General features: G+C 45.3%; 1 long non-coding RNA gene and 1 other non-coding gene across 2 annotated transcripts; one reads left to right on the top strand and one right to left on the bottom strand.

Annotated features, from left to right (window-relative positions):
- Window positions 1-34,663: 34,663 nt before the first annotated feature.
- Window positions 34,664-35,506, bottom strand: LOC120685943. The gene is made up of 3 exons (XR_005679895.1): window positions 35,256-35,506; window positions 34,921-35,171; window positions 34,664-34,828 (listed from the first exon to the last, which is right to left on the bottom strand). It is a non-coding gene; the product is annotated as an uncharacterized LOC120685943 (long non-coding RNA).
- An 18,109-nt stretch (window positions 35,507-53,615) lies between these two features.
- LOC120687003 lies at window positions 53,616-53,722 on the top strand. The gene has a single exon (XR_005680508.1). It is a non-coding gene; the product is annotated as a small nucleolar RNA R71 (small nucleolar RNA).
- Window positions 53,723-72,089: the final 18,367 nt, after the last annotated feature.

Genomic DNA, 72,089 nt, shown 5'->3' with positions numbered 1-72,089 from the left:
TACCTTTTGTCCCGGGTGGAGCCACGACCCGGGACAAAAGGCCCTTTTGTCCCGAGTGGTGGCTCCACCCGGAACAAAAGGCCCCCCCACATATATTTCTTCCCCTAGCTCCCTTTTCCAACACTTAGCCTTCCGCGCCGCCGTCGTCCCGAGCTCCGCGCCACCCCGACCGAGAGCTCCGCACTGCCGCCCCGAGAGCTCCGCGCCGCCGCCCCGCGACCCCGAGACCGCCGCCGCGTCGTGGCCCCGACCACCGCCCGGAGGACGACCCCGCCCAGTGCGCCGCCGTCGTCCTCCCCGAGCGCAAATTTACAAATTAAAACCATAATTTGATGTAATTAGGTGTTAATTTGTTTAATATGTTTAATGTGTTAATTTACAAATTTGAGGATATGAAATTTGTTTAATGTGTTAATTTGTAAATGGTAAATTAGGGTATTTAATTTGATGTATTATGAAATTAGTTGATAATGAATTTTAGTAAATTTAATTTGTTTAATGTGTTAATTTTTTTGTGTGAATTTCTTAAATTGTAAATTATGGTATTTAATTTGATGTAAATTAGGTGTTAATTTGTTTAATGAGTTAATGTATAGTGAAATTATATTTAATTTGTAAATATATGAATGTGTATGTATATGTGTGTATGTATATGTGTGTATGTGTGTACGTACGCCGATCCAATCCTCGTCCAGCGAAACGTACGCCGATTTGATCCTCGTCCATCTAAACGTAGGCCGATCCAATCCTCATCCATGTAAACGTTGTCGTCCCATCCAATACTCGTCTATATAAACGTACGACGATCCAAAGAAATGTCCAACTAAACGAAGTCCGATCCAAACATAGTCTCCTTCTCGATCGGGGCAAATAAGGACTTTTTGGAATCCTTGTGACTAGATCTATTCAGTATAGTCATAATATGGGAATTACTTAGTGAATATTTTATTGAATTACTTAGTGACATACTTGGAATTACTTAGTCAATATTGATGTGAATTATTTAGAGAATTTTTTAAGGGTTTTATTTGTATTCATATTTTAGTTACGATGGACCCGCGACACACAGACGCGGAAGATGAACAGTTCCTATTGAATATGATTGGCGAAGGTCAAGGAGATGTCGCTGAACAAGCTGATGATGGCAGCAATACCGACATATATTTGAATATGTCCGGTGATGGAATTGAGGCACCATCTATTCAGGATGACGCTGCTGCTGAACAAAGTGCTAATGTACATATCACAACTATACTTATTTGTAGTTACAATCATATTTTCATCAGAATCTATATGAATACTATAAATGTTTTTTTATAGCTGTTTGGATCGTCGTCGCAGCAGAAAAAGACGAAGCGAGGCCCAACAAAAAAACTGGAAGGGCGGTTCATTATATCGGAAGTTGGTTCAGATGGCAAACTGATTGCTCCAGAAGCTGCCGCCAAAAAATTCATAAGACAATCCGGATGTATTGTCAGGGACCACATCCCGATTAGCTTCAGGCTCTGGAAAGCTTCCAATCCAAGCGAGGAACGGGATGCGGTACCCGAAAGAGAAAAAGAATGGTGCTGGCGGGAGCTTAAGAAAAACTTCACGGTTCCAGCTGAATCCGAAGAGATATGCAAGCGCTGGACCTTGAGTAAGATGGCCGAACAGCTGCAATCATTCAAGAAAATTTTGACAAAGAAATGTATCAAGATTGGGACCAGACCCATATTTACCGGCGAGCTCGAAAAGCTCAGGGGTCACTGGGATGCATTTGTGGAATACAAGTCTTCAGAGCTTGGGCTTCAGATGGTGCAGAAGGCCAAAGACAACACCTCGAAGAAAGTGTACCATCACACTCTAGGCCAAGGAGGCTACAAGCTTGCAATACCCAAATGGGAGAAGATGGAGCAGGATCTGCTTGACAGAGGCATCCAACCTGCGACCATGAACTGGCCTGAAAGGTCAAGGACCTGGTTTTATGGTCGCGGGGGAAGCTTGGACCCATTGACTGGTGACTGCATCTATGGGCCAAACATCCAGCGAGCAGCCCAGAGACAGCGACCGAGGGAACATTCCAGCCGGATAGAGAGAGGGACAAGCTGACTTACGCCCTTGGGAATCCAGAGCATCCGGGCGCACAAGAGGCAAAGGCGTGGTTCCAAGGAAGTATGGGTTCAGGGATTACATTGAATCATATAGAAGCCGGCAAAGAAGAAAGAATGATGAGCGAGAGCACTTGCGAAGGCTAGAGGAACGACTCATGTCACATGATCAAAGACTGGAGGAAGAGGTTCAACGCCAAGTGGCCATAGCAATGAGCCAGCAACAGCAAGCGCAAACGGTGCCTCCAGAGCCTAATGTCGCAGCCGATCATCTGTCTCAGCGGAAAAGCAGATGCGCTTCCACAGACATCGCCGTCGCTGAGCCAACGGGGATCCAGGACGCAGTTGAAGCGACGGCCCCGCAGCGATTTCCAGTGGATGAGATCACCCAGCGGACACCTTGTGACCTGTAGACTGCTGTTAAGAACTTAATGTTCACTGTTGCGTACGGTACCGCCATGCCAACCCAACCAGGTGACGTGTACCATGGGCAGCAAATTCCGCCAGGATACACAAGAGTTGGCATGGAGCAGGTGTGCCAGGGTTGGGAGACGCTCGAGCTTGATATTTCTCGAGGCGATGGGGAGAGGACACTAGCAGAAACCATTCATGGCTCCATCCTATGGGATAAGCGCTACATTGTCCTAAAGTCGGATGATCAAACGCCAAGACCGGCATCTCAGCATGCCTCTCCAAGGCCGGCATCTCCCTAAGGGCAGCACTGTCTCGGCAAGGTTCACTGGCACATTATCCATCACCATCATCTCATGCGCCGATGAACACTCAAGCGTCACCGTCGCCTCCATGGTCACCCCCTCCGCCGCCAGCAAAGAAGCAGAAACGGCCGCCGGCAAAGAAGGTAGCTGCACCGGCTAAGGAGCCTCCAAAGAAGAAGGAAAAGGAGAAGAAAACCAAGAAGGCTCCTATTAAACCCTAGGACATGAGCCTTGAAGAATGCGATCGGATAACTCAAGAAAGAGTTAAAGAGCACTTCAAGCCGAAGCCGAAGCCGGAGCCCGAGAAAGTGATAAATCCGATAGATTTGAAATTTTTAAGGGAATGTGCGAAGCAAATAAGAGAAAATTCATTCCGAGAGACCCCCCTTCAGACTACGAACGCACAATTATCAAAATTACTGAGAAAAAGAAGAGACAATCAAAGTCGTCGTCGTCTGACGTTCCACAGCTCGGAGCCCAAAAGAAACATACAATAGAGCCTCTCGTAGTGGGACAGACGACGCAAGAACAAGACTTTGTTACATTTTTGAAAGAATCAAACCTGTCGGCTTGTGGGTTCTGTAAGTATTTTACTCTCCTTACGTATTGTTTTGCATGATCTCAACATACTGATCTCTTGATTTATTCGGTATCATGTAGAATGGAGATACAAACTTACAGGAGAAAGGGATACTCTCACCTCGGCTTCATCGACCCAATTAATTGTAATTGGAGGATTCTACGCGACAATGCCGATGAGCTATACCAAAACTTGTTCAAGTACATAAGCGTTTATCACAACAAGCAAATGATATTGTTTCCTTACAACTTTGTGTGAGTGATTCCTTCCGTCTAACTCTTTCTATTCTGTAATCGAATTGTTTAAACCTTAACTACCAAGAACTGCCTCCATATAATCTTGCAGTGAACACTGGATTCTAATTGTCATAATTCCCAAGAAGAGCCTACTCGTGGTTATGGACTCATTGAGGAGACCTCCAGAACAATACGAAAATTTTTTTAATATGATGAAAAAGTAATTCTACCACTACACCGTCGATGACTGATAATTTGAATCACTTTGTTACTTGACTATAATTGTTCTAATCATGCACAGGATTTGGAAAGAATTCGCTAAAAATCATCCAGACAAATTTGACATGGAATTGAAGATCAAGACAGATTTTGCGGTACGCACTTGGATGATTCGTTGCACGATTCATTAGTTTTATTATATATTCATATAAATACCTGATAATTTCTTCTCTTTTAAAGTGTATGAGGCGGAAACAAGGCACTAATTTTTGCGCATACTATATATGCGAGAACATCCATGGTCTGGTAGGTCCTCCAAAGGGCTGGACAGATTGGGAGGAGGAAGTAAGTAAAAAACTTGTTAATATTTGAACTCGTATTTTAATTAGTCAAAATTAATTATCCCCTTTTTCCATAGGTCGAGGTGATGCGCGATAAACTCGTACCGGAGGAAAAGATTATGGCGATTCAAGAACAATTCTCCGGATTTATTGTTGAGCAAGTCCTCGATCCAAAAGGCGAATTCTACTATGATGGAATATCTAATATTGACAATCACAGCAAATATGATAATATACGCGTATATATGTAATTAAGAACGAATATACCTATGTAAATATATATGTGTGTGTATGTATTAAATTTCTATTTATGAGTATGTATGTATTATATATATAAGCACTCCAATAATATATATGTGTGTGTCTATATATATATATAAGTGAATTAATTTATATATGAAAACTATCTAGGACAAATATATATATATATATATATATATATATATATATATATATATATATATTAGTGGAGATCATACACACTGAATTCCAATACATAAGTTTAATTGAAATGCAAAAGTATAATTGAAATAGAAAAAGAATTGAGAAAAGGAAAACACGAAAAAAAATGGACCTTTTGTCCCGGTTGGTAACACCAACCGGGACAAAAGGGTGCGCCAGCCACGTGGGCGCTGGCAGCACCTTTTGTCCCAGTTGGTGTCCTCTTTTGTCCCGGTTGCCAGACCCGGGACGAAAGGGCACCCCTTTTGTCCTGGACTGGCGTTCCCGGTTGGGAAACCGGGACAACAGGGGTTTCTCAATCGGGACAAATCAGTGTTTTTGCAGTAGTGGTCACCACTTCTTTCATGAAATCACATCACATGTAGGCTACATTTGTTTCAGCTTATGCCCGATTTTGAAAGCTCAACTTTAAGAAATCTAACAGACAGATAACTTTTAGAATCTAGAATTGATAATCCATAATGGAACTGGATTCTTGATTATCAAGGGAGTTATCTAACATTTAAATTTCTCAAAATTGATCTTTCAAAATTTGTTATGGGCTGAAACAAACGGGGTCATAGTTAAGCGTATAAACGAATTCGGATATCTCGGATATCCGTTTTTCTATTTCCTTCCAATTTCCACCCCTAGGATGGAAACGGATGGGATACGCATGGAAACAGATTTGGATATCTTGGATATCCATTTTCATGTTTCCTTACCATTTCCATCTCTAGCCATAGTGAATCAGAAAAGGCACGAACTCTCACAAACATGACTTTAATGTTTCTGCATACCAACACAGCAAATGAAAATTGAACATAAACCAAATCTCTATCTCTATCTCTACTACTAAAAAGAGGCTAAGAGTGATGTTTTTTCGTCTACATCGTCACCCCCTCCCCTTCGTTAAGCCTGCGACAGTCCTGATTTTCCCATTTGAATTTCCGCATGCGATCTTCGTTCGTTTCAATCTTTCCGACCTTCCTGTTACGCCCGTTGCCGCCGGTGAATCACCACGACGTGAGAATCACAGAGAGATCGGGATCCGGCAGAACGAGGACAAATTGTCCCGTCCGAATGATTTGTTCTGAATTTAGTTCATGTCTTGTTTTGTTACAGCTCTGGGTCTTATACCCATCACACACGCGTCGGCACGCAGGCCAGTGCTACTACTATTACAAAAGCGTAAAACCGAATTATACGTCTTCCTTCTTCTGATGTGTCGCGGCCCAGGTACGTCATGGCCCAGTCGTGACATCCCCCCCCCCCTTGAGATGGAGCTTGACCCCAAGCCATGGCGTTCAGAAACTTCTTCTGAACGAGTAGAGGTCTTCCCATGTGGCTGAAATGGGCGAAAAGCCAGACCACTGAATGAGAACTAGAGGAATAGCAGTATTACCTCTTTTCACCAGACGCCGGTCCAGTATCTTCTTCGGTGAAGTTGGATGAGCACTAAGATCGACCAACTTGGTAATGTCAGAGTAGTGTGGAGTGTGATTGGGCACGAAAGGTTTCAGTTGAGACACATGAAAAATGTTGTGGACACGACTGTCAGGTGGGAGATCCAGCCAATAAGCAGCGCCACCGATGCGTTCCAAGACTGAATACGGGCCAAAGAACTTGAAAGCAAGTTTTGGAAAAGGACGATTTACCACTGAAGATTGAGCATATGGTTGGAGCTTGAGAAGGACTTGTTCACCAACCTAAAACACTCGGTCTGTATGAAGCATGTCTGCCTTTTGTTTCATTCGATTCTGGGCAGTGAGTATTTGATCTTTCAACATCTGAGTGTGGTGCTCTCTTTGCAACAGGATGTCTTCCACAACAGAGTTAGAGGATGAAGGAGCAGTAGATGATGGAGAAAACACTCCCAAATTGGGCTCATGGCCATACAGTGCTTTGAAAGGTGAACAGCCCAAAGCAGAATGCAGAGACGAGTTATACCAGAGTTCAACCAAGGGTAGCCAACGCTTCCAGTGTCTAGGAGACTGATAAATAGCACAGCGCAAATACATCTCTAGACATTGATTCACCCTCTCGGTTTGGCCGTCAGTTTGTGGGTGGTAGGCGGTACTGTGCAGCAACTTGGTGCCCAATTGGGTGAACAAGGACTGCCAAATAGTGCTGAGGAAAATACGGTCACGGTCTGAAACCATGGACTTGGGAATCCCATGCAATTTGACCACAGAGTCCAGCAACAGCTTGGCAACTTGAGGAGCAGTGAAGGGATGTTTGAGAGCCAAAAAATGGGCATACTTGGTGAATCTGTCCACGACTATCAGAATAGTGTTAAACCCCTTAGAAGATGGCAACCCTTCCACAAAATCCAGGCTGATATCCTGCCAAGCACCATTAGGAATAGGTAGAGGCTGAAGTAACCCAACAGGGTGAGTATGCTCATGCTTTGCCATTTGACAAATATTGCATTGTTTAAAAAAGTCCTCCACATCTTGTTTAAGGCCTTTCCAATGAAAATGATGCTTGACTTTGTGATAGGTGGGTAGAATGCTAGAATGCCCACCAATTGGAGTAGAGTGAAATGCTGCAATAACTTTAGTTCTCAAGGCAGAATTCTGACCTATCCAAAAATGAGAGTTGTGTTTAATGAGGCCATTCTCTAAGTGAAAATACCCTGAGCATTTGGAGAAGCCACAGCCAAAGACTGCAGAAGTTGCTGGGCTATAGGATCAGAGTGGTAAGAGTAAAGAACTTCTTGAACCCATTTTGGTGTTGCTTCAGAATCCAACTGGAGAGCCATGAGATGACCAACTCTAGACAATGCATCAGCAGCCAGGTTTTCTTCCCCCTTTTTGTAAACCACTTTAAATTTGAGACCCATCATACATGTCATGGCTTTTCTCTGTAAGCCAGACTGAAGATTTTGCTCAGTCAAGAAGGATAAACACTTATGGTCAGTTTGGATAATAAATTCTTGCCTCTGCAAATAGGATCTCCACTTATCAACAACCATTATCAGAGCCAAGAACTCTTTTTCATAGATGGAGAGCTGCTGATGGTTAGGCCCTAGTGCTTTACTGAGGAATGCAATAGGTCGGCCTTGTTGTATAAGGACAGCTCCAACACTCGAGGCACAAGCATCAATTTCTACCACAAAAATGTTTAGAGAAGTTGGGTAAAGCCAAGACTGGAGTATGAGACATCAGAGTCTTAAGTTCTTGAAAAGCCTGCTAAGCAGCTGTGGTCCATAAGAACTGTTGTTTCTTCATGAGATTGGTGAGTGGCTTGGCCACTATACCATAGTTCTGCACAAATCTTCTGTAATAGCCAGTGAGGCCCAGAAAGCCTCTGAGTTCAGTTACATTGCTGGGTGTAGGCCAGGCCAACATAGCTTCAGTTTTAGAAGGGTCAGTAGCCACTCCAGTTCTGGAAATAATATGGCCCAGGTACTCAATCTGAGTTTGTGCAAACGAACATTTACTGCTCTTGAGGAAAAACTTGTGCTGTCTGAGCTGGAGGAGGACCTGTCTGAGGTGATCCAAATGGGCCTCCCAAGAGGGACTATATATGAGAATATCATCCAAAAAGACTAGGACAAATTTTCTGAGAAAAGGTTGGAGGACCTCATTCATCATGCACTGGAAGGTGGCTGGGGCATTAGTAAGACCAAAAGCCATAACCCTGAATTGGAAATGGCCATGACGAGTTTTGAAAGCTGTTTTGAATTCATCCTCGGGCTTCATTCTAATTTGATGGTAGCCAGCAGTCATGTCCAATTTTTTGAAAAACTGAGAGCCAACTAGCTCATCTAGGATCTCCTCAATGATAGGAAGAGGGAATCTATTCTTAATGGTAAGATCATTCACTTTCGATAATCTACATAAAATCTCCAGCTTCCATCTTTTTTCTAAACCAAAAGAACTGGGGAAGCAAAAGGGCTGGAGCTGTGAGAGATAAGGCCAACATCCAACAGCTCCTTCACTTGACGTTCAATTTCATCTTTGTGACCAGGAGAGTATCTATAGGGTTTAGAGTTCACAGGAACAGCCTGGGGTAATAAGGGAATATTATGATCATAAACCCGGCTTGGTGGAAGAGTATTGGGTTTGGTAAACACATCCTCAAACTCCTGGAGAAGGCTATCCAATGCAGGAACTGGTGGGGGAAGAAAACTGCTCAACAAAGTTAATCAAAGCCATAGCCCAAACATCATTACCTTTGCTGAGTTTGGCCAGAGAGTTAGCAGAAATGGCAGATAAAGTCATAGGGGGTGACTGAACTCCTGACAACTAGATCATTTTGTCCATGTGCATGAATTCCACTTTGTGATTATCCCAATAACAAGTCATAGGACTATGTAACTTAAGCCAATCATAGCCCAAAATGGCATCATAACCTCCTAATTCTAGAACTTGCATAGAAGTAGAGAGTGTGTGACCTTGACACCACCATTGGAGATCAGGAACCATAGCAGTACTGAGTAAGAACTGACCATTAGCCACTTTAACCTTCTTAGGGGACATGGGCACAGGAGGAATGTCAACTTGGTGGAGAAAAGAAGGACTGACACGAGCTTTGAGTTTCAGAACCTCACCTTCAGCTACCACTGTGAGAGCTGCCACTGTCGAGTAGGATAAGCATAACTTTGTCCTTGACACGAGCTTTGAGTTTCAGAACCTCACTTTCAGCTGTACCGGTGATGGCATTCAGAGAAAGTTGCTGGAAATCATCTGAGATGGCATCCTCAACTGCCAACTGAGTAAGAACTTCTTCAGACAGATGCTGGTCAAGATCATTAATGGCCAACACATGGACTTGAGCCTGAGGCCTTTTGGTACAGGAAGCAGCATGGGCAGCATTATAAGTGTCACCACAATACATGCATAATCCATTAGCTCGACGAAAATCACGCAATTGTCTCTCTTCCATAAGGAACAAGAAGAGGTAGTAGTAGTAGTAGCAGTAGATTTCTGATCAAACTTAGGAGTATAAGCAGTAGACTTGGAAGAGAGTTTGGTGGATCTGAATTTGGTACTGTCAAGGAGTTGTTGCTGAACTTTGGCCAACATAACAGCTTGCTTCACTGTACTTGGAATTTGTGACTGAACAGATGCTTTCAGCTCAGGTTTCAGACCAGTGGTGAACTGTGTGACAAAATAGATTTCATCCAAACCCAACTTATGCATACTGACTTGGTATTGGAGGTCAATAAAAGCAGAGATATAGTCCTCAAGAGAGCCGGTCTGGGTCAGAGTGACTCAATCACCAATAGAATCTCGATAATCATAAGAACCAAACTGTTCCTCCACAGCAGCAATAAAATCTTCCCAGTTGCCTAACCCATAACGCAATTTGTAAACCTGAAGCCATTTCGCAGCAGGACCGTCCATGTGCATGGAAGCAGCAATAGTCCACATGGACTCAGGAACATTACTCAAATTGAAATAGTTTAGACACTTGTCTTTCCAAATTTTTGGGTGCTCTCCAGTAAATAGAGGGAAGGACATTTTAGGAACATACGGACGAGATGAACCAGAGGAGTCACTGTGAGCACGATGCGAGTGATGAGCCGAACGAGAAGGCGGTACCTCATGAGAAGAAGTGGGATCCTGACGAACTGGACCATGTTGTTGCGGCGGCTGGTGCTCGGCGATACGTGCCACCACCGAACTCGTGACTTCTAACTGCTTCGCAATTGCTTGCTGGTCCTGCAACATCTGATCCATAACCTTGGTACTGAAATCCAACTGAGAAGCCATATGCTGTTGGGATCGATCAATCTCCCCCACCCGAGCAAACAACAGATCAATACTCTCAGTCATGTGTGTCCAGCGATCATCCTCCCTTTGACTGAAGGCATCCATGGCGTCGAGGATAAATTGGGACTGAACAGAAGGTTTGGGAGGAGCCGTGATGAAAGGGAGAGAAGGATCCGGGTAAGAAAGTGAAAGGAGAAGAACAAATAAGCACGACGACACACCCGATCACGAACTAGGACCTAAGCGGCGTGGATGGGAGGGGGTCGACGGCGCCGGACTGGCTAACCGCCGATGTGCGGTGGCCGCCGCCGATTGGGAGTCGGTGGGCGGGGCGAGGACGCCGATCCTGGGGTAGGAGCGGCAGAGCGGGTCGAACTCACCGGAGAAGCAAGTCGACCAGAGAACGGGGTCGTCGGAGACGACGGGTAGCGGCGCGCGCGCCGAGAATCGCTAAATCTGACACCACTGTTACGCCCGTTGCCGCCGGTGAATCACCACGACGTGAGAATCATAGAGAGATCGGGATCTGGCGGAACGAGGACATATTGTCCCGTCCGAATGATTTGTTCTGAATTTAGTTCATGTCTTGTTTCATTACAGCTCTGGGTCTTATACCTGCCACACACGCATCGGCACGCAGGCCAGTGCTACTACTTTTACAAAAACGTAAAACCGAATTATACGTCTTCCTTCTTCGGATGTGTCGTGGCCCTGGTGCGTCACGGCCCAGTCGTGACACTTCCGCGCATTCCTCCCATGCCTCTTGCCTCTGGATCCGCCATCTCCGCCATCCTTCCGCGCTTTCCTCCCGAGAGCAGCACCGCCGCCCATTGATTTGCTTGCCCGAGCCCGACTGCTCCTGCTCATCTCCCTCCTTCGGCTCTCTCTCCCAACTCCAAACTCGGCGGCGCAGGACAGGGCACGCGACGTCCCGGCTGGCGGCGCATGGCGCAGTGGCGCGGCGTCCCGGCCGCTCGGCTTCCAGGCGGCCAGCGCCCGGCGGTCTCCAGCCCTCCACTCCAACACGCAGGCAGCACGACAGGTGAGTGACCGCCGACCGGCAGCAAGGTTAATTTCTGATTCTACCTCCCCAATTAGTCTCTCTCTGCTTGCTACGTGCTCGTTGAAATGCCTATGCACACCAATGTAATCGCTCCACTTTTGGGTGCTATTTGCGTTCTTATTTATATGATCTGTTTTTGACTTCTGCACTCAGTTATTGCTTGATTTAGTAAGCTGAAATGTTTTGTTTAATCTTTGCATTTTTTTGTTTAGTCAAATTTTATGATACTTTGTTTCTTCTGATGCTTTGTTCCAGTAAAATAAAATAAGTAAATAACTATTCTTTATTGAGCTGAAAAAATCCTATGAATGCAGCAGAAGTAGTTAACTCTGACAGTGAACTTCTACAGCCGACATCACCTCCCCCACGATTGCGCGGGCCGTCATTCTATGTAGTTCCATGCAGCGGGTTACCAAGAACATGCGGCAACATGGGCATTTTCATGGAGGCAATGGACAAACTCCTACCCGAGACGACAAATGCACAAATAAACCATCTGTTAGGATTGATGGCGATGCAGATGTTGGACACACTCCCCATGGTCAGATGGTTCATGTAGCTTTAAGAAGTCTGGTCCTTTTTTTTGGTTCCCCTAGGTTTCGGATAGAATGGAAGGAGAATTGCATGGGAATTCAGAGGAATAGCACCAGGATAGATAGGTTTAGATTCATGCTGATGTTTTGATATCTGATCTATGTGCTACCCATGAAGTTCATAGTCTAGGAGTTGCCTCTCTGTACTCGTTAATCCTTGCCATGCACTTATTTATATGTGTGACCTATGTTCCTACATACACTAGGGAAATGTGGTTCTGCATACTTGCTTACTGATTGTGCATGCTTCACTACTAGAAAACAGGCCAAAGATCCAGGCCAAAGAAACCACTTGTTGCTTGAACTGGTATTAATATGAGACATCAGCACCGGCTGCATCAATAGCCAGTACTCTTGGTCTGCGCCGAGCGCTGGCAAGGCGCGCAACGGCACAAACCGGTGCCAATGCACTGACAAAGGCACCGGTTAACTCCTTGAGCCGGTACCAAAATGGCCATGCATCAATGGCACCGGGTGGTGGCAAGACCCGGTGCTTATGGAGCAGACATTAGCTCCAGGTCATGTGTCTGTGCTGGTCCTGGACATAGGCACCGGTGCTGATCAATTACTTTTGGCACCGGTTGATTAGCACCAACCGGTGCCTTTGTACTCCTACTATAAATTCCCCGCCCCCTCCCCCATCCAAGCTGCCGTGAACTCACTGTTCATGGCAGCTGAGTGAGGGGAGGGGGGGGGGCGAATTTTTTCATTTTTTTAAAAGGTTAGTAATATTATTTTCAATACTTTTATAAATTAATTTTGTAGATGTAGTTAGCACTTGATTTAGTTTATACACATAATAAATATTTGTAGATATATTTTTGGACCGGATTTAGTTTATGGTTTCATATTATTGTTATATAAAATATTAGGCATAAGATAACTATTTATTTATATATAGTTAGGATTTGGATTATTTTTATATTTGTAGATAACTATTGCATGCATAATATATAAATTTATAGTATATAATTTTGATGACACTCCAATTTAATTTGTTTCTTAATTCATCATTGATTAATTCAATATATTATTATTTTTACTTCCAATGTTTATTTAAGAATGGTTATGTTGACACTAGTTTGATATTAATATATGAAATGTGAACTCAGATGAGTCGGCAATGGATGTATATGACGGACCGGCGTTCAATGGAGTTCATCGCTGGTGTGTATGAATTCATTAAAGTTGCAGAGAACCACAAGTATGGTGGTTTTGTTCGCTGTACATGCAAAAACTGCAAGAATGAGAAGGATTACTCATCATCAAGAACCATCCACAGTCACTTGTTCAGTAGTGGTTTGATGCCAAACTATTATGTTTGGACCAAGCATGGAGAAAAAGAAATAATGCTGGATAATAATGAAGAAGAAGATGACAGGATTCCTGACTTTGCAGGCAATTACAGTGCCTTTTTTGATGACACTGCAATGGGGGAGCCTGAAGAAGATGCTGAAGGGCACGATGTAGAAGATGATCTCGGTCAGATGCTGCACGAAGCTGAGGAAGTTTGCGAAACAGAAAAGGAATAGAGAGATCTGAAGCGTATGTTGGAGGACTACAGAACATTGTTGTACCCAGATTGCAAACAAGGCCAAAAGAAGTTGGGTACCACATTGGAATTGTTGCAATGGAAGGCATCAAATGGTTTGTCTAACAAGAGATTCGAGGAGTTGCTGAAACTTATAAAAAACTTACTCCCTGAGGGTAACATCTTGCCGGAGACAACATACGAGGCAAAAAAGGTTGTTTGTCCTTTAGGATTAGAGGCACAGAAGATACATGCTTGTCGTAATGACTGCATACTATATCGAGGTGAGTATGAAAATTTGGATTCATGCCCTGTATGCAACGCATGTCGGTATAAGATCCCTCGAGATGATCCAGGCGACGTTGAGGGGATGCGTGTCAAGAAGAGGGTGTCTGCCAAGGTGATGTGGTATTTCCCTCTAATACCACGTCTGAAACGTTTGTTCATGAACAAAACGAATGCTAAATTGATGCGATGGCACAAAGAAGAACGTAAGCAAGACTATATGTTGAGACACCCCGCTGATGGGTCGCAGTGGAGAAAGGTGGTAACGATATAGATGCGTATCTGAAACCACTGATTGAGGATCTCCTATTGTTGTGGAAAGAAGAGGGTGTTCGTATGTGGGATGCGCACGCAGAGGAACATTTTAACCTTCGTGCATTGCTTTTCGTAACCACCAACGATTGGCCAGCACTAAGCAACCTCTCCGGACATCCAATAAGGGTTATAGGGCATGCACCCATTGTTTAGAAGAAACCGATAGCACATACTTCAAGCACTGTAGGAAGATCGTGTATATGGGTCATCGTCGATTTCTTCCGATCAAGCACCCATTAAGGAGGAAGCATGCTCACTACAGTGGAAAGGCAGATCATCGTATCAAGCCTAGGCACTGGTGTGGGAAAATGATGTTTGAAATGATCAAAGATTTAAAAGTAGTATTCAGAAAAGGACCCGGCAGCAGATCAGTACAGAGTGATGACGGTCGTACACCTATGTGGAAGAAGAAGAGTATATTTTGGGAGTTACCTTATTGGGAAGTCTTAGAGGTCCGCCACACCATTGATGTGATGCACCTAACAAAGAATCTTTAGAATCTTTGTGTGAACCTTCTAGGCTTCCTTGGTGTCTATGGTAAGCCAAAGGATACACTGGAAGCGCGGCAAGATCTTCAACGTATGAAACAACGGGCCACCCTACATCCAGAAAAAAGGGATAAAGGACGTCATTACCTAGGTCCTGCTTGCTACACTCTTAGTAAGGAAGAGAAGCAAAGTATGTTCGACTGTTTAAACAGTATCAAGGTCCCATCAAACTACTTTTCGAACATAAAGAGGCTACTGAACCTGAAAAAGAAGAAATTCGCACACATAAAGTCCCATGACTGTCACGTGTTGATGACGCAATTGATTCCAGTGGCACTTAGAGGTATTCTACCAGCTAATGTTCGGGCAATAATCATAAAGCTATGCGCCTTTCTCAACACAATTTCTCAGAAGGCAATCGATCCGTCGAGTTTAAGCAGGCTACAAGAGGATGTTGTCCAAAGTCTAGTCAGTCTTGAGATGATATTTCCTCCATCATTCTTCAATATTATGACGCATCTTCTAGTTCACCTGGTCAAAGAGATTGGTATTCTCGGCTCTGTTTTCCTTCATAATATGTTCCCTTTTGAACGATACTTTGCAGTCCTAAAGAAATACGTTCGTAATCGGGCTCGTCCAAAAGGAAGCATTGCGAAGGGTTACGTCACAGAGGAGGTCATTGAGTTTTGTGTTGACTATGTGGAAGAACTGTTCCCAATTGGGATTCCAGTATCACGTCATGAGGGGCGGCTGATTGGAAAGGGCACACTTGGAAGAAAATCAGTAAATGCCACAGATCATGCCACGTTGAGCAAAGCACATCTCACAGTTCTGCAACAATCAGCCTTGGTGGCTCCATACATGGAGGAGCACAAGAAAATTGTGCGAAGCATGTACCCTTTGAAGTCCAATACATGGATTACAAAACATCATAACGATACATTCGCCACCTGGTTGTAGAAGGAAGTCATGGCCAACGATGAAATTCATGAGCAGCTAGCTTGGCTTGCCAGGGGTCCGGCAAATTCAATCATGATGTACCAAGGATATGAAATTAATGGTTTCATATTTTATACAAGAGCCCAAGATAACAAGAGCACCAATCAAAATAGTGATGTCCATATTGATGCCACTGACTCTAGTGGCCAAACGAACTCATATTTTGGTTACATTGAAGAGATCTGGGAACTCGACTATGGGCCGTTGAAGATCCCTCTATTTCGTTGCCAATTGGTTAAACTAACAGGAAAAGGTGTCGATATCGACGAGTACGGACTGATAACTTATATTTGGTAATTAATATAATTATTGTGCATTTATCCAATTTATTATGCAATTATTCGATTTATTATGCATTTAAAAGATTTATTACGTATTTAATAGAGTTATTATGCATTTAAATTATATATTATGCAATTATCTGATTTTGTAAATAACCTATTGATACCGGTTGAAATTTTCAACCGCACCAATGGGCTTGAGAACAAAAAAATTGGGCACCAATGGGCTTGAGAACAAAAACAAATTGGTGGGCAGGAGTCGAACCCGGGCCGTGGCGGCCACAATATTTAGACTTACCATTGAGCTACTTAGTGAATTCAATCGTTTGAGCGGCAAAATGCTAGAAATAGACAGGTCTCAAAAGCCTTAGGCACCGGTTTTTCATTTCCCGCCCGTTAGCGGCTAAAGGCATCGGGTCGTTGTACAACCAGTGCCTATGGGTGCCTAAGGTACCGGGTCATTTACCAACCGGTGCCTTAGGCAACCCAAAGGCACCGATTGATTTTTTCACCCAGTACCAAAGGGCTTGGGGTATATAACCCAGTGCCCTATTCCTCCTCTTCATTTACTCCTTCCGATCGTCGACCTCCACCGCCGGCCGCCTCCTCCGCGCCCAATCATCGACCTCCTCCGCCGCCTCCTCCGCACCCGGTCGTCCACCGCTGCTCCGCCTCGACGCCACCGCCGGTCGGCCGCCACAGCGCCGCCACCAGGGTCTACCTCGACGCCCTCTCCCCTGCGCCGCGCCGCCTTCATTGCCTCGTCTTCGTCGCCGCCGCCTCCGCCTCGTCTTCGCCGTCGCCACCACCGCCTCTCTGCCTCATCTGCGCCACCCTCTCCACTATGCACCGCTGTGCCGCCGTCTCCCCTGCGCCGCCCTCTCCCCTGCGCCGCCGTGTCCCCTGCGCCGATCAACGTCGCGTAAGCAATGCCGCCGACATGCGCCGGCCCTTTTCTTTTTTTTCCATAATTATTTTATTTATATACATTAGTTAGAGAATTTAGTTAGGGAAGGAAATGGAGAGAATTTAGTTAGAGAGAATGTAGTCATTATTTTTTTCCATTATTTGATATTATCTAGAATTTAGTTATTTCATATAGAGAAGGAAATGAAGACAATTTAGAGAGAGAATTTAGTTATCTAGCCCATATTCTTTTTTCCATTATTTTATATTATCTAGAATTTAGTTATTTGATATAGAGTAGGAAATGAAGAGAATTTAGAGAGAGAATTTAGTTATCTAGCCCATATTCTTTTTTCCATTACTTTATATTATCTAGAATTTAGTTATTTCATATAGAGAAGGAAATGAAGAGAATTTAGAGAGAATTTAGTTATCTAGCCCATATTCTTTTTTCCATTATTTTATATTATTTAAAATTTAGTTATTTGATATAGAGAATTTCTATTATTATGTCTTATGTAGTGTATAATTGTGTCATTCAAAGATTTTATTTAATCATGTATTTAAATAGAGAGTGAATAATGCTTTTATTTATATATTTATCATGTATTTCTATAACTCACGCACTAAATGGTTAGACTCACATAATTATGTATTGATTATTTAATTATGAATTCTTCATTCTTAATTCTCGAGCTCGCAAACTCGTGCTAACACACAAACTTCTCTCGCTCGGTCGCAAACTCGTGCTAACACACAAACTTCTCTCGTCGCAAACTCGCGCTAACACACAAACTTCTCTCGCTCGGTCGCAAACTCGCTCAACATGCAAACACACGCTCGATATCTCGCTCTCTCCCTATAACACACACACTCTCTCTCACTCACACTTGTACACACTCACTCAAACACACACTCTCTCTCCCTCTAACATACACACACACTCTCTCTCTCACACACACACACACTCTCTCTCTACCTCTAACACACACACTCTCTCTCCCTCTAACACACACACACACACTCTCTCTCTTTCAAACACATATATTCGTTCAAAGAATTGAATTCTACTGCTTCATTTAAGGATGGTCACATACTCTAACACATTTTTACGGTTTCAGTTAAGGATGGACCCCTTCGGTGATGATGAGGCCACCAGGCAATACATGTTGGATGCAATAAACGAAGATACGAGGGCCAACACCACCCAGCCAATCAGTGAAGAAGATGGTAGGACAGCTGATTCGTTCCTCAATATGTCTGGAGATGCCGAAGAAGAAGTTGATGACTTTGCGCCGCCGCCCAACCATCAGCAGCACGTTCCAGTACGTATCTTAATTGTATATGCATGGTGACTTTGGTAGATTAAATTTTCAATTAACATATCTTTTATGTAATTTAGTCGACCTCCGCATCGACTTCGTTGAGCCAGTCAAAAGGGAGACGCCGGCCAACCAAGAAAATGGAGGGAAGACAGGTCGTCACAGAAGTGGATGCGGAGGGCTGTCCAAGTGCTCCAGAGGCTGCTAGCACGAAATTTCTCAACCAATGTGGGGTTATTGTTCGGGAGAGAATTCCGATCACCACGAGACTATGGAAATCGAGCAAACCAGAAGAACAGCAACACGCTGTGCCTCCACATCAAAAGGAAATGTTATGGACAGAACTCAAGGACATGTTCACTCTTCCTGAAGGAGTTGACCAAGAACTTGTGAAGAAATGTGCCTTGAAAAAGATGGCCCTTGCCTTTGCAAGTTTCAAGAAGAAGTTGTACACCAAATACATCAAGAAGGATAAGGAGCCGAACTGGGATGATCTTCCTCAAGTTAAACCATACTGGGAGGAGTTCAAACAATACAAACTTTCAGAGGAAGCCCAAGAAAAATCCCAACAGGCCAAGGTGAATGCAGCAAATAAGAAGTACAGCCACCACCTTGGGGCTGGAGGGTACAAGAAGGTAATAAAAAAATGGCAGAAGATGGAGCAGGACCTTATGAACAGAGGCATCAGACCGATGACTTGGGATTGGCCGGATAGATCCAAGTGGTGGTTATTTGCTAATGGCGTGACACTGAACTAGTTGGATGGAACTTTGGTCATGCCTGAGCATATGCAAGAAGTGTCCCGCGATCTGGTCGCTGCAATAGATGAGGCCCAACAAGGAACATTCCAGCCTCAAAGGGAGAATGATGAGCTGACAAGGGCATTAAAGAATCCAGAACACCCTGGACGAACCCGCGGCATCGGCGTGGTCCCATGGAAAGTTTCTTGGACCGGAGATTCCTCTTACAAGACTCACCGAAAGAGCAAAGCCGAACAAAAAAAGAAACTCCGTGCCCTACAAGAAGAGATGAACATGAAGGTTGCGTCCTTGGAATCTCAGATGGATGCCAGGGTCAATGAGGCAATTGCGCTAGCTTTGAGCCAAAGGGGCACTGCTGGGTTGCACCCGGATGTTATGATAAGCCCGGCCTCTCAGCGATACAGCAGTTGTACATCCACGGCGGCGCCCGACGTACAAGCTGAACAGCAACCCCAGATTGAGCCAACGGTGGTAGATGACCAGGGGTATCTAGTGGATGATGTCACCATGCCGACACCGTGCGAGCTTCATGTGCGAGCAAAGAATATATCCATTCATGTCGCATACGGGTCAGCCCTACCCCTCAATCCTTGTACTACAATCCATGGAAGGCCGATACCCCCTGGGTACACCTCCGTCACAGTTGAGCAGATAGTTGGAAACAATGAGGATCTTGAGCTCGACTTCGTTGGAGGGGGTGGAGAGAAGACATTGGGAGACGCAATATACGGGGTCGTTCTATGGCGCAAGGCCGACATCAAACTTACTGCAAGCACAACGGCTCCCGTGCAGACTGATCGCCCATCTCCGCGGCCTCCCTCACCGCCGTCCCCACAACCAGCTCCCTCACCACCGTCTCCACCAGCGCAAAGGGCCACGAGTACTCCAACTCCTCCTGCACCAGAAAAAGCAAAGAAAAAGACAGCATCCCTCCCAGCGGCTGGACCCTCAAAGAAAAAGCAGAAAACGGTCGAAAGAAAATTGACATACGAGAAGACCGCTAAGGAGTTGGAAGAGGAGACTGCTCGATATATAAAAGATCAGTTGAAGCCTAAAATCCCCCCGCCAAGGGAAAAGGCTCCTCTAGAATTAGGGAAAAGCTTCTCGCGAACCTAGACAACCAACCAAAACCGAAAATCTTACCCTCGGACTATGATAGTACTCTGATAAAGGCACACAAGGTCAGAAATGAGAAGAAAAAATGTGGCAAGACCATTCCTCAGCTTGGCACGCAACAAAAAGAACTCGAGCCCCTCCGGGTGCCAAGGTTGCCAGTCCTACACCCGATGGACGTACAACTCCAGGCGGACCTACAGGCGGCCATATTTCTATCAGAAACTGGATTGATGCTAGAGCAGGCAACAGGGCATTACGAGACAGCAGAAATCCAAGTCGCTCCCGTTCTTACTCCTTTTGAGCATGGAAAACATTTTGTCACTGAGGAAGAGGAGAAATGTCTAGGCATGCATATGTTCAATTTGCATAGATGGTACCTGCGAATGTCGAATGATGAAGGCAAAATGTTTTTAGTCAAATATCATGACCAAGATTTCTTCTGTGGGGAGGACGACTTCTGGGTGTATTTCAAAGATTTATATCACATTTACCATCGATAAGCCCTCGACGTATCTATCATCACTATTTTAGTTCTGTAAGTATCACTTACCTCTACATTAATACTTTTGGTTAACAAGAACATAATTATCTATGTGCATTATAAAATTTCTATTATATCGTTTAGACAGGAGATTCAGAGAAGCCAAAAACATGGATGGCACCATCAGATCAGCTTCATGTCTCCGTTGCTAGTCAACCAGAAAATGCTCAACCAAAATTACAAGGACACATGCCAAAACATGTACAATTCATTGACTAGGCAAAATTTCAAATCCTATATATACATACCATACAACTTTGAGTAAGCCTTGGTCGACTCAATCTTCTGTTATATTACTAAATAAATATTAAGTCGTGTAATGCATGTATGTATATATCCTATCTATATTTGCAGTTATCTTGGATTTTACTCATACTTGCCATAGAGACCGGCAATCGTATAGTCTTTGACTCAATGAGAAATCCAAAGTCCACAATCCAACATATCATAGACCCCTTGAATAGGTAAGTTTAGTTTGCACAATCAAATCCTTTTTCTGTTAATAGAAATTCCTGAATATCAAATTTACCTTTGAGCGCAGGGTGTGGAAAAATTTGTGAAAACAAACCAAGGACGTGGCCAATGGAGGCCTGAACTGAACATTAAAATGGAGTATCTGGTATGTTGATTCACAAACATTTGTCTACTTAAGTATATAATCCCAAATTATTCTAAATTGAGTAATTTATTTGTTTCTCCTTAAGTGTGCGAGACAAAACAAGGAACTGATTGGTGCGGGTACTACGTATGCGACTACTTGCACGAAACGAATCCGTGCGGGAAGCCTACTACGGAGGACTTAAGGGTACGTACAAACCATTTACTAGTACATTTTTATAATTATACTAACTCACATGATGTTAATATATCAATCTTTTTTCGTAAATTATAGATGTCTCGAATGACGAACGAATGTTACTCTACCGATCGGATCAACACCGTGTGCGAGCAGCTCGCCGGATTCATTTTGAACGAGATCCTGGATCCTAGAGGCGAGTTCTACCACGACGGTCACATCCATAGAGGACTTTCATCGAAGTCCTGAGGGGCCCAGTAGTTTGACTACAAACATGACTTGTAAATTTGTATATATTTCTAAAGTGATGCCTTGATGTTTGTATATTTGTAAATATATTAGTTCATCTAATTATATGCTCGCATTTCACTTTTAATTAGTTTCAAATATTCTCTGAAAACAAACACGTACGTACGACCAATGAACATATACTACTGTAGAGCTCGAGTGCGTTTAGCAATTATAAAAGAATAAATAGTATTAAATATAACAAACAAAACTGGAATTCGGGAAAAAGGGAAAAAGACATTGGTACCGGTTGGAAAGGCCAACCGGTACCAAAGGGGCTGCCACCTTGCGTCAGCGTGGCAGCCTCTTTGGCACCGGTTGGTTTTTCCAACCAGTGCCAATGGAAGCCTAAGGCACCGGTTGGAAAACCCGATGTCCTATACCGAGGCCATTGGTCTCGGTTTGAGGGTACCGGTTGCAAAACCGGTGCCTAAGCACCTCTTCAACCGGTTCTGAAGGTCTGTTTTCTAGTAGTGCTTGGACCTTGGAGTTTCCATGAGGTGCAGAGGTAGAGTCAATTACTGATGTTTGAAGGTACCAAATGGCTTGTATAGTCTTCTCACTTGTTTCTAATTTTCTTAAGCTAACTTAATCAAACTAATCAATTTCCTTTTCACTCATTTTTTGATTGCTTCACTTTTTCCTGTGGCTTTCCATAGTAATGACTATGTCACTTCAAACTTTCCGCTTAATTTTTGGAAGGAATTTCCTAGCTGGCTAAATGCCCACTAACAAGCGGACAATTTCCATTTTTTATGATTTTTTCACAGTTTTATTGCATTGAAAATTTTTAAGCTCCCATAGCAACGCACGGGCATACACCTAGTTTAATTTCAAAAGCTAAAAAAACTTTTACAACAAGGCATGCATCACACTAGAACCTCTTATTTCCATCAAAACAAATTATATGGAAATCAACTGCTCCCTAAAAAAAATGTAAAAGGAACTACTAAAGTACAAATTATATGGAATTCACATTCTTTATGAAACTAGCCAGTCGTGTTTGGCGACCCTGTATTGGATACGGTAGAGTAAACCTTAGGCTACCCGCAGCGGCATCCGCTACCGCGACCTGCAGCAACTGGATAGCGGAAAAACCACTGCAGCAGCGTCCGCTATCCCGTCCGGGATGGTAACGGAGTCGCTCGGTTCCGTCAAATCAAGCGGGGGCAGCGGACCTTCGCTACCCCATGCCGGTCCTACCTCGCCGAGGATGGTTGCGGCCTCGCGCGCCCATCCGGAAGCCACCGTCGTCGCCGCCATCGGAAGCCGCCGCCGATGGAAGCTATCGCCACCGCTGGAAGTTGCCGGGATAGAGAGAGGAGGGGGCGTCCACCGGACCCGCGAGCGCGCCTCCGCCTCTGCCACTGCGCCGCGCCGTGCCCTGCGCTCCAACAGGGTGGATCCGACCGCTGTAGTCCGGCCCAAGCTCGGAGAGGGCAGATCCGGCTGCCGGCGTCCAACCCCGAGCTCGGAGAGGGAGGGAGAAGGAGGTGGAGGGAGGCGGCGAGAGGAGGAGGTGGACGAGGGTGGCGAGGAGGTCAAGTAGGGGCGACACGGAGGCTGGAGGAGGGCCGGAGGAGGTGCGGCGCGGAGGCCGAAGGAGGTGCGGCGCGGTGGCCGGAGGAGGGGCGGCGGAGGGACATAGGAGGGACGGGGAGAGAGAGGGAGAGAGCGAGGGGGGAGGGAGAGAGAGGACGGGCTGATGAGGCATGGGCCGGGAGGTAAAAAGAATCTGTCATGTGGGCTCCATCTCAGTTAGTTGGTATAGAGTAGATATTTAGAGCATGGATGGGTGCAGGGGAATATGGTATAGAGGTGAGAATCTTGGTGAGTAGGATAGAATATTCCTTTTAGAAGAGGGATATAGAGTAAGATGAGTGTGGATAGCCTTACCCCTGTCACATCGGCTATCCATATTCTCGAAGAATAAATGGCTATCCATCTCACATAGATTGAGTATTTTAAATTATGTTTTCATATATTTTTTCTGCAACAAGATATTATGTTTTGTCAATTGTTATTAACTGCTTCATGTGGCAGATCTTTGGAAATGGCACAACCTCTAAAGATTTAGAGGTAAAGTGCAAGAGTCATAGTAATTGGTGTGATTGGAATCAGGACATGCATTCTAGACTAGAATTTAGTGTTGTACTCTGGTTCATCAAGAAGCTCCTGCACGTGGAGGTTCTGTTATGTGAGATGATCACCATGGTCCTATATGTTGTTTCTTTCCTTCCTTTGCCAGGCTAGATTAACCTATCCTTGCCAGGCAAAGCGAACTGGCATAAGTTGTCAACATAAAAAATGTCAATTTATCTTTATGTTTCCGGAGGGAAGTGCAACAAATAACGACAAAACTGAGGAGGAATACATGTAGATTTATAGGGACTTCAATACCAACAGAAGGAGATGACAAGATCTATTATTGAGAGAAAAAGGAAACAATATCATTCGCCACCTTTACGCTATACGGGCATGTGCTATACGTTAGAACTGTATCATATTCTTGGCTATAGTCAAATACTGATATTACCAGTACAAATATCACTAGTCAAATACTTTTATTCCAGCCTAAATCACGGTCAACAGGGGAACGGCCCAAATGAGTAAATGACTACAGAGCTAAATATCCTATAATTTATACTAATTGGACCGGCAAGTCATTCTACTATCACTGCACATATGTTCAAAGCAAAAAGAAATAAATTAGTTCACCAAACTAAACAGAAGCTCGCAGCCGACTCCAAAAAAGTTGCACGCACGTGGTCCACTGGTCCTTAACAACAGCAACACTGATTCATTTTGGTGAGGAACTATACAACTGCTTGATTCACCAACCACAAGCAAGCAAGACATGATTCATAGTCGTTGCGGTAAAAAAAAAAGCTATTTCCACTGCCGCTGTTGTGCGGACTGCGGACTTAATTAAAGAAGAGGTAATGAGCTCATGTTATCCATGTCAGCATTCAATAGAGGAGAAACTATGAGTCTATGCCACATGCAGGCAATCCCAACCAAGAAAAAAAAATTGAAAGAGATATTTTGAGAAAAAAATTGAAGAAAAAACATTTTGCATTCAAATCAAAAAAGTTCGGGTGAAAAAGTTATCTAAAAAATTTTTCCATAAAAAATTAGTAAAAAGTTTTGTAAAAAACTTTTGCAACCAAAAATAAAAAAAGAAAAAAAAGCACCGCTACCTCGGGGAGCTCGCCGCAGCCGCCTCCGGGGCCGGGGAGTGCGCTGTTATGCCGCACGTGGACCTCACCTCGAGGTGTCCGCCGCCGGGCCGCCTCCGCCCAGCCGCTGCCTGCGCCCCCGCCCCGCCGCCACCGCTCCGCCCAGGCGCTGCAGGATTAGTAGATGCAGCAGCGAAAAGAGAGAGAGAGCGGGAGACGAAAGAGAAGAGAGAGGACGCAAGGAGTCGGAGGAAAAGATAGAGACTGCCGCTGGAGGTGGGATCCACCACGTGAATCACTGGACTGGAAATCGACCGTGAGATTGTTTGCAAGCGGGCAACCTTAAAACCAACACTGCGAGCGGCTGGCCGCTACCACCGCCGCCATCCTCGCCTTCGTCAGCAAACAAATTTATTTAGGAAATAAGATATTTAAAAGGAAATAAAATAGAATGCTTAGCGTGCAAGTCTTTCCCGGACTATAAATACAAGAGATATGTAATCATTTGTATTTAGGAAATAAGATATTTAATAGGAAATAAAATAGAATGCTTAGCGTGCAAGTCTTTCCCGGTATAGTTGTCCAACAGGCCCAGCCCGGCCCGACCCGGCACGGGCCCGATCCGGCCCGGCACGATTAGCCCGGATAACTAATCGTGCCGGGCTGGGCCGGCCCACGTGCCGAGGCACTGCGCACGAGCACGGCCCGAGGCCAATTTGGCGTGCCGGGCCGGCCCGACCGGGCCATTAAGCGCTGCATGGCCCGAGCGGCCGGCGCGGAGTCGCTGCCACGCGGAGGAGCGGCTGGCCGCCACGTCGCGCGGAGGAGCTGCCGGCGCGGAGGAGCCACGGCGCGGAGGAGAGGAGGTGGCCCGCCGGCCGCGGTGCGGGGGAGGAGGTGGCGCGGCCTGGAGGAGGAGGACGCAAAGCCGGCGGCCGCGGCCTGGAGGAGGAGGAGGCGGCGGCAGCGGCGTGGATCTGCTGCATCGCTGGCCGGAGGAGGAGGGGCGGCGCCGCTGCCGCCCAGCGGAGGGAGAGAGGGGAGGGGGCCCGAGGGAGGACAGGGGTGGGGGGCGGGCGGCGTGAGGCCGTGAGCCGCGTGAGGGAGGGAGGGGTGGGCCGATGGGGTGGCATATGTGGGCTGTGGCCTGCTAGATTTAGGGTTTGGGATATGGGCTTTGTATTTTTATGTGGGCTGAATACATATTCGTGACGGGCCGAGCCGGCCCACGTGCCTGAGGCACGGCCCAAGCACGGCACGATGCCTGTGCCGGGCACATTTAACTTCGTGCCGGGCCGGGCCTTGTATCGGGCCAAAAACTCGTGTCTCGGGCCGGCTCACAGGCCTCAGGGCTAATGGAAAACTATATTTTTCGGACTATAAATACAAGAGATATGTAATCATTTGGAATTAAGAAAGAAATAATCAAAGGGGTAAAACCCTCAAGCTCTCAAGCTTTCAAGCCGTCGCCTCCCTCTCCTCTCGCGCGCCGTCGCCATCACCGCACGTCGCCGCCGATCAGCGCAGCGCGCCGTAACAGCCGTCGGAGCGCATCCGGGCTGTTACACGTGGTATCCGGAGACCAGTCGATTCCTCGGCCGTCACCACCGCCTTCAAGATCCGATGGCCAGCGCATGGACAATAGCGTTCATGACGGAGCTCCGCACCGCGATCAATGACTACGAGAAGGCGATGACAGCACGCCGAGAAACACCAGGCTGAATAGCAAGCTACCTCGTCAATCAAGGCCGATGCCCCCACGGGCGCCGCCAACAACGAGGCCCCCACGGGCGCCGCCAACAACGAGGCCCCCACGGGCGCCGCCAACAGGCGACGACAACGACGCCCCCACGTGCACCGCAAAAGGCAACAACAGCGACGCCCCCACGGGCGCCGCCAACGTCGTCCCCTCCACGATCATCGACACCGCAAGCAACGGGCACGTCTATCCCAAGGACGCCCCCGATGTCCCGGTTCAGATCAGATCGGATCGGGAGGCCACCACTGACGTCCACCAACTGCTCGACGGAAAGCCTACCCAACTTGGCCAACGTCTCGCGGCTATAGGAATTGCGCAGATAAGTTCCTATGTCACCGCAACCATCACTACCCCGTTCCGCCTGCCTCCACTACGACCCACCACGCGCCTGACGTCTCCGCGACGACCCACAACGACGCCGCTACCAGGGGCGCCGCCGACGGCAACGACGCCCTCACGGGCGCCAACGCCGATGACGACGACGACGCCCTCAAGGGCACCGCCAACGACAACGACAACGACGTTCCCCCCACGAGCGCCGCCACTTGAGAGAACAACGACGCCCCCACGGGCGCCGCCGCCAACACCGTTGTCGCCTCGCTGAACTCCGACGGCTTGATCAATCTGCTACACCTGCTGGATGTCTCTCAGTCATTCACAATGGCGGAGAACATCACAAAGCAAGCTGCGGTCTGCCCGCGGGCGCTTCGCCGGCAAGGGTACCATCGGTACGTCCACCTCCAGCCGCCGGCTTCCTGGCGACACCGGCGCCAGCCCTGGCGCACACGGCGCCACCCGCGGCACCACGTCCGTGGACCGTCGGCCACTCTGCGGACACGCCAGCAAGGGAGCCCCTGGCGCAGACGACGCCCCCATCAGCATCACGACTTCGGACCATCGGCCCGTTGATCGAGAGGACGCCACTACCAGCTCTGCCGTATCAACAATTCACGGCTTGGCTGACACCACCGTCCACCGACGTACAAGGGAGCAACCGACCCTGCACCATGGATCCCAAAGATTGAGATCCTATTCAACCTGCAGCAGCTCATGGGCCCTGACGAATACGTAAGGTACGCCGCTATCCACCAAACAGGAGCAGCACATCTCTGGTCCCTCCGTATGACCAGGACGGTGCCACTAGAGGACTGGGACACCTTCGCACGGTGTCTCGCATGCAACTTCGGGCCGCCCATCGACATCGACACTACTGGCGATCTGGCGCCACCTCGACAGGCCGACGCACCATATGACTACATCTACGCTCTCGAGTTCGCCAACGGACTTCGCAACACGCTACGGGGCGCGCTACAGTGGGAGGCGCCCCGCACGATGGACGCAGCGATCCACCTCGCTCATCACCTCGACGCCCCTCCGCCACGTTCGTCGCACGACTCGGCGACAGGCGACGGACACAACGCCATCGCCGACTCGGCTATGACGGCCGGGACGGCTCGAGGGCCGACCCAGCCGGCTCCCTCGACCCTCGACCACATCGGCGATCTAGCTCCACCCAGACAGAACGCCTTCCTGCGCGACTACATGAACACCTGCGAGCGCTACGGCACTCACAACCACGGCAAGAACGACGACAAGGAGAACGCGCCAAACGTGCAGGTCTTCTACCTCGTCGACCTCGTCGCTACCCCGGAGGCCCTCATCAAGCTTCGCCTCGCTACCGACCTCGGGCTACACAGCATCGCCAGTACCATCGGGCTTCAGGTGGGAGCACCGGCTCGGACGCTATTCGCGGGAGTCTTCCCTCACACCCTGACAGTTGGCTCCCACCTCCCGACGTCCTCGCTAGCGGCGCAAACCTTCCCGGTGAGCATCTTGCTGAGGAAGGAGCTATCACATAGCTCCTTGCCATCGGTGCCGGTCTTCTTCTTCGCCGACCGCCCCACTCACAACACCTCCAATTTGGGAACCAGCTGCAATACATCGACCCCTGCGTATACAAGTGGTGGCCACATTCTTGGGGACTGGCTGCTTCGACTACTCTATCAACGGCGACAACCATGCAACGCCACAGCGCGAGGACGCGCTGTCTGGAAAAGGGGGAGGAAATCTGTCACAGCCCAAAATGAGGAGGCCCAAAGGGGCTGCCGCAAGCGCCCAGGGCAGGGGGGGCGGCCAGCCGCCACCGCCGCTGCCGCCGCCTTCGTCAGCAAGGAAATTTATTTAGGAAATAGGATATTTAATAGGAAATAAAATAGAATGCTTAGCGTGCAAGTATTCCAGGGACTATAAATACAAGGGATCTGTAATCATTTGGAATTAAGAAAGAAATAATCAAAGGGGTAAACCCTGAGCTCTCAAGCCTTCAAGCCGTCGCCTCCCTCTCCTCTCGCGCGCCGTCGCCATCACCGCACGTCGCCGCCCCACGCACGCGCGCCCCAGCACGTGCACGCCGCGCCGCCACTGCCCTACCACCGCCGTTCTCCGCCGATCAGCGCGGCGCGCGCCGTAACAGCCGCCAGAGTGCATCCGGGCCGTTACAGATTAAGGGGCTAGAATCACTATGAATCACTTAGCCATATCCGGTTACAAATCTTGGATGGCAAAAAGCTCAAACAAAGAGTCAACTCTCTCCTCTCCTTCTCTACCAAGAGCACCCCAAAATGAAAGAGCACTCCCACCTACAAGCCAAAGAGATGGCTGCCCAACCAGCTCCTCACTCCTATATATATAGACCCTCCGGACAAATGACCAGAGTGCCCTTACAACATGAATTTTTTTTTTGAAAGCCTTAACCATAATGATCATTCCTTTATTCAAGAGACGAGTTATCAGTGCGATCACCATCCACCAAAGATCTTACAAAGAGCGGGAGGGGGTCATCCCACACAACTGGATTACCCGGATCCCTAACTAAACCAGAATGAGCAAGCGCATGTGCGCATTGGTTACATGAGCATGGTACAAAACAAATACTCTTGACAACAAAATGCAAATCTAGCAGATCACGCACTTCTTTGAATATAACACCACCCGGGGCTTGATCAAATGAACTTGTTTGTAATGCACTGACCAAGTTTGTTGAGTCTGTCTCAATTATAACGTGAGATATATCTTTGTCCATTGCTGCACCTAGGGCAGCCAGGCAAGCTTCCCCCTCAGCAGCTAAAGCATCATTCACTGCTGGTAGACATCCTGAACCTGTTAGCACTCCTTGGCCGTCACTATCTCTTACAACAAAACCCCAAGCACCATTCTTCTCTTTTGCACAGAAAGTACCATCTGTATTAAAATTGAGCACATCGAGAGGCGGTGGCTGCCATTTCTTTTTTGTGATATCACTTGGCTGCGTTGGAACTTGTTGCCTCCTAGAGAAAAGAAAGCTTGAGGTCAGCTCCCTCACCTGGGAGGCAACTGTCTCTGGTGACGGCATCTGTTCCCCTGCATTGGCCTTGTTCCTGGCATTCCACCAAGACCATAGCATATGAACGATCAGAGCTCTCTCCTCCTCCTTCCTGTCTAGAATATTGCTCACGACTTGAGCAGCAGAACCAAGTGATGATAGCTGTATACGAGTCTCTTCCAAAAACAGATGCTGCCAACACCGTTTCACCAATTTGCAATTTAGGAAGCAGTGACCTCCATCCTCATCAAGTCGCCAGCATACAGGACATCTTGTGTCATTCTTTACACCTCTGCGTTTTATATTCAGGCGGAGAGGCAGGCTATTGTGTGCTAGACGCCATAGGAATTGTTTCACTTTCGGCATGTAGGGAAGTTTCCATATGCGTAGCCACTGAGCTCTGGTGGTTGCAGAATGTGTGCTACTTGATGACCCCTCCTGTTTTGGATACTGACTTTCACGTTCATCTGCAAGTACATGATAAGCTGACTTTACGGAGAACAGCCCTTTGACATCGAAGTGCCATGCCAGAGTAAACATCAAAGAAGTTTAAAGAACGTTTCTTTGCTAAAATCTAATAACAAGTTCAAAAAATAAATTGAATTAGAAATTTATAAAATTAAATGGAGCCCTATGCCCTTTGGATGAACTGATAAGCTATTAAAATGATCTGAACTTATAGCAACCGGCTGCCGCTACGTCTCTAGACTGGGAGACAGACAACACAAGGTCACAGGGAGGGAACACCGGAACCTGCAGCTCGCTGATCGCTGTTGGCATTTCATAGCGTCGCCACTAGGAAGGGTTGGGTCCAGTTGCCACATTGGCAGATGAGGGAACGGAGAAGTCGCGGAGAGTCTTCTCAGCCACGGGTTCAATGATTGTTGATGGTGCTTGGAAAACTGGTTCACTTGTCGACTGCGGGATCGGAGGAGGGATGACGCGAGGTCGGACCCTTCTCACGAGCTTCTCGGGATTTTCAATGAAATTTATCGGCAAGGAGAAACCAGACATACACTACCCTGTTTTCATTCAATCAGGAGAAAACAAAAGGATAAACACATTAGCCTGTATAAGCAGTAGCTACCTCTTACTCATATTGCCATGTTTATGTGTTTAGTAAAATCTTTACACCTAGTGCCATCCCCGGCAACGGTGCCAGAAATGCTTGTTGGCATTTCTTAGCATTTCTTAGCATCGCCACTAGGAAGGGTTAATTCCTAGCAACGCCGCCAAGGGAATGCCGTGTTGGTATGTCTCAACGTTTACAGAAAGATCCGCAAGCGCACGGATATACCGTTGTAGCATTTCACCCGGAAGTATTCAGAGTATCGTTATTTATATTTTCCCAAGGGATGGCTAGGTTGTGTAAAGATATTTACTAGTTCCATAACCATGACATGTATGAAGTAAGATGCAGACTACTGACTACACAGAGGTAAGTGATAAATAATGGATAATCAGGGGTAATGTGACACACAGAACGACCAACTCTCATAAATAAAGAATAAACAAGCAATCCTAAGGTTAGTGGGAGCATAGGCACAGATTCCTAGTATACTATTTATATTAGCAAATAAGTTACGTTAGCTACACACTTAGAGCTGCAGGTGCCGGGAAATTAGGGACATCGGAGAGAATAACCCGCACTGGAGAACATCCAGTCCCGTTTCATCTTTGCATGAACTCCTACACGATACCCGAACGTTGGGGAGTATGCTAACTGAGAAACAGCTTCCCGGCGGACCGACAGGGCTATCACCACCTGCGGTCTACCCCAGTCACACCGTGGAGCACCATCATATCCGAAGGATCCTGCATACCCGGGCACCATGCCCGCATATGAGGTCACTACCCTAGCACCCCCGGGTCCCCCACCCTTCGGATGACAGGTAAGATGCTAAGACAAGCCCGAAAGCACAACGAACCGATATCCTTACTACTACTAGATTTTCCCCCAAAAACAACGCACGAAATGTGTTGCAATATGCCATATTTAATTGCAATAGCCGCAATTGCAACCAATTTGTGTCGTAAGAAAACGCAGCTAAATGTCTCGCTGCATTAGCCTGTAGCGACACATGTCTTTTTTATATTGCATTAGTTTTTCTATTACAACACAATGAGGCGTTGCAACTAGCATCTACGGGCTCACTCGTGTTGGTTGCAAATTATCATATTGCGACGATCAGCTGTTGCCATAGGTGCAATTGCATCATACCCAACGCGTTGCAATTTGTAAAATCATGCGTTGCAAAGTATTGTATTGCTACACTCTAGTTGTGGTTACTATAGGGGAAAGCACCTCTATTGCCACGAAAGTATTTTGGGTGCTATATGTGGTTCCCTTTATTACCATGAAGTTGATTTCGGTGCTATAGGTGGTGTTATCTATTGTCACAAAAGTTGTTTGGTTGCTATATGTGGTTTCCTCTGTTACCACGAAGTTGATTACGGTGCTATAGGTGGTGTCCTCTATTGCCACGCAGCAGGGATGGTTGTTATAGCTGGAACATTCTATTACCACCAAAATATATAGGTTGGAGGAAATAGGTGGAGCACGCTAATGCCACCTAGTTTGATTGGTTGTAAGATGTTTCTTACGTTGTTGCTTCGAAAATATTTTGGTTGCCAAAAGTTCATGTCTCTATTACTACCATAATACAGGGTTGCTACAAGTGGAACTTACTATTTCCACAAGTCTTTGTGACACCAAAAAATATGAGTTGCAATTGGATGAATTCTCTTTTGCAACAAAAGGTGTTGCTGCCATAGTTTTGTAGGTCGCCATATGTCTATTCTGCCACGCTCATTTTTGTAGCAGCAATAATTTAAAACATTAAAATACAGGATCAATAATAATTATGCATTTATAATTCATGAAATAACATTCAACCATTCACTGATAAATTCCGTTCAACAACATCATGTAGCAACACATAGCAACATTCAACCATTCAACCATTCACTGATAATACTAATAAGTTTTCAACAGGACATTGTTTCAACACATTATTGGCATGACTTCAAGACGAGTTGATCAGCAAAGAGTGACTTCAAGAAGGTCCCATCACCTGTTTGCTCCATTCGAAATGGCTTAGTTTTCTGAAAAGAATTAATAGCATTTGTAAGCATCAAATAATCTGTAATAATGGAAAGGGTGCAACAACAGCATGTATCAAACCAAATTTTCATTGCGAATCATAAAATTATCAGAATGACAGCAAATAATTAACACAACTACAAACACTTTGACAGCTAAAACAGAAACATTCACAGCAGGTAGAGTACAAAATTTCACCTCCTGTCTTCTTGGCGTTTTGTCGTCTCCTATTTGCAGCTTTTTCCTGTAGCTATTGCGATGAAACGTATGCCGCGGGCGGGACGGAATGTGCTTCACCAGCTTTACTACTTCTTGTAGTGCGAATGCTAGCTGCCCTTGGTTTACCACCGACTTCAGATTGCTCTGGGTGGCTTTGAGGCTTCTCCTGGAACAAAAAATTTGGAAGGAAAAAATTAGGTTTCGATTTTGTTCTGTATCTGATGATAGAAGTAAAAAGTTGTCAATTCACGAACAACCTAACTAGAAGAGAGCACATTTGGTGAGTTTGTCTGTACTTCTTCAGTACTCATGTTTGATGCAGCCGCCGCCACCTTTGCAAATGCAGCGACATTGTTGTTTGGCTAGACAGCTGTTGGCAGGACAATCTATGAAAGGATACAGACATTTAGATATAGAACCTATGGAAAGAAAGTCATTCAATAACTAGCTTGACTAGTACCTGCTGAGATGGTGCCTATCCATTTGCTGCTTGCATCATTGATAAGAACTCTCGCCTAAGCTCTTCTTTATCAGCCTCCCTTGCTTTGTTAATTTCTTCAATTTGTCTTGCATGTTCTCTCCTTTCGGCTTCCCTGTCAGCTTCCCATGTTGACATTTGTTGTTGTTGCTGCCCAAATGATTCCATGAGCTCAACGTGTTCCTGATGTTGTTGCTCCTCCCTATGAATTTGTTCCTGGCGATCCGCATTCAGCAGCTGCCTTCTAGTTGGGTTTTGTGCCAGGTACCCATTACCATGCAACTTGGTTGATTTGCACTCTGTGACTGCCTTGTATGCCTTCTGGAAAATTTCATTCTTTTTCTTTTGGGTAACGAAGTTTTCCTCTGCATTTGATTCCACCTTAGTAATAAGGCTGCTTTCTTTGTCCTAACATTTACAAGGCACAGATGAAGGAGTTAGTTGAACAAGAAATTGCATGCATTCTATATTTGCATAGACTATATATAGTAATGTATGTACAAATTTAGTGAGAACTCACGTAGACATCCCTAGATTCTTGGTCTTTCCTGTTCCCATCCTTTGTGTGAGTTATAAACCAAAGTTCCATATCATTGGGCTCATCACCAGTTTCTGGGTCTCTCTGATATGCCAAAAACATAATAAATTAGTAATTCATCCTGCAAGAAAGCTTGTAGATGTGCTTCTCCAGTTATTACCTTCTTATAGCTGCGCTGAGCATAAGGATTAGAGCCTGACAAATGTCTGGTCCTTTGTTGGGCTCGAATCCTAGAATTTTGTATGCTCTTTGCCTATAGAATGTCAAGATTTCAACAATAATCTTAATGACTCAGACATAGCCATTTGTATGAATTTGGTATTGTTCAGTAATAGTAACAATGTGGAACAAACCTGGAATTTTGCAGTCCTAAAATACTTCAACAGATTGTGCCATTCAATAATATCTAATTCTTTAGGCTTATGTAGCATTCTCTGGTGGTAGCTGTTGTATGCCTTGGCCGTAGCACTGAAAGTTAAACGCCATCCTTTGTAACGCTCCTTAGCAATGTCCCATATGATTCTCCTTGAATGATCATTATCCTCAATGTCCCACCTAGCCTGTTATATAATTACAAGAACATGCAAATACTATGTGAGTTGTTACATTAGTTTAAAATTGAAATGTATACAGAAGCAAAAATTTTGATTACCAATATATCAGATGCTATTGACTCTTTTACATCTTCATGGACACATTTTCACGTTTTCACTCCAATGAGTGGCGCCCTTTTCCTTGTAAACATTACTATTTCATCAACGAATGAGCGGTAGTTATCACCTACCGGTCCTCCAAGTCTGGAGAAGTCAACTTTGATCTTCTGATTGCCCACCTTGATTCTCTTGGAGATTGCCTTCAAGCCTTTTAGGGGACCACATCCCCTTTTCTGCCCATTTTCTGAGCCTATTCCATGGGAACAAAATGTAATAATAGACACTAAATGACATAATATGCATACACAATTAATTCCTAATAAACACAAGTTACCATTTCCTTGCCCCTATGTCCAACGCCGAGCATGAGATGGTGGCTGCACTGGAGGTGTTGGGTTGCTGTCTTGACTGGAATGTATATGAATGGTAGGATTCAAATACGCATCTGCAGACAATTTTGTCACATGATGAGCTAGCATAATTTGAAGTCTGACAAAGAATGGTAATTTGTTTGACAATTAGGAGAGGGATATTACTGATGTCATCAAGTTTTCCTTCAACCCCCAACCATTCTTGGTATGTCTTGATTGTGCCCTCCCTGTATATGTCTTGAAACTCTGAAAAAGGATCCATAATATCAATCATGAGTGAATTGCAAAATCCATGTGTGTGTGTGTGTGTGTGTGTGTATATATATATATATATATATATATATATATATATATATATATATATATACATTGGGCTTTACCATAACTCACCCATGATGGCTTGGTTCCTTGTATGCATATAAGCTAGCCAATCTTTGTATGCATCTAATTCAGATTCTTGCACTTCTTCTTCTTCATCATGATCTGAGGAAACTCTATTGGATTTTATTGGTGTTATGGCCACAGATGGGTCTGCTATTGGATTCTTTGACAAAACTATTCTGACCTCCCTCTCTTCCTCGTTACTCTTTATCATTGTATCTACATCAAAATCGAACTTGATCTCATTAAGTGCTGCTTCCGCAGGAGCTTCAGCACTTTTCTTCTTGTAGTACATGTAGTCCCTGGACCGATACTTCAATTTTGATTTCATTGATGTTAAGTTACCTATCGTGATTTGACCCAAGTAAGCTCTATAGGTCTTAACACGTTCTTCTCCCTCCTCACTCCCCTTGCAAATGACCTACATGATTCATCTATCATCTATTCTGCGTATTCATCGGTGGCATTTCAATTATTTGCAGTAATTTGCAGTAAATCGCGTGCACAAATAATGCATGAAATCTATGGTAGCAGTGCTTGCACAAATGCATGAAATCTAGGGTGGCAGTAGCAGGGTATAATCGAAAGGGGAAACAACGTACCTGGTCTCGGTCTCGTCCTGCAACGAAGGTAGCAAATATTCTGGATCTTGGCCGTCGTCGCATGCATCTTCGTCGGCCGAATATTGTGATGCTCTTTGGGACAAAGCTGACCCAAAGGGCGAAGTCGTCGCCCTAGGCCTGCTGGAGATGGGAGCTCCATCAGTCGCCATGCCAGAGGTTGGTGTGAACATTGGAGGTAGCATCACCGACACCGACGCAGGTGTGTGCAGTGTTTTCGACGAGGAAGGGGTCCCCCTTGCCGCCTCGCTCGACGTCGACATCCTCTTCGCCTGTGTGGTGGAAGGCGAGAACCAACTCGGCGGCACCTGTCGTCGACTAACCCTAACTGACCGATCTAGATTGGTTTTGCGAGGGGATTAGGGAGGGAAATACACACGAGTAGTAGTCAAATAACGTGGCATTTCGCAACAATGTGGGCCCAGTGATGGTAGCGTGGTAGTTTGGCGTTTTCTTAAAAATTTCGAATGGAAAAACTAGCGCCACTTTCCAAATCGTTGGCTACAAAATTTTTGGAACGCTTGGCGTATTTGAGGAGTGCGTTTTCATGTGTCCCGCTGATGTGCGGGTCCCACTCTGTTTAATTTATATTTGTAAAGACGATTGATTGAACTTTATCAAGTTTTATTAATAACATTTCTATATAAATTAAACTAGTTAACTAGTTAACTATTTAACTGAACCCAAATCACACAAGATCATCCAGAATAACAAGATCATCCAGAATAACATTCTTCTAGATCACACAAGATCATCCAGATAGACAGTACCAGAATAGCATGCATCACAAAAATTTAGTACCAGAGTAACATGCATCACACAAATTAAGTAACCAACTAAGGATAGGCAACTAGTGCATACGATATATGAGGACTGAGTTTACACATAGGCTTCCTGAGCCATGAGGACACCAGACTAATTAAGGATCACAAACATGATCCGCATTGACAAAATTAAGTTCAGAGACACATGGACCAAAGACACAACTTCAGAGACATGCTTCGAGTTTATTTGCTGAACTTCTTGAAGTTTCGCCCGAGAGCACGCCGAACGGCTTCAAGTGAAGGACCATCACCTGATAGGATCTAAGAACCTCTTGTCTTCGTCATCCCTCTCCTCATTGAATTCCTGATATTAACTGAAATCCTGTTAACTAAAAGAAAGCAGTAAACTGAACTGTCAGAACAATTGAATTCCTGATGTTAACTGAATTACTCAATGCCTTTTTTGGTTCATCTAGTCTGCAAGATCTTCATCAAAATATATCACCACACACAGATAACCAACCTGCATTGCTACCTTAGATACAATAATCGCACGGTACTGGCTTTAAGAAGATTGCACTTTTATAGGGCGGGCACGTAATCACACTGTCGTGGGTCCCGCCTGTCGGTGACAAACAAAATTACGCTTCCATATTGAGAACACGTAAAGCAGCCATTATTATCAATTTCAAATGTTTGCCACAGCTTCAATTTTGAACAAGTGTAGTTATAAATTAATTATGTTGTTTGCATCATGCTCCTTAACAAATCCAACCTTATACAACTTAAAACAATTGTTGAGTCCATATTTTCCATGAATGTGTTAGGAAGGATGAGTACATCCTTATGGCTCTTTGTGCTGTTGTGGTACGATACTTGACCAGGTATCCAAGTCTTGCTTCTTTGACAAGGTTAATGACAACTAAAATGAGTAGTGGGGTATAAGATGTCCATACTCCCAAAAGGTACTTGTCAATTTTTGTCTCTATCGGAGACTGGTGAGCAAAGATCATGTTTGTCAAAAAATGTTAGAAATCAAACTCATATTCTACAATAAAAACTAGTGCACCTGGTGGATAATGTAATTCTACAAAGTTAGAAAAAAACACATGATTTTGGCCTACGTATGGGAAATCTATACTTGTTTAAAGTTTTTGCTTTGGATTCAATCCAAATATAATAAGCGTCGTTAAGAACCGATAAAGAATAGGTGAATAACTGGCACCGACAGATGGGACCCGAATTTCAGTCACAAACACGATATAGATTTGTGTCACCGATAGGTAGGACCCACATTTGTATGCAGAATGTGTATTTTTAATAGCACATTAAATTAAAATAAATTTTAAAACTTGGTGGAGACAGGGTTCGAACCTATGTCTCGAAAATGAGAATGTACTGTGCAAACCATTGTGCCACTCGGTGTTTTGATAACAAGGTCCTGTTTTTATCTTTTTATTTGTTGCTTTGCTGATTCGTACTAAAAAACATGTCTATATTCCACAATTCTTGACGAACTCAGGTGATATGCAAAAAACAAGAACAAGTTTCACAAATGGAAATTATACCAGAAGTTGCCTTCTGCTGTCTCATTTTCACATTTGGGACCCATCATTAGTAAGTGACACAATGGAAATTCACAAATGGAGAAAGACACTGGTCCACTGTGGTATAATTCCATTTTCACTCAAAAACTATTGACAGCAATACTGATATAATTATGACACTCAAGAACACAACCATTCACAAATAGTTAAAAGATATATATTATAACGACAAAAGGAACGTAAATTTCATAAGGTGCAACAATAGTGCCAATACAATAGTTGTCCATCAGGCAGAACCACATTTCTAAAACGACGTCTAGATCTCCTAGGTATAGAACATAAAATCTAGTTTGTCATAGAATGTTAGAAATCAAACTCATATTCTACTATAAAATCTAGTGCACCTGGTGGATAATGTAATTCTACGAAGTTAGAAGAAAAACACATGATTTTGGCCTACGTATGTGATGTAAACGCGGCCCGATCTTCCGAGAGGTATGGTAAATTCGATTGATAGAGTATGTGACGTTGACGATCCGACTTCTAATCAGACATGAATTCGAAGCCTACAACCGTTACACCACCGCTCTGCTGGTTATCAACCAAGCACAACTTGATTGACCTCGCCGAGAAGGCTTTTCCTGCAAGCGAATTGAAGGACACAAGCAAGAAGATATAAGCACGCAATTTGATAATTGCAGATATAGATTAAGCGAATCACACGAGGGGTTCAAGAACTCGATTCCAAAGGACTAATCGGCACAGTGGAGGAGATCAAGAACGGGGGCCTTGGATCAATGTATAAGGACTTGTCGCCACAGATACAACGATGCAATCTCTGTTTCTCGAAGGAAAACACAAGAACTAAACAAAACTCTCAACCCTAATGTGGTGGTGGCTGCTGGTTATATGAGTGTTGGGGCGTGCATAACTCCCTAGCCACGTACATCATGTACCCCAACACGATAGACGGGCCAACAACCCAAAAGATGGTGTTGCAGCAAATTGACAGATTCTGGGCATTCACTTGTTTCGATGATTCCTGTCAAATCCTCATTAATTTGGGCCTCAAACCAGTTCCATTGGAAGCTTGTTGAAATTATCTTTCCATCCATATAAAGAGCACCCAAAACGGACTCCGTATGCAGCCTGGGCGTTGATTTTGGTGCAGACTGCTCCTGGACTCCGAAGCAGACTCGAACTCGACTTGGATTGGGCCTCCAACCCGGCTTGGCTGCCCTTGCTGGTCCACCACGCCTCCAAACTCCTCCCCAACATCCTCATCATCATCTCCAAGGTTTCTAACAATAATTAAATCATTAGGTAGTAATTTATTCTCAAATTCAGATGACAAATTTATTTGAAACGAGCTCACCTTATAATCAATGGTCGTATCCGAAGGTGTCATGCCCTCATCATCCTCCCCTTCTTGAAAGAAAAGCCGTCCTTGGCGCCGATTGTACTCGAAGCTGATCCTGTAGGCTACTTGATCCGAATCCACTTGGGCTTTGTCAATACTATCCTGCAAAAAATTAGTACTAACAAAAGGCAACATAGGAATAGATGGCGTATGAATATCAATAGTATCGGATCCACTTAGTTGATTACAATCTTGAACAATAAAAGGAGAATTCAGATTTGCACAAATGTAAACCCGATGTATCAAATATTATCCTTTGTTGTTATATTTGCCACTAACATGATATGTATGTTTAGACAACCATGGCAAATCAGCATACATAAAAAGTTTCTCCTTTAAATTACTTAGATTACACAAAACATCAAATTCAATGTAACCCAAGATATGTAAAGAAGACAACAATTTCATCTCATCTGTATCACTAGCAACATGAATCACATTTTTAAATTCAGCAGAAACATGTGGTTCAGTGCTCTCATGTTCATGATCAGGTAAGTTATCTTTATCACAGGAAATATGAAGCAAATCATCTTGTGACAAAGGTAAATCAAAGTTGGTTCCACTAATAGTTGCTTTGTCATAGCATGATTGGTGGAAAAATTTAGCACATCAAGAGAATTCTCACCTTCCGTGAGTGTTGCAGCAGTAGTAATAGGTGCATTGTGAAGTGATGGTTCTGAACTTGCACATGATGATGTGAGCTCCTCATTTTCTTCCATGTTGTTCTTGTCCTCTTGCTTTTGATCAGCATCTTGCAAAAGATTAGGCGTAGCAAGAGAAACAACAATGGACTGATCCTCTATGTTTTGTACCTCATCATATGAATTCAGAGCAGGAGGTGGATTAACAAAGGTTTCACGCATAAGAAGTTTCATATCTATCCAAGTTTGGGTTTATCTGAAGAATTTAAGGAATCCCACCAAACTAAAGCTGAGTGTCGCAAAACACTAGCTACATTTTTTATCTTCCTCCTTGGACACATGCAACAAGTTGCAAATATGTTATCTATAGTAATTTCCCACTCCAAGTACGCATCAGCACCCACACCATCATATGTCGGTGGATATGAAGAACCTGTCATTGTTAGAAGACAGCGAAAGACAACACAAAAGTATTATCCCTATCAACTAGCAACTACTGGGGGGTGGTGAAAGTGGAAATGCAAAATCTCAAGCGGCTTACCACCGTCTTGCAAGTGTTCTTACCAAAGCCAACAGGCGGCACAATCAGTTGTCAAGCTTGGGTGTAATAGTTGCAAAGTGAACTTGTACTGACATAAGTCTGTATGTGGAGTTTTGGGTAGGCACAATATGGTAGCAAGGAATATCAATAATTTAATTCAGAATTGCAAGACTAAAAATTAGTCCCAAGCTAGTCTATGTTGCTGGCCTAAACTCGTCTAAGATTTAGATCAAGCAAGCAATGGGTACAACTTCGGAAGGGACTCAAAGGATGCAACCACTTCTGAATTTTTTTTCTTCGTCTTTTCTTTTCTTTTTTTTGGTGCGGCTTTTTCTTCTCTTTTTTTTTGCACCTCTATGCCTTTTCTCTTTTATCCCTTTTTTTTGTTCCTTTAGCCGACTAAAAAACAAAATCCACAAAGGAAGGTATAGCTGCGCAGCAACCAAAACAATTGGCTCAAAAAGACACACGCACCAAACTGATCAGGCGAGGCTTCCTGTGACAACTAACAAACTGATCTAAAAATATAATGAGGTATACGTGTGCACAGGAAAAGCACCGTGGGACTTGAACACAAAAATCTAATAGGAATTAAAGGGTTCCTACAACAACACGATGGGGTGATCTGCCAACACACGGACTGAACACGACTCAAACTAAACAAGACTAGATCAGACACGGCAACATGATGACATACTAAGGGACTAAAATTCAGAAAAGCAATCTGAAAAGAAAAAAATTGCAGCGGCACAAAGGGGTTATATCAATAATTCAATTCAGAATTGCAAAACTGAAAAGTAGTCCCAAGCTAGTCTATGTTGCCGGCCTAAACTCGTCTCAGACTTAGTTCAAGCAAGCAATGGATACAACTTTGGAAGGGACACATAGGATGCAAGCACTTCTGATTTTTTTTCTTCTTCTTTTCTTTTCTTTTTTTTTGGTGCAGCTTTTGTTCTTTTTTTTCAGCACCTTCAGCCTTTTGTTCTTTTCTCTTTTTTTTTAATCTGAACTGCTGCAGAAAAATAAGTGCTATAACAAACACCAATTCTGTTTAGAATACTACGACCTCGGTATAACAGATGTATTTTTAAATTCGTAGCTCCTGTTGATCTGAAATTTCTAAAGATTAAACTAGACAAAAATCTTGATCTAACCCAACTGGAATCAAGTCAATCAGAGGTCTACAACTCTGGATATAAAAATAACAAAATCGCTGTTCAGATTGCGATACGACACTAGCACAAGACACGTTTTAAACAAGCAACACAATGACACAACGTGGGACTAAAATTTAGAAAAGCAAACTGAACCGAAAAATTGTAGGGCACAAACGGGTTATAGGACAGCAGAAACAAAATTTTTAGTGCTTTTTGTGGACTATGGGTGATGAACAAAAACGAATCTAGGGGGGGCACGAAAATATACCTCACGGTAAACCTGACTCTGATACAACTTGATGAAGACACGGCCCGATCTTCCGAGAGGTAGGGTAAATTCGATTGATGGAGTACGTGACGTTGGCGATCTGACTTCTAATCAGACACGAATTCGAAGCCTGCAACCGTTACACCACCGCTCCCCTGGTTATCAACCAAGCACAACTTGATTGACCTCGCCGAGAAGGCTTTTCCTGCAAGCGAATCGAAGGACACAAGCAAGAAGATATAAGCACGCAATCTGATAATTGCAGATATGGATTAAGCGAATCACACGAGGGGTTCAAGAACTCGATTTCAAAGGACTAATCAACACAGTGGTGGAGATCAAGAACGGGGGCCTTGGATCAATGTATAAGGACTTGTCGCCACAGATACAACGATGCAATCTCTATTTCTCGAAGGAAAACACAAGAACTAAACAAAACCCCTAAACCCTAGTGTTGGGGCATGCATAACCCCCTAGCCACGTCCATCATGGACCCCAACACGATACACGGGTCAACAACCCAAAAGATGGTGTTGCAGCAACTTGACAGATTCTGGACGTTCACTTGTTTTGGCGATTCCCGTCGACTCCGAATGAATTTGGGCCTCAAACCAGTGCCATTGGAAGCTCCTTGAAGTTATATTTCTATCCACATAAAGAGCATCCAATACGGACTTCGTATGCAGCCTGGCGTTGATTTTGGTGCGAGCTGCTCATGGACTCCGAAGCTGACTCAAACTCGACTTGGATTGGGCCTCCAACTCCGCTTGGCTGCCCTTGCTGGTCCACCACGCCTCCAAACTCCTCCCAAATGTCCTCCTCATCATCTCCAAGGTTTCTAACAATAATTAAATCATTAGGTAGTAATTTATTCTCAAATCCACATGACAAATTTATTTGGAACGAGCTCACCTTATAATCAATGGTTGTATCCGAAGGTGTCATGCCCTCATCATCCTCCCCTTCTTGAAAGAAAAGCCGTCCTCAGCGCCTATTGTACTCGAAACTGATCCTGTAGGCTCTTTGATCCGAATCCACATGAGCTTTGTCAATACTATCTTGCAAAAGATTAGTACTAACAAAAGGCAGCATAGGAATAGATTGCGTATGAATGTCAATAGTATCGGATCCACTTAGTTGATTACAATCTTAAACAACAAAAGGATAATTCAGATTTGCACAAATATAAACCTGATATATCGAATATTGTCTTTTGTTGTTATATTTGCCAATAACATGATTTGTATGTCTAGACAACCATGGCAAATCAGCACACATAAAAAGTTTCTCCTTTAAATTACTTAGATTACACAAAACATCAAATTCAATGTAACCCAAGGTATGTAAAGAAGACAACAATTTCATCTCATCTGTATCACTAGCAACATGAATCACATTTGTAAATTCAGCAAAAGCATGTGGTTCAGTGCTCTCATGTTCATGATCAGGTAAGTCATCTTTATCACAGGGAATATGAAGCAAATCATCTTGTGACAAAGATAAATCAAGAGTTGGTCCCACTAATAGTTACTCTGTCATAACATGATTGGTGCAAGAATTCAGCACATCAAAAGAAGCCTCACCATCCATATGTGCAGCACCATGAGCATTACCTTTGCTCTCAATTTCAGTGGGAGTAATAGGTGATTTGTGAAGTGATGGCTCTGAATTTTCACATGAGGATGTGAGCTCTTCATTTTTGTCCATGTCATCCGTGTCCTCTTGCTTTTGTTCAGAATCCTGCAAAAGGTCAGGTGGTGCAAGAGATACAACAATGGGCTGATCCTCTAAGTTATGTACCTCGTCATATGAATTTAAAGTAGGAGTTGCATTAACAAAGGTTTCTCGCATAAGAAGTTTCATATCATTCCAAGTTTGAGGTTTATCTGAAGAATCTAAAGAATCCCACCAAACTAAAGCTGAGTGTCGTAAAACACTGGATGCATTTTTTACCTTTCTCCTTGGACACATAAAGCGAGTAGCAAATATGTTATCTATAGCAATTTCCCACTCCATGTACTCATCAGCACCAATGCCATCATCAGTTGGTATCAGTTTCTGGGTTGCTCACGGTGCATTTGGATTTTTATTTCAATGGCTAATTTGACATTGCTCAAGGAAGTTAAATCTTTACCAAAGCTGTCTCTAGCATCTAGTCATCTGGAGTATTTTGAATGGGAAGAAAATCTGGATGATTTCTTCTATTATCATCGACTCTTAGAAATATCTTACGCAGAAGAGACTCCAGCTAACGATATTTTTTATTGGTGGATTGATTATGACAAAAAGTTTTCTTGTGAGACATGGAGGGGTATGAAGGCTGTGCTGCAAGACCTTTTTCTTTCTCCATTTGGAAGGAAAATTGTAGCTGAAGCTTATGGTTCAACATCTCGAACCACTAAGCCAATTGATAGTTCTAAGCACCTAAATAAAGCAGATTCTCAGTTGTGGCCGAAGGTTGAAGTACACGAACCAACAATTGTGCATGAGCGTGCTGATTTTTCTGTTACATCGGAGCTGCATAGTAGTGCTTCTTCTTGTGATTCACAATCTGTAATCAATATTGATGATACAGATGATGCATCAAATGGCTTATCTATGATGGCACGAGAGGTACATAGTGATGGTACTGCTGTTTCGGTGAAGGGGCAGCGTTCGGTGAAGGGGCAGCGGTCCAATATATTTCAGTCAGAGTGCCACATTCACGACAAGGTTTGCAAAATGATTATTGATGGTGGCAGTTTTGCTAATGTCAATAGTTCGGATTTGGTGAATGCACTATCTTTGTCTACGCGGAGGCTTCCAATGCCACATTATGTGCAATGGAAGAATCAAAGTGGTACACTAAAAATTACTCATAAGGCTAGAGCTAAATTTTCAATTGGAACTTATACTGATACTGTGGATTGTGACGTTGCACCATTAAGTGCATGTCATTTGTTGTTGGGTCGACCATGGTAGTTTGATCTTGATGCTACTCATGGTGGCCGTTCCAATAATTATTCGTTTGCGCACAAGGGAGTTCATCATGTGCTCAAATCAATGTCTGAGAGTGCAATAAAGGCTGATGTGTTTGCTTCCGTGAAAAAGAAGAAAGAAGCTTCTAAACATACACCAAAGCCGAGGACAGCTTTGATTCAAGAGGGCGAGAATGATGTGAGGATCCCTGCTCCAGAAGCTGCATTTAGTACGTCCAAAATTAATGATGATGGTCCAAATAATTCTCTTGTTCCATTTTGCTCAATGTCAGATTTTGTGAAACAAGAAGATATTAACAAGGATGAAATCAGAATCCAATCAAATATGAGTTGGGTATTTCCTTTTACAAATGAGAGGTCACTTGAAAATACTACAAAGCCGAGGACGGCTTTGATTCGAGAAAGGGAGGATGATGAGCCCATGGATCATCAAGTTATTTCTAAAAAGTCTGATGAAAATTGTTCCAATGTAACAGATAAATTTACAATACAGTTTGGTTCATTTTTATGTGAGTTGAAGGAAAGCAATAAGAAAAAAGGAAATGTGGTAAGTGATACGAGTATGGCAAGCAGACTTATTTTTGAAGGAACAAACTTGTTCAAATATAAAAGAAAGATGAAGTCAAAAAGCTTTATTCTTATTGGTGCCATGCATGTCGAAGTGCCAAGTTGAAGCCAGTGAGTTTTAATTCAAGTGCTCGTGTCCCAGCTAGTTGAGCTAATTACATTTATTTGCACTGCAGCCGGAGTATTTTATTAGGTCACATGGTGTGCGTCATATTATTTAATTACTTGAGTCCTATGTGTTTGGGCTAAACCACTAGGGTCACGTGCTGCTAGTGGGTCCAGTTAGAGTTGAGGGCCTGCGTGCCTATATCCAGGGGTGCCGCCCCTTGTAAAGATTAGATGGGATTTTATTGTGGAGTTATTCTCTCGTCGAGCCGCCGCTCGAGAAACCCTAGCGGGTGTTTCCGGATCCTTATGGATTTGCGTGGAGTGCGTGATCGAGATTTTTCGGTTCGAGTGCGTCGCTTGGAATTCTCAGAGTTCCCTCTCTTCTGATCGTGGTTCGCCACATGTGGAAGAAATTATCTAGAGTTTGGATTGCATCTATTGTGTAAGCTGATCCCTGCTATCCTTAAGCTGTATTGAATTTTATTCTAGAAACGGAGGCTATCAGTCTGTCGAGAAAGGCTATTGGCAATATATCAATTGGAACATTGTTTTTGTTTTCTCGTGAGGCTGTTACAATCTCTCACATATATTATTTATTGCCGAGAAGGGGTTTTGTCTCATCAGATTGTTTCCGTGAGTCTCATTAGTTCATATAGGCTTCAGCTGCTCTCTGATTGAGGACAATTTCAAGATATTATCTGAATAAGTTTTTGTACCGTGAAAAATTGGGCAAATATTCGGGCATCGTAGGCGTGTCCTCATCAACCTGCGCTGCCCCCGGATGAGTCTAGGCAAATATTATATATGACATCTATATGCAATTGTATCAGACTTGGAATTAGATCGGGTCTCGATCAAGGATGAGTCCCGATCTGATCGTTGCTCTCCTGTAGGAACAAAAAGCGTGGCGATAGACAAATTTAAGTGCAACCAAGGAAGACCTCGTTGCCATAAGTCTGATACAATTGCAGTGACTACAACAACTAGTGCAACCACAAAATTTTGTGGCAATACATACTTGATATTGCATCTTGAGGCAAGAAAGGAAGCAATAGCCCCCTATGTATTGCAACAACGCTCCAAGAAATTTGCAACCCAAATCAGACGTTGCTATATTGCCGTTCAGAAGCAACCAATGCTAGTATGGTCGCCATAGCACCTTTCTATTGCAACACACGACATGCTAATGCAACTCAGAAATGATGTAGTAGAATTCCCAACCAATTGCAACACAAAACCTAAAAAAGGCTGCATTAGCATCACCCTGTTGCAACACAAAAATTAAATATCGCAACATAATTTATGTGTAGTAATAGGCACGCATATTACAACCGAATCACAGTTTCGGTGCCATAGATCCCCCCTATTGCACCCAAATTAGTGGTGATGCCTAAACATTTCGTGGCTATAGGGGGAAAACCACGTAGTGTACCCAGATCATCTGGTCTAAGCAAGCAACTAGTATAACTTGATAAAGCACAGATCAAGGCTAAGCAAGCTACAAACATAGCAAGATAACCAAGAATGAGTTCGAAATGAATAGCATAACGAAAGTCGGAATACAAAGCCATACCAAAGGCCGAGGATTGCTCACTGACCCCGAGGACGACTGGATTCGCTAAAGAAGATGAAGTACTAGTCTAGCTCCACTACCCTAAGGAGTACAAGTCACAAGAGAGTGTGAGAGAGAGGCCTTCAAGTGGTGTGTGTGGTGAGAGTGGTGGGAGGCCCTTTTTATAGCTTGAGAGGTCAGTTCCCGCCATCGCCTTGTATGGAAACATGCAAAACCGCCTTTAGGAGGATAAGATCAGCCTTCCCGCCAAAATTCAGCAGGAGAGGCTTACAGGTGGGGTTGGACGACCCCCTTGTGCCGCCTCTGGCCACTGCCTTTCTCTGGTACACTGCCTGGTGGGTCCTGATGTCAAATGGTCGGTGCCGGAGCTTGGTTGGTCGGTTTGGTCTGGTTTGTGGGCCTCCTTTGCATGTGTTACGCAGGACACGATTGTCTGTGACTTTGTCTGCGTATTTGTTGTGTTTTCTTCTTATTCCGAACTTGTGCTCCTGAAAACATAAATCTTCAAAAACAACTGTGGAGCTATGTAAGTGATACAAATATGCGAGTAAGAGGTATAGTTTTCCTTCTTTTATGAGTATAGTTGATGGTCATATTTCGCACTTAACGACCGTCAATAACACCCCCAAGCTAGCCTTTTGCTCGTCCCTGAGCAAAACAAGGCGCTCTTTGTTGATCAGGAGTTGCTACAATGTTGAATTTCCAACTCATACTTAGGCACAACCGAATGCTTCTTACCTTGATTTTGAATAAGTTGGCCTTTTTTCTTACCTCTTACCTTACTCCTGTGGAGCTTAAAGCTTCACCTCATCTTTGGCGGTTGAGAGTTAGAACAGTATCATAGAGTGCTCATATTTCTTTCTCTTTAGTTCAACCGTCAATCCGGAGGTTTTGTAAAGTTTTCAAAAGAAATTTATAAAGTTCCTCGAATGATCTCTTGGATCGCTCAATGTGTATGATTCCTTACCAAGGATTTTTATTGTGCCTTTCTTCCCAAACCTATCTCTAATGGCTGTTTTTGTGGAGCTGTAGGTATGGAGGATTTGAAGGCATACCTGCTTCTCATATTTCGCTAAGTCAAAGACCAGATCCAAAGGAGAAACAAGTCATAAACCTTGATCAAGATGTGCAAGTGTGTGGATATTTTTGGTGGATGGTGTATGAACTCCTTTTGTATGCACCATCTCTCCTTTTTCTCTCTTTTTGGATAAGGGGCTATCTTATTCTCTTTTTTTTTCCACATGCCTAAGCATGTGGCATACCTTCTTTGGGTATGCATCTTTTCTTCTTCTTTTTTTTGACATGCCGAAGCATGTGGCATACCTTCTTTGGGTATGCATCTTTTATTTTCTTTTTGCATAGCCCCATATCCTTGACATATTTTTGAGAGATAGGTGTCATACATGGATTTGGAGTTTTATTTTGTGGATGGATGAATTTTTGCTTACTTCTAGTGTAGAAGCATAGCATGTGGTGGAAACGTGTACTTGATCTAGATCATGGGAGTATGAAATGAATCTCACTAAGGGTCACAACAATTTGACAAAGCTCAATGAGATAGCAAGTTGCATATGTGAAAGGTTTTGCAATGAAAATCAACATATGGCTTTGGATAGGAATTTCATATCATCGAGGAACTTTATTATATTTTTGTGTTTTTTTCAAAATTAAATACTCCGGATATCAAGTATCACATAAGAGAAGATCATAGCAACTCTACTTAACCATATCATAGCTCACAACAACTTAGATTTGGATCATGCTTTCTGCTACCCACAAGTTTCAAGTTTAAGGTTTGAACATTTCAAGCCAACAAACCCAAAACTAGGTAGAGCATAAAGTTGTAACTAAGCATATGAAGGAAATTAACAGAGCAACTATTCATCATCTCAACAAGGGAAACTTACAACATGCTTACTACACATATTAAAAGAAATATTTTTGGTGATTTCTAAATTTTACAAATTTTTATTTGTTTTTAGTTATACAATTTTTTATGGATTTCATGCAAGGTTATGAAAGCAGTAAAGATAAGTGATACAATTTACCTCTCGTGGGGGTCCTCCACCATGCTAGCTTCGGGCTCACTACGGCTGGTCGGGGTTGAAACCCGTCCAGCGGCAGTATGCCCTCCACTCCTCCTGTCGCTGCAACTGCAACTGCTCCATGTCGTGGATTCTCTCGCCAGTGTGACGCTGCCATGCTTGGGTAGTATCGATGTGTTGGTTTGGCGTCTCTTGTATGTTGTCGCCCTGCACCCGCAGCTCACCTAGCTGCTGGGTGATGGCACCGAAACCTCGCGACAAGGACATCCGTCTGATGAGGTTCGGGGCTCCACTGGAGCTGGAACTGGTGGACCGGCGGCCTAGTGCCTGCCGTGTCCGCTCCTTTCTGCTGGCACTGTGCCATGACGAACCACCGGCCTCATGCTGATGTGAGTGATGTGGCTGCTGAGGCGGTGGTGTCGGCTCTGCTTCCCTTCTGGTCCTGCTTCTTGTCATCCTGCCAGGCAAACCATAAGATCTATGCCTACAACCTCCTTCTCATGGAACAAGAGGGATGGTTAGCGAATGGCAATTATACAAATTGAACTCCGCATTGGGCAGTGAAATCTCATTTGTAAAGCCCAAGTAGAAGAAAATCAAAGTGTCATTCGGGCCTTTCTTTAGTGTGTGACCTTGGATCAAGTAAGCCTCGTCGATATACGCATGGTCACCCTCAATGAAAGGAATAGAATTCCCCTCTAAGGCACCGATACGTGTAGCGATACGAGTAATCAAAGAAGTGCACTCGATAGGTCCCGTCATCTTGAAATTCAATAGCCATTGCTTAACCAAAGCTTGTGCGGGAGAGATTTTGATCTTGTTGACCATGGCATAGAGTATGAGCAACTCATCATTGCGCACGGGTCGAACATCATCTCTTGGAAAGAGAGTGATGGGTAACCACTTGTGCATCAACTGAAGAGTTAGATTATGAATATCGCCGCACCGAGGTGCGAACATACCATGGACAACTTGACCCAAAATCTGGCCCCAAAATTCATGACGATTAAAACAGCGGCAAGCTTGATCGAGAGAAATCGGCCAGCGTTTGTTGAAATCGAGGTGGCCGGCAAAAGTTTTCCGAGAAAGCAAATACTCTTTCCCGAAAAATCGAAAATAAGCCCCATTTTTCACCTCCCGAAGAGTGCAAAGAAATTAGATGGTGAGGAGTCGTGAACCATACTCCTCAACGAGAACGAAGTTATCCCATCCAATTGCATGCCAAACATTAGAGAAGTCTTCGTACATACCTATTTTGATGAGGAGATCAGGATTGAATGCTCGGGTGTGGACGAAGCTTCGGTTTTTGAGGATGGCGTAGCCTTGTCATTCATGATCATCTCACTAGTTGAGGTACAGTGCATCTTCCACATCAATCTCTATGACCTCGGCTTGCGGTTCAGCTTGCATCTCTTCATATTGTTCTTCTTCCTCGTAGTCCATCGTGCTTGGTGTGGGCGTAGGTTCGGGTGTGTACGACCTTGAGCCATCCCGAGAATGGGATGAACTTCCACCTGTCATCTTCTTGAATGCGCCGGAAACCTTCTACCCTAAGCCTTTCATGATGGAACAAACAAGTGCAACTCGAAATGGGTTATGTTTGTGAAATCGAAATGAATGTCCTTACCGGTGAGTTGCTCCTTCTTTCTTGCAACAAAGAAATGAGGGAGAGAGGTCTCCTGAATTCAAATTTTGAGCAAAAATCCAATGAAAACCCGAGAGCAAAGTTTGAGAGAGTTTGAGAGGGAGTGAGTGAATGAGAGTTGAGTGTGAGAGCTCAACACTCACCCTAGGCCTCTATTTAAAGGGAGAATGGCCGGGCACCGTTGGAGGGAACACACCTCAACGGCTAGTGACCGTTGGAGAAGGTTGGGCCCACTAGTCATTGGCCGGGGGCCGGCCGACCCTAGGGTTCGGCCGAACCCTAGGTGGCCCCCCTGCTGACAGCCAAGGCCCACTGCCCTTCGAACGGTCATAAACTTTTTAAACTTTGGTGGCAGCCAAACTTTGCTTCGAAAAGATGTTCAAATTTATTTTTCAAAGGATTTTAATGCTCGAAAGTATTTTTGGATTTTTTGTGAAAGTGTTAGAAAAGTTTCTAGCATGCATGAGTGTTTTGAAAATTCAAATATGCAGTGGGAAAAATCAAAAAAGTCGAAAAAAATCGAGAAAAGCAAAATGGTGAAAAAGTAAATATGAGATACGTACCGATTTACCTTCGGCAAGGACTCGTCATTTTGAGCCTGACGAGCGAGACCTTTCTCCTGCTGTGATTACCACTGCTCGGCTCGTCCTGGAGAATTGGACAAGGACAAGCTTGCGACCTTACGCCACACCTTCTTTGCACGTCTTCTCTTTGATCATGTGGTCGTAGGTCTTGATGGCGGGAATTTTGGTGCATCCCAGAGTGCCTGCCCTTCGTCATCCTGTTGGTTCAGGATGCGCTGCTCTTCCCTTTGTTTGAATCTGAAGAACATGTTCTCCTTTCCAACGCGGAAGCAGATTTCTCCTCTTCCTATGTCGATCCTTGCTCTAGCGGCCCTCAGGAATGGTCGCCCAAGGATGAGCTGGATTCCGAGGTCGCCTTCTATATCCATGACCACAAAGTCTGCAAGGACGAAGGAGTCTCGCACGTGGACCAGGACATTCTTGGCTAACCCCTCGGGATACCGGATTGTAGAGTCTGCGAGCTGCACACACATATTTGTTGGGGAGAGAGCAGGGTACAAGAGTTTCTCATATATTACCATGGGCATAATGTTGACACTGGCCCCCAGATCGCAGAGTGCATGCTCATAATATTGATCGAAGATTGAGTAGCTGATCATGGGGACCCCTAGATCTTCTTGAATTGCTACTACCAGGCCATCCCAAGTGTCATTCTTTGGGGGTTGTACCTGCCTGCATGGGTAGTTCGAGAAGTCTACTGGGGAAGGTTGCCCCACCCGGTAGACACCATATTTGCAGTTTCAACGGGAGATTCGAGTTGCCCCAGAATCTTCCCGGACTCAGAAACAGGAACAGCAGCAGCGATTTGTGCAAGTTGTGTTTCTATCATTTTGTTGAAACTTAGTTGATTTTTAAGAGCAGAAGAAAGAGTTTCAACTTTTGCATTTATACCTTCTAAAATTTTATCGTTGGCAGCAAGTTTCTTGTTTAAAGATTGATTTATTTTAGCTTGGCCAAAAACTAAGTCTCTCAAGGAGGGTTGGTTCAAATTGAAATTCGAATTGAAATTTGAGTTGTAGTTGTTACCTCCTCCTTGGAATGGTGGGCGTGCCTGACCCCACCCATGGCCTCCTTGTGGACGAAACTCGGTGTTATTGTTGTTGATGTAGGCTGCGTCTTCACGGGTCTCGGGGCAGTCATTCCCCGAGTGTCCACCATCACCACAAACCTCGCACGTTAAGTACAAGTTCATGGCATGGACGGGAACAGGCATCTGTTGCCGGTTCCCTTCATCGAGTTTCTTTCGTAGGAGGTCCAGCTTGGCGGCGAGCATGTCCGTCTCCTTGACAGTATGCACTCCGCCCTTGGTTCTGGGCTGGGAACGCTCCTCATTCCAGCCCTGGTTGGAGACTATCTTTTCAATCAAGGTCCTGGCCTTGGCATTTGCAAGGTTGAGATAGGATCCTCCAGCAGCAGCAACGAGACGGGCTCTGGATGTTGTCGTTAGCCCATTGTAGAAGCTTTGAAGCACGAGCCACTGGTCCATCCCATGATGGGGACAGGCGAGTATGTATTCTTGGAGTCTCTCCCAAGCTTCTGGGATGGATTCCATCCCTGTCTGCTGAAAACTTGTAATTCTTCCATGTAGGGCATTTATTTTGCCCAACAGGAAGAATTTGGCGAGGAACGCCGTGGAACATTTGTCCCTCGTGCTGACGGCTTCCTTGTTCTGATAAAACCACTATTTCGCTTTCCCCAGGAGTGAGAAAGGAAACAGGCAGAGCCTGATGGCGTCAGCCGTAACACCCTATATAGTGACAGTCTTGCAAAGCTCCAGAAAGTTCTGGAGATGAGCGTTGGCGTCCTCATTTAGCTTGCCACAGAATGGGCTAGCCTGCACCATATTTATGAGGCTGGACTTCAGCTCAAAGTTCACGTCCCCGACATCAATGTTGGGTCCAGTTGCCACATTGGCAGCTGAGGGGATGGAGAAGTCGCGGAGAGTCTTCTCAGCCATGGGTTCGATGATTGTTTTGATGGTGCTTGAAAAACTAGTTCACTTGTCGACTATGAGATCGGAGGAGGGATGACGCGAGGTCGGACCCTTCTCATGTGCCATAGTATAACCAAGAACGAAATAGAAATGAATAGTATAATGAAAGCCATACCAAAGGCCGAGGATTGCTCGCCGATCCCGAGGATGACTGGATTCGCTAAAGAAGATGAAGTACTAGCCTAGCTCCACTACCCTAAGGAGTACAAGTCACAAGAGAGTGTGAGAGAGATGCCTTCAAGTGGTGTGTGTGGTGAGAGTGGTGGGAGGCTCCTTTTATAGCTTGAGAGGTCGGTTCCCGCCGTCTCCGTGTATGGAAACATGCAAAACCGCCTTTAGGAGGATAAGATCAGCCTTCCCTCCAAAATTCAGCGGGAGAGGCTTACAGGTGGGGTCGGTCGACCCCCTTGTGCCGCCTCTGGCCACAGCCTTTCTCTGGTACACTGCCTGGTGGGTCCTGATGTCAGATGGTCGGTGCCGGGGCTTGGTTGGTCGGTTTGGTCTAGTTTGTGGGCCTCCTTTGCATGTGTTACGCAGGACACGATTGTCTGTGACTTTGTCTGCGTATTCGTCGTGTTTTCTTTTTATTCCGGACTTGTGCTCCTGAAAACATAAATCTTCGAAAACAACTGTGGAGCTAGGTTAGTAATACAAATATGCGAGTAAGAGGTATAGTTTTCTTTCTTTTATGAGTATAGTTGAAGGGTCATATTTCGCACTTAACGACCGTCAACAATCGCCGAATCGCAGTCACCGCGAAGGCCGAACCGCTCTCCGTCGAACTGCCGAAGGATTGCGACTCGCGATCGTGATCCCCGCAAAGAAACAAAGGGGCGGCGGTGGCTCACGTACATGACTCAAATGGACCGAAGCCTGCATACCTATATTGTAGTGGGGTATACTCATGGGCCCCCAGCGCCAGGGGCCCCAGGGCCCAAGCCGGTGCACTGGCTACACCCCCCATGAGACGGGCCTGCTCCCTTCCTTCCTTGATAGGAATATGGATGAAAATGGATCGAATACGAACGGATATCACGGATATCACATTTGTTTTCATATTTCTGGTCGGATTCGGATTCAAATACGGATAATGTCAGCCATGCCGGATAGGATACAATTAGATGTCAACATCATAAATATGAAATTTAAATATTCGGATATGGATACGGTATCGGATGTTGAATATCCGGACTCGGATACGGATGGATCTGAACCCCTCTATACGGATTCGGTCGAACGGATGGTCGGATAAATATCCGTACCATTTTCATCCATGGATAGGAATAGCAAGAATGTGCTTTATGTCCTCCTCCCAGAAAATCTCCCTGATGAGTTCTTTGTCCCACAGCCCAGTGTAAGGATCAATAAGATCAGCCACCCTATTTAAGATAGTTCTCCCACGGGGGGTGATGGGTCGCCTCATGACTCCATTTGTCAGCCATGGATCTCGCCATATGTCTATCTGTGTTCCATCACCAACTCTCCATATCAGCCCCTTTTTTTAAAGCCTGAATCCCTCTCACAATGCTCCTCCATGAGTAGGAGATTCCTGGTTCCTCTTCCGCCAAAAGCAGATCACCTATAGAGTAGTACTTCGCTCGGAGCACTTGGGCACACAAAGAGCCCGGTTCCTGTATTACACGCCATCCTTACCGTGCTAACATGGCCAAGTTGAAAAGATGGAGATTTCTGAACCCCAATCCTCCTTTCTCCTTCCTGCTACATAGTAGTTCCCAGGACAGCCAGTGCATTTTGTTCTCCTTCTCCTGTTGTGCCCACCAGAACCGTCCAACCATTGTCCCAATGTCATCACAGAGTGTTTTTGTAAGATTAAAGCAAGACATGGCATATGTTGGGATGGCTTGCACAATAGCTTTGATAAGCACTTCTTTCCCCGCCTTAGATAACATTTTTTCTTTCCATCCTTGCATTCTATTCCATACTCTGTCCTTCAAGTACGTGAATGTCTGTACTTTAGACTTTCCCATATAGATTGGAAGGCCAAGATATTTCTCATTCCTTGCCTCAGATGAGATTTCTAGTGCTAACATAACAGCTGCCTTGTCCTCCTCACTAGTGTTTTTGCTGAACATGATGGATGATTTATCCTTTGTTTATCATTTGTCCCGAGCAATTCTCATACAATGAAAGAATACTTTGCAGCTGAATTGTACTCTGATCATTAATTTTGAAGAGTAACAAAGAATCATCTGCAAACAAAAGATGGCTAATGCTCGGTGCATCCTGACAAGCTCTTATACCCAACAGGTCTCCTCTGCCCTCGGCTGAATTCAAAAGTCAGGAGAAAGCTTCTGCACACAACAAGAATAAGTAGGGTGATAAAGGATCCCCCTGTCTTAGTCCTCTCTGTGGTATGATTTCTTTCGTTAGCTCACCATTCACTTTAACACAATAAGACACTGGGGATATGAAATTCATCACCACCTTCACCCAGCTTTGGGCGAAAACCCAACTTGCACATCATCTTGCGAAGAAACTCCCACTCCACTCGGTCATACGCTTTGCTAATATCTAACTTCAGAGCTGCATAACCATCAATTCCTGTCCTCTTATTCTGTAGGTAATGAGTGAGCTCATAAGCAAGCAGTACATTATCTGTGATCAAGCGTCCAGGAACAAAAGAACTTTGGTTCAAAGAAATTATATCAGGGAGAACTAGTTTCAATCTCTTTGATAAAACCTTCGATGCAATTTTGTACACCACATTACACAAGCTGATTGGTCTCAAGTCCTTCAACTTATTAGGATTTGCAATTTTTGGAATCAGCACTACCATTGTCTCATTCCAATTTTCTGGCATTACACCCCCATTCAGTAGAGACTTAACCTCTCTTATAACATCTTGCCCAACAATATTCCAAGATTTCTTGTAAAATAAAGCAGGCATACCATTAGGTCCTGGAGCTTTCAAGTCCCCCATACAATCCTGCGCATGCTTGATTTCCTCATCACTATAATCCTTCAATAACTCTCCATTCATCTCCTCAGTGACCCGAGTTGGTATGTGCTGGAGGAGTTCCACATAACAGTCACCTGCATGTAATATAATAGCGTTTTGTAGTAGTCTGTAACAAGAGAATGGATCCCGCCACATCCATCACCTCTTCTCCATCCTCCTTCACTAATCTGCGGATTCTGCTTGTCTTCCTTCTCTCTGAAGCAAACTGATGGAAGAATTTCGTGTTGCGATCGCCGTGTTGTAGCCAATGCACTTTCGCCCACTATCGCTGCTCCTCCAGCCTTTCCAGCCTATACTTCAGAATTTCTTCCTTTGAAACACTATCTCTTGTCAGTGCTCTCCTTTTGCATACTTCCAGAGCTTTCTTTGCTTTTTTTATTCTTTTTTCTAGATCCCCCAGAACATTCCTACTCCAGTACCAAAGATCACCTGCCACTCCTTGTACAGCCTCAGCCGCTTTTCCAGCCCCTGTATTCATCGACAGCTTCCATGCATTGTTCACTATAGCTTTGCAGTTGTCTTCTCCCACCCATGCTGCTTCAAAATGGAAGCATTAATTTCTGCTACTGTGGCCTATCTCCTCATCCTCCCCCACTGTCACAACTACCGGCCTATGATCAGAATGATGTGGAGATCCATTTTTCACTTGGAAGTCCGGAAAGTGAGTGCACCACTCCAAATCTGCTACCGCCCGATCTAGTCTTTCTCGTATGTATCTATCACAGGTATGACTGTTACTCCTCCATGTAAAGATATCACCCGAGAAGCCCAAGTCCACTAGCGAACAATCCTCTAGCGCTTCTCTGAATAGATCCATACAAATCTGTGGCCTGGGCAGCCCTCTTCCTTCTCATGGCTCATCAAGATCCCATTAAAATCCCCCATACACAACCATGGATATTTCCTTGATGCATTCAAAGTTCGGAGAGCTCTCCATGACAGCTCTCTCTGATCCGATATTGGCTCACCGTAGAAACTAGTAAACCGCCACATAAACCCATCCTTCTCCACCACATCACCATTGATGTACAGTCGAGACACTGCATGAAGGTGAAAATTTATTCCGTTGTGCCAAAAGACTACAAGACCACCACTCCTCCCACTGCAATCTTTCACCACCATGTTTGTCAGCCCAGTCGCCACCGCAAACCTACTATCCTATTCCTATCCATCTTTGTTTCAGACAAGAATAGGATGTCGGGTCCTCCTCCTTCTGAAGACTCAGAAGGCCACGAATTGCCGGGCCGTTCCCCAATCCCCGGCAATTCCATGCTATGATCTTCATTTCTTTTTCGCAGGGTTGTCCCTACAGCCCCGCATCATTGGTGTTTTTTGAAACTTTCAGCTTCTTCCCCTCTACCCCCTCCATGTTCTCAGTACTCAAATGGCGCTTCCTCTCCACAGGTGCATTATTCGTTGATCCCACTTTGGTGCCTGCTCTCGGCTTCCTCCTGAAACTTCCTCCCCTGCCTCCCTTCCCCTTTCTGCTCTCGTCCCTCTCGTCCTCCTTTTCCTCTTTATCCTGAAAGCTATGGTCAATGTGCATGGATTGTAGGGTACTGTTACCGTCGTTAGCAATACTCCCCACCACTTCATTCGCTAGTAACTCCTGTCTCTTTCCTAATTCACCCATCTTTTCTACATTCTCTACCTCCTTCTCCACTCTCTCCTCCTTCTCCTGTAGTGTCAGGACCCTCCTAGACGAAATACCATCAATGTGAGCCTTCCTCTTTTCTGGGTTTGTTTCTTCTTCCTCCTCTCTAGTTTTCTTTTCCTTTTCTTCTAATTTCCTCTAATTTGGGCATCACTGCCCGATCCTGGCTGCCGTCCCCTACCCCTTGAACCCCAACTTCCCCAGCTTCCGTTCCCTCCCCCGCGCCACGACAGCCAACTTTGGGAATTGCGATCCTTCATGTCCTCATCCATCCTCCTCTTCTCTGGGATGTAACGCAGAGCTTTACTGAACTGTTGCACTTCTCCCTTCTTCAGTTTGGTGTCGCATGCTCTGTCAACGTGCCCAATTAGGCCACAAGTCTAGCAGAAATCCGGGAGGAATTCATAGACCAGCAGACACCAAATTGGAACCTCCTCCCTTGCCTTCTTCTGTGCACATGTATACATTGTCACACCTCTTATTAGGGGGTTGTGGATATCCAACCGCACTTTAATTCTTAGGTATCTTCCTACCGCTGTGTCATCCACCTCCTTGTACATCTCCATGAAATCAACCAACTCACCCGCAATTGTTTCTCCCATTGCCTTGTTCATCATACCAAAGGGTAGTTTGAAAATCCTCACCCATATAGGGATGAAAGCGAACACCAACTCTTCCATGGATTTTGTTTCATCGAAGTCAACCATGATCACCAGATCCTTCCCGAACATCCAAGGTCCATCCTCCATCGCCCTCCTCTTCCCTGACTCCTGATAGAAAGAGAATAGGAAGAGGTTCTCCCCTAGGTCCTTGCATCCAACACCTTTTATCAGACACCAGATCCGGCCTAGATCTTGTGCCAGGCCATCAGCGTTAACCAATCTCTTTGCAAATACTTTACCAACCGCCTGCACGTGTGTTGGCTTTGCTCTAGACTGACTTGCATCCCCGATCTTGATCCCCTTGCTCTCTGCCACAGTCAATTTCATCTGCTTCATTAACTCCTCAACCAATTCCATTCCTCCCCGCCCGAAACAGGTGGGAGAAGCCAAAAATGGCTTCCCCTTCCAAATTACCTTGTTCCTCACAGCGGATACTATGGCTAGCAGATTGGTTTACAGCTCCTTGCGGAGAGATTTGAAATGTGGACACAGATTACGAGTGGGAAATAGATTAGATCGGAACCAAAAGCGATCCAATTGGACGAGGGGAAGAAGATCGGAAGAAAAAACTAACCACCGACGGAACCAACCCCGAGTCGCCTAGGAGTCCTACAACTCAAGCCCACATAGGGGCGTTTTGGTCAATACATGAATAGACCCATCGGACGGACACACTTCCACCGCGGATTGAACCTCCGACACAACCCCACGATCACGCCATGTGCCCTCCACTTCAAAGCTTCCCGACGCACCTGGATACCGTCTCCGTAACGCCGAGCCTTCGGGTTCGATTTTGAGGCCCAAACCGAGAAACCGTCGATGGGTGGTTTTGTGGGCAAACCACCAAACCCCGCACGCAAGGCACCCGACCTCACCACGCCAAGTGTCGAGCACATCAAGCCTTTCACTTCCGGCGCCCGGACGGTCCACTCGGTCATGCCTCGTTCCTTGACTTGGTCGTCGCCATTGCACCTGCTACTTCACGACGTCGTCTTGCTCTTCTTGATCCATGCGGACCGCACTTGATCCCATCATCCACCGAGTCCCTCAAAGCGAGCCTACTTGTCTCTCCATAACCTCAGACGCTACCATGGCTAAGATCTTTCGCGCTTGTTCTTCACCTGCAACAACGCAAACCAAGCCGCATCCAACACCTGCAGTAGTATGCCAAGAGTCAGTCCACACAACATTGTCAACCACTCATCACGAGTGCGTCCACAACAAACCACTTCAACATAAAGGTTACACACACTACACAACACACACAACACAACTCACACAACAGAACGCACATGACTCAACGTACACAACACAAAGCCTCAAATCTCGGTCAATCACTCATCATACATAAACCAAGGCACATCTCAACTTGGTTTCTCAATCTCCACCTTGATGAATGCATTGACAAAGGATGATTTGAAAGCAAAAGAAAACCCCATTCAAGTGCCCAAAAGCCAAGTAAAAGCAAACACAAGGGCACTTGAAATGTGAAGGGAGAAATGCATGTTCCAACCAAAAACTCTTAGAAACAAAGGAAGCTCAAAGGCTAATCACAACCGAAGAGTCAAACAAGAAACACAGGAGCTACATGCAGTCTTGAAATGCTATCAAACCTAGAAATGCTCAACACTACCATTAATCCAAAAGGCTTATCTCAAGCGACATTTGTCAAAAACGCTCATCACTATAAAATCAAGGTTCATGTCAACTTGATTTTCTAAATTTTCTCCCCTTGATGAGTGTGTTGACAACATATGAGCACAAAGAAACGGTTTGAGAGGCAAAGGCCGAAAACTCATCCAAGTGAATGAAAACCACACGAGGGCAAAGAATCAAGGTTACTTGGCATGAGAAGCAACTCAATGGCCAAATCAACTTGGAAAAATCTCAGTTCCCAAAGACATGGGCAACGGCTCGACACAACCGAGACAAGAACACATGATCCCTCAAGAAGAGGCAAAAAAGGGCTCAACACCAATCATGTAGCGATTGAAAACGCATGATCCCTCTAGAAGAGGCAAAAAGACTCAACACCAATCATGTAACGATCGAAAGATCAAATCAACCGCTGGCTCCTCATGAAGAGGCAAAGGGGCTCAACACCACCGGCAAAAGAGCATAAAAACTTACAAGCTCCCCCTAAACCCATGCTATAGGGCAAAAGAGCACACAAATCTCACAAACTCCCCCTAAACAAATGCATGCAAACTTTCCTTGAACACAAGCAATGCAGAACTCCCTGCACAACCCGGTGCCACCGGTTTCAGCAACTCAGTGCCACTGGATTGGAAAAACCGGTACCACCGAAATGCTGAAAACCGATACCACTAGATTGCACAGCAAACAAAGCCAAAAATGCAAACTAAAAAGCACGACTCCCCCTTGACAACTGAAAAAGATATTTCTCCCTCTGAAAACATGTCACACTAATATGCATGGACAAGTGCAAAAGAATGAATGCTCCCTCTGTCGGTGTTTACCGCCAAGCCTGCTCCGGGATACCCTTAGCAGTAAGGTTTGTAGGTAGGGATCGACTGCTCTGGAACTCAATGGTGCAAGGAACACAAAGATTTAGACAGGCTCAGGGATACCCAACATCATGTGTGGTGGTTTGTATTGCCTTAGGTGTTGATGTGTTTTGTGAGGGTCCCTGCCCGCCCTTATTTATCCGGGGGGACAGGGTTACATGGAAAGTCCTAGCCGAGTACAGTTGGAGTCCTACTACAACACAATTGGGTAGTTTCCTTTGTACTGCAGCTAGTTCTATGCCTATTCGGGTAGTTACAAAAGAGGTAAGGTACATCCATAAGATATCCCTTACTCTAGAATATTCTATGCCTATAAGCAGTCACGCTACCCCGGGTCTGACAAGCCCCCGAGCTCTTCGTAGCCGAGTCCTGCAGGCGTCGAGTACTTGGCTGGGCGTCTTCGAGTACTGCAAGTAGTCAGAACATCCTTTTGGTTGTCATCTGGGCCTTCCTTCAGATACGTCGAGTAGTCCTCCAAGTACTTCTGGTTGCTCCAAGGCTGTGAGGTGCTCAAGCCCCGAAATCTTGATCATATTTGGTGCGCGAAGTACTTGCGCTCCATATGGAGTAGCCCGGCCCCCGAGCCTTAGGTTGAATCGCAGAATCAGGCTGAGGGTCACTTTAGTCTTTTTCCTTCATTATTTTCAAACAATTTGAAAAATATATCTCCGATGCACATATCCCGCAGCCCCTGAGCCTTAAATCAAAATCCCTTAAACTGCGGGTAGCCCCTGAGTAAAGATTTGGAATTAAGGATTTAAGACGTGGCATTAGATTTTATTCTTCAGAATATCTGCAGGATTCATCAGATCCGGTATCCGAAAAGATCTCTTTTTCGGGTAAAAAATCCCAAAAAAATGATTCAATTGGATATGCCACACTGATTGCACCCGAAATATCCTCATAAATAAAACCCGGGATGTATATCTCTTTAATGTTTGCTCACGTGGGACTGTACTGTGTGGAAAATCTGTATTATTGCGTCCGTGAATGCTGTCAATGTAGCTTCACATGTTCTCCTTCAGTAGGGTCCCTTTGTGGCTACAAAAGGTGGGTGAGAAGTTGTTGCTCATCGTGGTTCAAAAGCTATAGCTTGCTTTTGGTGTTCTTGCTCTCGCCCTCCTAAGATTTGTGTAGTTCTTTCTAACGAAAGATGCTAGAAGAGAACTTGCGAGTGACAAGAGAAGTCCCTGCTACCTCATCCTGCAACCCCAATGCTCTCATCGGATCCATTTTGGACATCATGTCCTTGCATATCCCAATGAGGCAAGTTTGGGGTCGATGGGTTGAGTCTTGTTGTGTCACATCTTAGGGTTGCCTGTCTCTGGGTGCCCAAGAACTCACATCTCTGGTAAGGAGACTTTATCTTGTCACAATGTATTCAGGGAGAAGGAGAAATTTCTCCGCAAGATGCTACAAGAGATCTTGCGAGGCGATTATTGTAATCTGCCTCCAAACTCTTGAAATTTTTCTCCCAGAATACAAGTATCATTATTCCCTTCATGGGAATAACATGTTTATACTTTGTTATGGCCTCGGGCTGATCTAGCTGCAGCAGGCGTCGACTAGAAGCTCCAAGAGATCCAGGCGTTGTGCATGCAGGTTCGAGTCATTGTAAAGCTTAAGTAGAAAAAAGTACTCGAGTTGTATATCGAGTAGTTATACTGTGTCGAGTACTTTTCCTTGTTCTGGAATGTAATCCCAGTTAAAGAAGTAGAGTCGAGTAGTTGTCAAGGGATGTGAGTATTTTCTTTTTCCAGAATGTAATCTTAGAAAAAAGAAATGTCTCAGAAAATCCCGTGTTTTGCGCGATTGGCAACGGACTATTGGCCTTTTGCGTGTTTTACCATGTAGCCACCGCTAATATAAAATGAAATGGTAACTTAGGTTTTTACCCCATTGGCCATCATTTACTATTACTGTTTAGATCTGTTCTTGCCTTCAAGCTCCCAGATCTAAATCTTCTTGCTCTCTCTTGCTCTCTAATCCACCTAGGGTTTAGCCAGTGTATGCGCGTGAAGCGCTCCGTTGATTTCCGGATGGCCCCTAAGAAGTCGAGCAAGGGAAAGGGTGCAGCTGCAGAACCAACCCGTGCGAAGAGGGATGGATAGGATGTAAGTGCTCTGAATCTGACCTAGAAACCTTAGTTTTTGCTGGTCTTTTGCTGGAGAAATCCGTCATCCAATGACGTCCTGCCTTGGGTGAAGATCATCCGTATGAGAATACGGGAGAAATCATTTCTTTTGTTCCTTATTTGGAACAGGGATTAGGGTTTTCTTGTTCGTTTTTCTTCTCTGGGCTCCTGCCCTACTACAGGATCTAGCTTCATCACTTGACCCCCAATTCCTTTGTTCACACTTCCATCTTCGTGCATTTGTGCGAAGCTTTTCTAGGCATCGAGCCCCATTTTGAGCTCTTTTGATTCCTTTTCCACCTTAAACCGCAGCTAGATTCCTACGTTTTAGATGTAGTAGGAGGTGCGGGTCTTCAGCATAGACAGAGAAAGGATAGAGTTTATATCCCTTATAGTCTTAGTAATAAAGTAATCGAATGGAAACCCAAGTGGTTCTATATCGAGAACCAGTGGGAGAGTGTACCAGCAATTACTCCTGGCCCTCTGATTCAGTGGCCTGAATGGAACAAGAAACCAGTCGACGAGAGTCAACTTCCTGAGCTACTCGCACGAATTGCCGATCTTAGGCAAAAGAATGTGACTGGAGAAGCAGTCATGTTCGACTGGATGAAAAGAAGGATCCAGCCATTGCAGGCTCGGGAAATGCTTGGTTTCTAGTATCAGGGAACAACTGACTCAGCAAGGTACTCGGAGGAAGAGATCTCAGATGAGGAAGTATTTAGTCGAGTACAACGACTGCTAAGGGATGTAAAGAAAATTCCCGTTGTTCCTGATACTTTTTCTGCTTCAAGTCCTCCGAAGCAGGTACATGATAAGAGTAGTCAATATGTAGTAATAGAGTACATTACCTTAGTGTCATTCTGATAGAATTTGCTTTCTGTAGGAGGACGTGGAGTGTTTCAAAAGTAGTCCTCCACTGCCAGGCACTTATTTGACCTTTTTACTTTTCCATGCGCTCCTATGCTGTCAACCAAGTCATAGCATGTTCATATTTTATATAAACAATACTGATGTCGAACCTTGGTTGTGCAGATGAGGAAGCGGCTGGGTGAAGGAGTGATAGGGAGCTAAGCCCCACTCCAAGCGCAGAAACCCAGACCGGGCATCCGAAAGGTGCGCGGTTAGTGGTGACGAAGCGCTACAGCTCGCAAACTACTAGCGACAGGTAAGTAGCTAGTTGGTTGCAATCGAGAACTTTCGTCTTCGATTTGCTAGTTTTAATTTGAGTTTTTTGCTTTTTCAAGTCTGGCGGCTAAGGTGCCACGGACTTCAGCGTCTGGGGATGATGCTGTGGTGGGACAAACCGTCCCTTCCACCACAATGGACCCATCAAAGGGGACTGGGACTACTCTACCAGCGAGTAGTTCAAATATAGATATTGCCGGAGATGCGGATAAACAGGCCGTCATTACGAGGCCTGCCAGAAAATTTGGCGTCAAGGCGCTTGCCTTCAAAAGGGCTCCCACGTAAGTTCCTTGGAACTTGTATTTGTAGGATTTTGTTTGTGTATCGAGTATTTTTCAACTGCTTTGTCTTGACAGAGACGTGCTCCTGGAGGTAAAAGGGAATACTGAGGACAACTCAGCCCCCAAGTCAGTGGTGGGGAAGAACCCGAGTACTCCTGAAATGAGTGCTCGTGATGCAGAAGTTATGGCCGATGCCATGCTTCCGGACTCTCCACTTCCTGATGCTAAGAGAAGCGAGGAAAAGCTCCCGGAGGGTGATGGAAGCGGCAAGCTTCCGGAGGAGAAGGGTGGTGGGAAGCTTCCTGAGGGAGGCGACATGAAGCTGCCTGAGGACAATCCTTCAGGTAAACTTATAAAGCCTTATACTGAAAAAGTATATGTTCTTTGCTCTTAATTTGATTAAGAAGCACTTTTTCCCTTTAGATTCACAAAATCCAGGGAATACTGCGGGGATGATTGAAGATGTGCCGAAAAGGTCCATCTCTGAGGTGCAGGCGAGTGCTTCCCAGGTCTCATCGGGAAGCGTCACGCCACAAGAGAAGATGAAGCTTTTATTCAAGCTGCTGGGGGTAAGTAGTCGAATATATCGAGTACTTATGTATAGATCGAGTAGTATGAACTGATCCTTTGTTATTTGCCTTCTTGGCAGGAGGTGTTGGGGGAAGAGGGTAGCCAGCCCCATGACAATTCAGAGCCGAATGCTCTGATAGAGCGTGTGAAGACGCTCTCGTCCGAGAAGGCTGCCCTTCAGGAGAAGCTTAAGAAGCTCTCCAAGGCCAAAAAAGGTTAGTCTTTAGCATACAAGATGCGATCGACTAGTTGTTCTGCCTAGTATTTATAAGGTTTTCTTTGAATCGAGTACACAACTTGCTCTAAATCGTCAAAGATTGAGGAAAGCTTGGTACTGAATCTAAAGATTCTTATGTACTGAAATGCAGATGAAATTGAAAAGCATAAGAGGATCAAGGAAGACTCTAACCGGGAGGCGGTGATAGTCCTTCAATAGCTCAAGACCTTGTCAGAATCCCGGGACTTGATGCAACAAGAGCTCGTAGAGCTGAGGCAAGTGAGGGATGCCGCTCAAGAAGTGGCAGAGATTGTGGAGATCCCGAAGGGAATGAAGACGAACCGCTCACTTTGGCGGTACCACTCTGTAACACCCGGTTTATAAAAGGACATAAACCGAGCAATCATATACGTGCCAGGATCAAGTCACACGTATATACAACAGAATGAACAGTACATCACAGCACATATCACGTAAAAAGATATAATAAAGCGAATACAAATGTTATTTATTATATTAATGACAAAATGTCTGATACAGCGGAAGCGTAGAATACATATACGAGAAACTCTCGGAAGCAGGGCGCCACAGGGACGTCGACTGGGAGACGAACGCCTAGAAGTCCTCGTAGTCATGGTTGCGCTGAGCGAACTCCCTCGCGTCGGCAGGAACTGAGCAGCAGTAGAGTATCCCAAGAGGAAAAAGAGTAGAGTAGGCAAGAGTGAGTACACAACTTGTACTCAACAAGTATAACACAAACTATGAGGCTCTAAGGTGGGCTGACTGACTGCATTAGCTTTTAAGTCTTGGCAAAATTTTATTAAAGCTAATTACTACAAGTTGGTGAATTACCATAAACCCAGTTACATAGTAATTAATCAAAATTAATCATGTTACTACTGAGATCCATACCAAACCAAGCCACCCGGGGAAACCTGCCTCGTCAAAGGAAGATAACCCCACTAATCAAAAGGTGGATCTGGGCCGCTCATGACCGTGAGCACGGCTAGTATACCAGTTTTACACTCTGCAGAGGTTGCACATCTTTACCCACAAGTCGTGAGCTACGCTAGTTGTTCATCACACTTCCTTAGGTGAGATGACTAGCAAACTCACTACGAGGCCGTTACAAAGGACAAGTTGCTAAGGTGTAACCGCTAAGGAATCAGGCTCCGCAACGATGGTAACCACCTCGAGGGGTACGCAGACCAAGCCTCGTAGCCTGGGCACCATTGAAGCTCACCACCCCTCCTGCCCCGTCGGTAAGTTACTCCCGAACCAAAATGACCTAATTAGTAAGCCAAGACCGCCCCATTCCAGTCTTGTGGTAGCGCTGTTGTCCCAGGTTGTCGCTCTATGAACCGGTCCTTATGGAGAGTGGCCAACCAGGCAGTAAGCACTGTGCTGGCCCCCTAAACCATGTTTCTAACAAAACCAATTTTAACGAGACGAGAGCCCCTCAAACGGGCCACTCTCAGAATTAAGTTGCATATACCATTAATTAAATTAATTAAAAAGGACCAAGTGTGTTATAGCGCGGCACCTAGCACAACTAACCAACATGCAACCCAAAGGATATATAAAGGATATAAAGTGGCTAGGAAAGTCCTTATAGGCATACAGTATTAAAATGCAGTATGAAAGTGTATTTAAAAGTGATAGGTTGTTCATGTTATACTTGCCTTCCTCGTACTACTCCTGCTGCTGCTCAAATTGGTCGGAAGATGGCTCCTGGTACTGGTACTGGGGCTCCTCAGATGGATCAACGTCTACTCACGAACACATGGCCAAAAACAATACACAACAATAAGCATACATGCAAATAAAGGCAAACACTAACAAACAGTACATCAATACATAAAAACAGCACACTAAACTAGTCTAAAACTATTCTACGCGTTACAATGATCCCGTGGGCATAAAGAACGCCTAAAACGGAGCTAAAACGCAAAAACTACGCTTAAAACAGGATCCATGGACCTATCTGCAAGAAAACTGAAGTTCCAGGGGGTTCTGGGCAAAAACCGGGGACTTATACACAATTAACCCATAGACTCAGGGGCTAACGCGCAAAAAGTCAGGGCTGGACTGCGGGTTCTAAAAGGGAAAAGTGCAGGGGTTTAAGTGATAAAAACTGGGCCTCAGTGTAATTACTTTTACACTGTCCTGGATGGCGGGTTTATTCTAGGAAAGCGCAGGGGTTCTTTTGCGAAAAGGCCAGGCCAAACCGGTATGGGTGGCTCAAAGCTGTTGGATCTAGATCTGAGGGCCAGGAATAGATTGGTCCTGGATCTAATCCGGATCGTCCACGCAAGATAGGACGAGCAGGGGCGAGCTGGACCGCGGGCGGCGGCGCTGGGTCGCCGGAGCACGGCTCCGCGGCGGCGCTCGACCGGAGGTGGCCAAAATCAGCCATCCGGGCTGGGATTTGAGTGGGTTTTGGGTCAGGGAGCGTCCACGCGGCATGCGTGGTTCACCTGGGCCAAGAGCGGAGCGCGGGGACGCTCTGGGCGGCAGTTGCTGTGCGGGCGGAGGCCCTACGCGGCGGGGCTCACCGGCGTGCGGCATTCCAACACTGGGAACGGCATACGGGCTGAGCAACCTTACGCTAAAGAACAAGAGAGGGTCTGGGGTGCTTACCGGGGGCTCGGAGCGGTCGGGGTTGCAGCGCAGGCGGTCGGCGACGAGGACCCGCGGCAAGTCACGGGTGGCGCTCGGGGAGGGTCTGCTGAAGGGCGTCTCTGGGCTCTTGGGCGGCACGGCTCGATCCAAGGCGATCCTGCGGAGGTCCCACGGGGATTAGGGAGACTCGGGGGTCGCCGGCGGTGAGAAATCGATCAGAGCCGAGCTCACCTGCGGCGGCGAGTCCGCGGCAATTCCGGGGCGTGAAGAGGCCGGGGTCGACGGCTGTGGCCCGAGAAGGTGCCTGGGTGCGCGGTGAGGCTCCTGCAGAGGAGTGCAGGGGCTGGGGGACTACGAGGCGGCGGTTCCTCGGCGGCGCAGGAAGCTCTGTACGGTGGTGCAATGCGGAGCGAGGGGGAGACGGCGCCCTAGGGTTCTGTGGCGGCTATGGAGGAAGGTAGGGTTCGGGGAGGCCGCGGGCAGCATTTATAAGGCGGCGCGGCGAGCCTAGGCGTGCGTGTCCGGTAGGGAAGGCCGGTGAGCATCACGGCGGGGATCGCGGCGTGCGGTTGCGAGGCCGGGAGAGGCGGGGACGACGGGCCTGACCAGGTGGGTCCGAGCGGTCAGTGAAGGGAGGGCGACGCGCAGCGCGTGTGACGGAGCGTCTGATGCATGGCCCCGAGGCTGTTAGTGGCGGGGCGAGCGGTGCGCTGGCGTGGGGCGCGGGCGCTGACGCGGTGTGCTGCTGGCGGGTGGGCCTGCGCGTGCGCGGCGCGGCGCGGGGGAGGAAGCGAGCATGCACTGCGGGAGCGGGCGCTAACGTGCGGCCCAGTGCAGCGAGGACGATCGCGTGCGCGTGATGTGGGCTGAGCGGGGAGAGGGAGTGAGCGGGCCATGGACTGGGCTTTGCGGGAAAAGAGAAAAGGGAGGCGGGCTGGGCTCCGGGAAAAGGAACGGGCCATGAGGAGAGGGAGAACTGGGCCAGGGTTTTGGGACTGGGCTGGGATGCTGGGTTTTACTATGGGTTTTCCTTTTCTTTTTCTTTTCCAAACTACACCCAAAACTATTTGAATTCAAACTAAATTTTGAATTCAACCCTATCCACTCAACCAATAAAATTTATGCACAAGCATGTTGGCCCTAAAATAAATTTTAATTACTTTATGAAACCAAAATAAATTATAAATGCAAGGTTAAGCAAATTAAATCCTAGAAAATTAAATAAAGCCAATTAAATTTATTATTAAATACTGAAATTTAAATTAGGGTGTTACAGGAGGCTTCGTAAAGTACCCAAAAGTTTTGAAAGGTACGTCTCCACAACCACCCGACAGTACGTGGGACATGTACTCGGGTTGGTGAAGTCCTACTGGCCACAGACTCCTCTTGATGCACTTGGGAAAGGGTGAGAAGGTAGATTGTACTGATGAAAAATTCAATCAGTATCTCCAAGAGACCTCCGTAGTGGCCGACCAAATAGTTGAGTCCCTGAACAAGCCCGACTCCCCTTGAACTTTGCTTGTAATTTGTTTTGGCGTGGGGCCGCGAGTACTTTGAACAAATGTTTAATATTTGTGTAATGTCAAGTACTTTCTTTGTGATAGGATTATGCTATCCTTTGATGTGTCGAGCAATTGTACTCGAAGGTCATGAGTTCTGGCTGCAGCGCGCCTACTCAATCGTAATAGTGGATACAGAAAGTTGTATCCGTGCGTGCCTTTAGGAGGCAATGTATTCTCGAACAAGATCGAGTTATGAGGTTCTGATCAGAACTCTAGTTCTGACCGGTTAGGATTGAATCCCTCAGGATTAACCAAGTAGGAAAAGCACATTACGAGGGGGTATTTTAAGCCGTAGCTTAATTCAAATTTCTTTGTGAAAAGAAATGTTTTGTTAGAGTGGTGCTCTTATGGACTGTATTGTCCAGCGAGGAAAAACTCTTTATCGAGTATTTGGGAAATTAGGAGCTTAAGATGTTTTTTGGTAGATAGGTGAATAGGAGGCTCTTAACAACTACTCAGATTACTAAGGAAAAACAAAACTGTTTTTGCATTTCGAGCAAGCGAGTAGTTCCCGTCAAGTACTCGAGGCAAAAAAGCTCCGTAGTTGGAACTCCCTTAGTAATCTAAGTGAGCAGGAGACTCGTGTCGACCTATTTTAGAGTATCAAGAACTTATTTCTGCTCCTTGGGGAGTTTTCAGAGTTGACCAGTTAGGATAGACCTCGATTGGTCACCCAGGTAGTATACAACTTTTTATGAAAGTATCCCCAAACTACTCGATCCAGCAAGTAGCATGTCCTATACCAGGACTGGATTGATTTCTGAAATAGAACTGTTAGAATGAACTCCGTCAAGTTAACCAAGATGTAAATATTTTAGAAATATCCAAAACTTACTCGAGCGAGGAGAGCAAGGTGTCCTACCCAAGGACTGGAGTAGTTTTAATGACAGGTCTGTTAGGATGAACCTCGTCAGGTTACCCAAGACGAAAATGCCAAAAAAATATCCCAAAACCTACTCGAGCCAGCGAGTAGGGTATCCTTAAAGTAAGGACTGGAGTAATCCTTAGGACAAGTCTGTTAGGTATGAACCCCGTCAGGTTATCCAAGACGAAAATGTCGAAAGGATATCCATAACCTACTCGAGCAAGCGAGTAGGGTGTCCTAACCCAGGACTGGAGTAACTCTTAGGACAAGTCTGTTAGGTATGAACCCTGTCAGGTTATCCAAGACGAAAATGTGGAAAGAGTATCCAAAACCTACTCGAGACAGCGAGTAGGGTGTCCTTAAACCAAGGACTGGAGTAATCCTTAGGACAAGTCTGTTAGGTATGAACCCCGTCGGGTTATCCAAGACGAAAATGTCGAAAGGATATCCAAAACCTACTCGAGCAAGCGAGTAGGGTGTCCTAACCCAGGACTGGAGTAACTCTTAGGACAAGTCTATTGGGTGTGAACCCCGTCGGGTTATCCAAGATGAAAATGTCAAAAGAGTATCCAAAAACTTACTCAAGCGAGGCGAGTAAGGTGTCCTCAACCGAGGACGAGTGATTCTTAGGATAGGTCTATTAGGATGAACCCCATCGGATTACCCAAGACAAAAATGTCTTAAGAATACATGAAGTAAACCATA

The sequence above is a fragment of the Panicum virgatum genome, chromosome 8N, assembly GCF_016808335.1.
Source record: "Panicum virgatum strain AP13 chromosome 8N, P.virgatum_v5, whole genome shotgun sequence".
Classification (NCBI taxonomy): Eukaryota; Viridiplantae; Streptophyta; class Magnoliopsida; order Poales; family Poaceae; genus Panicum; species Panicum virgatum.
Note: the sequence above shows the minus strand (reverse complement) of the source record. Positions and strands in the feature narration are given on the sequence as shown.